General features: G+C 43.2%; 1 protein-coding gene and 1 pseudogene across 1 annotated transcript; both read right to left on the minus strand.

The window, feature by feature from the left end:
- Window positions 1-3,949: 3,949 nt before the first annotated feature.
- On the minus strand, window positions 3,950-4,488 carry LOC136532308 (ethylene-responsive transcription factor LEP-like; annotated as a pseudogene).
- Window positions 4,489-21,834: 17,346 nt separating this feature from the next.
- On the minus strand, window positions 21,835-37,216 carry LOC136532309 (chalcone synthase 2-like). The gene is made up of 2 exons (XM_066524914.1): window positions 37,027-37,216; window positions 21,835-22,370 (listed from the first exon to the last, which is right to left on the minus strand). Exons 1-2 carry the CDS (start codon window positions 37,214-37,216, stop codon window positions 21,835-21,837), a joined length of 726 nt encoding a protein of 241 aa, XP_066381011.1.
- Window positions 37,217-63,333: the final 26,117 nt, after the last annotated feature.

The raw sequence follows: 63,333 nt of genomic DNA on the forward strand, positions 1-63,333 counted from the left end.
TGGGCAGGCGATGGGGCCGGCCGGCGGTGTGGGCGGGCGCACGGCTATGTCACCTCTGTGTGTTTGAGTGTGTGATAGTGTGCGGCCGGGTGCGGGATTGGGGTGGTTACAAGGGAGGTTTGCCGAGTGCCCGTGATCTAGCACTCGGCAAACCCCCGTTTTTTTTTCATTTTCAATACCTAAACTACCACGTGTGTGGGGCCCGTAAACCTATTTACCGAGTGTCCTAGATTGGACACTCGACAAACCCAATCTTTGCTGAGTGCCAGATAAGGGGTCCTCGGCAAACCAAGTTCTTTTTCATCATTTTCCTTCGTATCCTTGTTTTCCTAAACCCTAAAATACTGTGCGTAGGGCCGGGTGAGGGGAGTTCGCCAAGTGTCCCAGATATGACACTCGGCAAAACCCATCTTTGCCGAGTACCAAATCAAGTGCACTCGGCAAACCCACTTTTTTCATTTTCCTTCGTTTCCTTCTTTTTTGCATTTGATTTTTCTACGAATATTATTCCATTATAATATACCAAATCTTAACATGGAGTACCACATGTTGTATGTAGAGAGTAGAAAAATTTTCAAGGCCAGAAGTGAAAAAAAACTTATTATTTCATGCAGTTGGAGCTCAAATTTAATGTATATCAATTAAAATTCTATAATTGCACTTAACAAATTAAAATTATTGAACAGATCCATGAATTTACCTAAATTACACATGAATCAATCTATATTCTCTATTGCCTATACAAAAAGTTCTAAATTCAAACCCTAATTCGACCGTCACTTTTTCTCCAAATCTTACCAAATCCTTCTTAACGCTACGATTCTTCTTCTAAAATACTTCGGTTTGTAAATATCGTACATGACAGATTATGCAAAACCTTCTCAATTTTTTATCATGGCCTCCATGTATGATATCACGAGATCTTGACAAATCTCATGATTTTCCAACTTCGTTTGTTTGGTTAAGAATTTAAAAATCATTCGGTCCACACGTTCGTGGTCGGGTTTCATGAACAAGATGTTCAAAATTTCCTTTCATTTCCCAGATAAGGCCTCACATGGGACTCAATAACGTGAATATCATTTTTCTACTCATTTTATTATATTATTTGAATCACTTGCGGTTCGAATTTGACTTATACTAAAAAATTCCTTTAAAGGCAATAAATTAATTAAATATAGCAAACGGATCTAGAAATATACCAAATCTTAACATGGAGTACCACATGTTGTATGTGGAGAGTAGAAAAAGTTTCAAGGTCAGAAGGGAAAAAAACTTATCATTTCATGCCGTTGTAGCTCAAATTCAATGTATATCAATTAAAATTCTATAATTGCACTTAACAAATTAAAATTATCGAACGGATCCATGAATTTTCCAAAATTACACATGAATCAATCTATGTTCTCTATTGCTATACAAAAAGTTCTGAAGTCAAACCCCAATTCGACCGTCACTTTGACTCCAAATCTTACCGAATCATTCTCAATGCTACGATTCTTCTTCTCAGATACTTCGGTTTGTAAACATCGTACGTGACAGATTGTGCAAAATGTTCTCAATTTTTTACCATGGTCTCCATGTATGATATCACGAGATTTTGACAAATCTCATGATTTTCAGACTTCGTTTGTTTTTTTAAGAATTTAAAAATCATTCGGCCACACGTTCGTGGTCGGGTTTCATGAACAAGATGTTTAAAATTTCCTTTCATTTCCCGGATAAAGCCTCACACGGGCTCAATAACATGAATATCATTTTTCTTCTCATTTTATTATATTATTTGAATCCCTTGTAGTTCAAATTTGACTTATACCAAAAAATTCCTTTAAAGGCAATAAATTAATTAAATATACCAAATCTTAACATGGAGTACCACATGTTGTATGTGGAGAGTAGAAAAAGTTTCAAGGTCAGGGGAGGAAAAAACTTTTTAATTTGTCGAATGTCAAAATAAAACACTCGGCAAACGAACCTATTTGTCGAGTGGCAGATAAAAACACTCGGCAAAGATTCTCTTTGCCGAGTGTCACTAACCGACACTTGGCAAAGTTCTAACGGCCGGCACCCCGATTGACGGCCGTCACACGTAGCGGTCCTTTGCCGAGTGTCTATTCTTTGCCGAATGTCTTGTTGTTGTTTGTCGAGTGTTTTATTTCCTGCACTCGGCAAATAAGTTTGTTGCCAAGTGTATTTATTTTGCCGAGTTTTTACCTGTAGGCGCTCGATAAAGATACTGTTTGCCGAGTGCCCGAAGAAATGCACTTGGCAAACCACCAGACACTCAGCATATATACTGTTTCCGGTAGTGTATGGTGCAATTACCATAACCGCTTTCTATATCTTATGTTTGGCTAGTGAGAAATATGAAACATAAGATGGCTATATTTGCATAACCAATTAAAGAAGCCGTTGGAGGTTATCTTTTCACCCGGACATCTATTCATAGCAATTAGCAAGGATACGGAGGAGTTGCTCAAGATAGCTAACATGGGACAATGACTCAATGAGCATGACATACATCGCGGCCTTCTATTAGCGGCCTACATATTCAGTAAGTAGACATACATCATCCCACGTCATACAGTCATACACTACCGGACTCCTTGAGTTTGCCGAGTGCCCGAAACACTCGGCAAAAGGCATAAAACACTCGGCAAATGGTTTGCCGAGTGTAACACTCGGCGAACAACACTCGCCAAAAAAAAGTGACGGCAAAGCCAACTTTGCCGAGTGTCTTTTATCGGGCACTCGGCAAAGCCTTTGCCGAGTGCCCGACACTCGGCAAAGTTGAAACCGAAAAAAAACCCGAAAAAATAGGAATTTTTACCCAAAAAAACAGAATTTTTTTATATCGATGGAGGCCCCCACGGGCCAGCGCCCACCCATCTACGACATTTTTCGCGTGAATTTCATGGCTACGCGCTCCTCTACCACTACACCACACTATCACTTGTGTCTGGATTCCGTTTTAGTTCCCAATATATTATACTAAACCGAATGTAAATTGCATGTTTGAGGCCCTAAACGAATTCAAATAAAAAAGTTGTAAACTACAAAGTTTCATAACTTTTCGAGATCTACACTTTTAGTTTAGGAAATTTTTCCATCCGAGGTCGTTTACAAAATTTGAATTTTAAAATTCAAACACAGTTTTGCATGACAAGATGTTTTCAAATAAAAAAGTTGTAAACTACAAAGTTTCATAACTTTTCGAGATCTACACTTTTAGTTTAGGAAGTTTTTCCATCCGAGGTCGTTTACAAAATTTGAATTTTAAAATTTTGAAATTCAAACACAGTTTTGCATGACAAGATGTTTTCAAATCAAAAAGTTGTCAACTACAATGTTTCATAACTTTTCGAGATCTACAAAGTTTATTTTGGTTGTTTGGTCATCTGTTCATCCAACATGGTCGTTCTAACATTGTTCACAAATCTTATATATCTCTCTTGTAGTTTCATAAACTACAAGAGAGATATGTTAGATTTGTGAACAAATTTATTTTCACTTTGTCGTATGAAGAAAAGACCAAAACAAACATTGTACATCTTGATGGGTTATACAACTTTGTAGTTGAAAACTTTTTTATTTGAATTAATTTACTGCTTCAAAATGTGCTTTGAAAATTTTTTTGCCGAGTGTAAAAAAAATAACACTCGGCAAAGAAGCTCTTTGCTGAGTGTAAAAAAAAAACACTCGGCAAAGAAGCTCTTTGCCGAGTGTCAAAAAAAAAACACTCGGCAAAGAGACTCTTTGCCGAGTGTTAAAAAAACACTCGGTAAATAGCCTCTTTGCCGAGTGTCAAAAAAACACTCGGTAAAGGCGTCTTTGTCGAGTGCCCGAAAAAGAACACTCGGCAAAGCATCTGACACTCGGCAACTTAGGTGTTTCCGGTAGTGATACTCTGCCTCGGTTCTCATTTCTTAAACACGTTACAGGCGTACAGCTAATACAGCGAAGCAGAGGATGCCGACGGAGCATTCAGATGCTGGAAGCTCTGCAGAATGGCCGCGATCGTCATGGACTCATCGTCGGCATCAGCCTCCTCCGCCATGACCTGACATTTACAATAACCATCCACAATATCACCGCCGCTACGGCCTGGACAACGGCGAGGGCGGCGGCGCTGGTGATGGCACCGGATCATCATAAGGCAGCAGCTCCAGCGGCTGCTGCCGTGCGGTGGCCGCGCCCGCGGGGAGCCCGGCGGCGTCGCGCGGGTAGTAGAAGTTGGTGCGCGTGGCGGCGGGGCCGGAGGTGGAGATGGCTGAGAGATCGTACGCCACGGCGGCCTCCTCGGCGGTGTCGAAGGTTCCCAGCCAGTGGCGCTCCTTGGTGACCGGGTCGCGGATCTCCGCGGCGTACCGGCCCCATGCATGGCCGCCGCCGCACACCCAGGTACTCGCTCGACGCCCGCGAACGCCGTCTCCGCTGCTGCTGCTGATCCTGATGCACGGTCATCGCTGCCATCGGCGCGTCCGCCATTGCCACCAGCCACGCGGCGAGGTGACTACGACTACGAGTACCAATAGGGCCACGCAACGCAAATGAGTAGAGTAGTAGGCACTAGACAGCACGACCAGTGATGTGAATCAGCTAGGGCTTTGGTCCTGTCACTTGGGGCCACTGGCGCCATGGATTTTATACTGGAAAGGATGAAGCTGCCGCGCGCGCGCGCGCGCTCGCTGGCCGGGGCGGATGAAGTTGGCTAGCTAGCTCGTCGTCCGTCGTGGGATGCCTGGCGGACAGGATGGCAGCTGGGAGCAAAGCGCCCGTTATATTATTGCCCCTGTCGTCCGCTCGGCTTTTCCCCTCGTTTTCGTCGACATGATTGGGGTCATGATGACATTGACACAGCGCCACTCACCGCACCGTACTGTACGGTACTTGCTGTTTGCAGTATCAGTAGCCGTAGGAGTAGACTGTTCCATATGTACTGTCCAGTTCTTTCTGCTGGCTTCTACAGTACGTACGTAGTACAAATGATGATTCCTCGCCGCTACCGAAAATCTCAAATTTGCCGAGTGTTTTTATATTTACCAAGTGCATTTCCTTGGACACTCGGCAAATCAATTCATTGTTGAGTGATGTGCTAAAAACACTCGGCAAAACAAAACCCTCGGCAAATATGTGGTTTGCCGAGTGTCAAAAAAACACTCGGCAAAGATGAAAAACAAAAAAAAAACACGCCCCATAAAAAATCCCCTCGCGTTCCCACCCTCCCCTCCCTCTCGCCACAGCTTGCTCCCTCCCCTCCCTTCGCCCCAGCTCGCTCCCTCCCCGGATCCCGTCGGCGGACGGCCCCTCCCCTCCCTCTCTTCCCCGGTGTCGGTCCCTCCCTCTCCATCCCTGGCGCCGCCCTCTCTTCCCCGACGGCCGGCCCCTCCCTCTCCTTCCCCGCCGCCCCCTCTCTCTCCCCGGATCCAGCCGCCGCGCCGCCCCCTCTCTCTTCCCTGATCCGTCCGCCACGCCGCCCCTCCCCTCCGGATCCGGCCCCGCTGCCTCCCTGCCTCCCTCCCGGATCTGGTGCTGCCACCTCCCTCCCTCCCTCCAGGATTTCCCCGGATCCGGCCGCCGCGCCGCCCCTCCCCTCCGGATCTGGCCCCGCCGCCTCCCACCACGCCCACCCATGACGCCACATGGCGCACCTCCCCGCGCCCCACCGCGCTCCTCCCTGCTCCCCAACGCGCCCATCGCGCCATGGACGGCGGCGGGGGGCCCTCGGCGCGGTGGCCCGGCACAGCGACCCAGGCATGGCAGCGCTGACACAGACGGGCCCTGGTGCGGCTACCCCGGCGTGACGGCGGCACGGATCCAGTGGCACGGTGACCCCGACGAGGTAGGCCCTCCTCCTCCTGGATCTAGGGTTTCGGTGAGCTTTTCTCCTCTCTCTCCCAACTCCTATCCAGCGCAGGGAGGACAACGTAGGGAGGCCGACGGGACTGTGAGGAGGTGGCACGGCTGCGTCGAGCATCGCAGGGAGGACGGCGCGGCTGTGGGGAGGCCGCATGGGTGGTGGTGGAGGTGGTGGCATGGATGGAGGCGGAGGCATGGGTGGCGGTGGAGGTGGTGGCATGGGTCGTGGTGGCGGAGCAGGAGGTGGCCTTGGTGGTGGTGGCGGAGCAGGCAGAGGAGGCGGGCTAAGAAATTTGAGCTGGCCAATTAAAGGCGATGGAGAGGAACAACTCTGCTTTGTTAAGCTGGCTTGTATGTATAAAAATATACTCACCGTGCAGAGCATTCGATTCAGGCGCTAATGTCCTGGCCGGACTTTAGGCAATTAGGCTTGGAGGGAGGCAACTCACCAACATTGCCACAAGAATCCGAAATAATGAACTCATAATTGCTCACTTAACTAGCTAATGACGATGGCCACATGCATGCACACAGCATCTCTGCTCCAATGTCGAACTGTCCATCAACACAAGTGGGGTGCACAAGCATCTGGTATTGTTTAACCTTCAGATTGGAGTTCCCCTTTGGCATATTATGGTTTCCTGACCTTTGCCTTTTTTGACAGGATTTTCCTTACCTTTGTCAGATTAAGGGAGTCACAGATGGCTATAAGCCCGAGGCCCATCGGCAGGGTCTACAGCCAGACGTTTTGGGCCGGCCCAAGAACTGCACGCCCTGATTGGCAACGTGCTCGTGGTGGCTTGGCCTGATGGGAGGGCCGTGCCTGGGCTCCTGTCTTCGGCACAGCGTGCTGGCCCAGCACGTCTCGATTAGCAGAAAGCCCACCAAGGCCTACTTTAGCCACCTCCAACTCTTGTATGTATACTAGCTGAGTGCCCGTACGATGCAACGGGAGAACACTTGTATATAGGGTAATATTCAATTTGAAACTTTAAATTATGTGATACAAAGGTAATTTTAAACTTTCAATTAACAAAGTAAATATGTTCAAAACTGGTTAAATTATCTTGTTAGGTAAGCAAGCCCTTTGTCAATTCATTTATGGCATTATTATCCTGTATTGTCTTCTCACTAGGAATGAAAACGGTACGGATATTTTCCGACCGTATTCGAAGCCGAATCCGTTTAGAGGGGTTGAGATCTGTCCGTATCCGAGTCCGGATATCCAACATCCGATACCGTATCCGTATCTGAATACTCAAATAGCATATTTATGATGTCGATATCCAATCGTATCCTATCCGACATAGTTGACACTATCCGTATTCGAATCCGAATCCGGACAGAAATATGAAAACAAATGTAATATCGGTGATATCCGTCCGTATCCGATCTGTTTTCATCCCTCTCACTGTACGTCACTGGGTTCAAGAAGCCTACCCTGTTCTGCAACACTACTTCAGCAATACTTTTCAACGAACGAACAATGTTCCTCTCACAACAAATCAGCATAAGCAGCAACATAAGCCAAATTTCAGCGAAACGAACATGGCCATATGTTTAATCCCTCTCAACCTACGTGTGTGTGCCTCCATATCCTACAAAACAATGTGTAGTTAGACATTCAACTCGGTGTTGTAGCATGCAATGACTGTATCACATGAGACTTTCTCAGGTAAGTTCTCACCCTGCTCGTCATGTTTGTTCCAAACCTTATAGTTTTTCATGAAACCCCTACTTAGTAGATGAAATCGTATCTACTCAATGTTCTTAAATTGCTTTTTATTTTTGCAATCAACATATGGGAAGTGTATGTATCCTTGACCTTGTACATTATTTGCCATATACACTATGCCAACCTTCACAAAAGAGTCAATGCCTTCCATGAACGTGACAGACATAGTTGCCAAGTACATCCACCCATGATCCATATGTGAATAACATAACTTTTGTGACGTAGATCTTACTAACTTATGTGTCATTCAATTTGATACAATTTAATCAAAGGAAGAAGAAGCACTCTAAAAGGAAGAAGGATGGTTTTCGTTCATGATTTAACCAAAGGAACAAGCTAGCTAGGAAAATGGTTGTTAGTTACCAATCTTAGAACATCCTTTGAAAATTAAGAGCCTTCACGAGCAAACGTGATGAAGAACATTCGCCAAACATGGTGAGAGGAGTAGCAGGTCCAGAAAGTTGCGGGAGTGATGCAGAAGATGAGAGAAATGGGGTTTTCTTCCAGCTGATTACCACTGCCAGATTAAACGGACAACCTTGTGGGAGTGATGAAGAAGATGAGAGAAATGGGGTTTTTTTCCAGCCGATTACCACCGCTAGATTAAATGGACAACCGACAGTGATATCTATTTTTACCACCAGGTCGCAGCAGGTGGAATTTAGTGTTTGAACAAACTGGCAGTGAAACTTCTTAATTACCATCACCGGCTCAGCAGATGATGGGGCGGTAGGAACCATTGCGATTTCCACTGCTGGATCATAGAGAATCGATGGCGATAGCGATTTTCACCGCTGGCTCTCTAACTAGTTGTAGCACCTGGTTTTAAGAACAAAACCAGATACACACCATATGTGAGCCCAGGAAGTCAAATCTCATATATTGCTACAAATAAGGGTAATATCGAAAGACAATGCTCAATATATAAGGAACTTAGTATAAAGAATATAACCTTAGATAGCAAACAGCGGAAAGACAACTCCGATCTTCGGGTGCAGGCTCCAATTCCACAGGGATAACTGACTGGTTGATCACAAGCCTAATTCTTTCAAACTCTAGCAATCTGGTACCCATCCGGGATTTTCATCCAAATATTTGAAAAGTAAAACAAGCGTAAGTACATGTCGTACTCAACAAATATAACATGGGGTTCATGAGGCTCAAAAGGCTGACATTGGTTTAACTAAGATTAGCTTTTAATAAGTCATCTTTTAACAATTGGGTGGCAACAAAGTTATCATAAGCCCTAAACACATGATCAGGTAAACATGAATAATGAATATCATAAACAATTAACCATTAGTGAGCATCTTTATCATCCATATCATTAGTGTTCATCATCTATTCCGTAAGGGTTCCAAGGCCGCTCGTGACCATAAGCACGACTGATATAACAGTTTTACACTCTGCAGAGGTTGTACACTTTCACTGTGAGTCATGATTTACCCTTTCGCCCGAGGTGATCAGCCTCTTGACCAACACCTTCATGAGACTAAAAGGGTAGCTCTAGGACGTTGAAAACAATGTGTATGTAATTTGTATATTTAATGATGGGTTGTATATATTCTTCTAAATTGGACTTGTAATTGTAGTTTATATAATACTCTTGTGCTTGTAGTTGGGGTCGCGGGGCGTTCGGCAATGCGAACATGGTTCGGAACGTTGGTTGCAGGGCGTTCGGCAACGCGAACGCGGTTTGGGACATTGGTCGTGGGGCGTTCGGCAACGCGATTTTGAATTGTAAATTTGAATTTTTTTGCGGGAAAACGTACTGTAGGGGCGGTTCTAGATTGAAGCGCCCCTACAAATCGATTTGTAGGGGCGGATGGTAACACGAGCCGCCCTATAAATCTATTTATAGGGGTGGCTATAGTACTAACCGCTCCTACAAATCGATTTATAGGGGCGGCCTAGGAACCGCCCCTACAAATGCATGATTTGTAGAGACGGTTTGGTAGGGGCGGCTGGCCAAAGTGCCCCTACAAATGGTTACCAGCCGCCCCTACAAATACTTTTTGTAGTAGTGATTGTTTCAGATGGTATTGGCGAGGCAGACCATTCTCCCAGACTCGGAGGGTGCCATCGAGGGCCACCTCCGTGAGGTGGGGGCTCACCTTCCATCTCCAGGATAGGGTTCCACAGCTTATCTCCATGAACATTGAGCACTTGCTGGAAGACGCTTTCGCGCCGCTAGGCATCTCTGATTGGAACTCCATCTTTTGGGTGGCGCACCCTGGCGGTCCAGCCATACTCAACATGGTGGAGGCCAAGGTTGGCCTTGACAAGGCCTGAATGTGTGCCACCCGCCACATCCTCGCAGAGTATGGCAACATGTCAAGCGCATGTGTCCTCTTCATCCTTGATGAGATGCAAAACAAGTCTGCCAAGGACGGACACACCACAACTGGGGAGGGCATGGACTAGGGTGTCCTCTTCGGCCCCGGCCTTACCGTCGAGACCATCACTACTACAAAAAGTATTTGTAGGGGCGGCTGGTAACCCTTTCTAGGGGCGGTTTGGCCAGCCACCCCTACCGAACCGTCTCTACAAATCATGCATTTGTAGATGTGGTTCCCAGGCCGCCCCTACAAATCATTTTGTAGGGGCAGCTGGTACTACAGCCGCCCCTACAAATAGATTTATAGGGGCGGCTTGTGTTACCAGCCGCGATTTGTAGGGGCAGCTGTAGTACCAGCCGCCCCTACAAATACCTGTTTGTAGGGGCGGTTCAATCTAGAACCACACCTACAGTACGTTTTCCCACAAAAAAAAATTCAAATTTACAATTCAAAATCACGTTGCCGAACGCCCGCGACCAACGTTCCGAACCGCGTTCGTGTTGCCAAACGCCCCGTGACCAACGTTCCGAACCGCGTTCGCGTTGCCGAACGCCCCGCGACCAACGTTCCGAACCACGTTTGCGTTGCCGAACGCCCCGCGACCAGCATTCGCGTTGCCAAACGCCATGCGACCCTGAGTACAAGCACAAGAGTATTATATAAACTACAATTACAAGTCCAATTTAGAAGAATATATACAACCCATCATTAAATATACAAATTCCATACACATTGTTATCAACGTCCTAGAGCTAGCCTTTCAGTCTTATGAAGGTGTTGGTACTGAGGATTTCTACCTAAGTCAGACTCTTGGTCATGGTAGGTGCCTTTGACGTGTATAATCTGGTCCAATATGAAGTTGCAAAGGTCGCCGACGAGCTCTAAGAGTTGGTCATCCTTGTATGGGTCTCTTTTCATTCCTTTCTCTTCTTTCCACTACAAGAGAACAAGTTTCGGTTTAGTATTTCATACCATTTTCAAAGTTTTTATACTACGGGTGAAGAGGTTCAAACTTACCCTTAAGGGGTGTCTCCTGTAGGCATCGGTGTTACTCATAATAGAACATATATAGTATCCACAATGTACACTCCTAGGCTTCTGCTTGGGGCACTGTGTTTTGCATATGAAAATGTTAAGTAATGCTTTTGATAGTCATATAATACAGTACTGAAGAAGTAAGTTACACTTACCGCACATAGTGTTTTTATAGCCAGCTTTTCCTTCCTTGCTGGATCATGCCTTCCTCGATGATTAGTGACATAGAACCTAAATGCCCTGTTCGAATTATTTTAGCAAATACAACTTATTAGTATCCAAAAGTGAATGTTACAAGTATGTATACAAACATATAAGCTAATGAGGATTGTCGATATGTATACGTCTTGAGAATCGATATGAAGTCTTTGTATGTCACCGGGTCGCTATCTATTGAATCATAGACCCATGCCATGCTCCTTCCGACATCAACAGCTATACAAATCCAGTGGTTGCTGCATAGATTTAATCATAGAACTAGATAAGCTCTTTTGCATCGAATAAAATATATCGAACAAAGCTTTAAGTATAGAGTTGAACTTACTTGAAGTTGTATGGTAGCCATATAGTAGAGTGTTGTTGGAGAGTTTTGAAAGCCAGGGCAATGTATGCCACAACCATAAGGGACTCTTCCCTTAGTTTTGCCGTACGGATGTGCTCTTTCTCTCAAAGAGTCTTTGCAGCAGCTAGCTCTTTGGCGTCCAGTCTCCACTATTTAGGGTAATCAAAATTTGTTTGGGCTATAGCTTGAGGGTCTAGATACCTAGCTTTCACACTTGGCATTTGTTTGACAATGTGCACTTGCATTCTACAAATCACAGCGTGGGTTAGTTACAACAAAATTCAAAGATTACATTCATATCATATCGGGAGAACAAGGACTTACAGGCACCACGTGCGAATTAGATTCATCTTCATTTCTCCCAGGTGAAAGCATGTCTGCATGTCATTGAAGTCAAAGACAATTTTCCTGAATGGGCTTCCAAATGTGCCAGTGGGGAAGCATGCTTGTATGAGGTCTATGCTCATTGGGAGAACACGCAAGTACCAATCATGGAACCTTCTCATTCCAAGTGGTAGGCGTTGGATGTCCCGGTTTGGTAGGAAGGGCTTGCCTCTTTCATATGTTTTTGGGCAATCCTTTAACCATTTGATGGCATCAACATTTGGATACTACTTTGCAATTTGGTGGAGTTTGCTAGTGACGGCCTCCTCAGAACCCCGTGATGGGACTTTTTTAACTTGGCTCTCAGGCTTGAACTGGTCATAGGAAAACCACTTGGACACCGACGAGACATCTTTGATCAGAACATAAACTGGCCTTATGGTGATTGGATGCTTCTTTTGAAGTTCCCATTCAGACACGTCCTCATCTTCTTGTGCATCACCTTCTTCAGGAGGCACTCGTTGTTCATGTATCGGTTGTGCTTGTTGAGAAGACTGTGGCATCTTATCATGCACTTGCTCGGTACGTGCTGGAGAAGGTTGTGACATCTCATCAGGCACATGCTCGCTAGGAGGCTAGGAAGAATGTAGCATCTCAGGAATGTGTTCATGAGATGGTGAAAATATCTCCTTGACCTCAACAACTCGCTCCAAATTTGGGAGAGGGGGAGGCAGCGAAGAAGCAGTCAATATAATGTCCCATTTGTGCCAGAGGATGAACTGCCCCATAACGTCTCCGAGTAACACTAAACCCTTGGGAGTTGTGTAGTCTGTCCTCCACTGCATGAACTCGGGCTTCACTGTATGCACCTCGACCCTAGTGTAGTCCGGCGATATCTTATTATTGTGGTGTAAGCCACCAGGAGGATGTGCCACACCCATTGCCACCTCCATCATAGTGTTCTGCCGGCCGCTGAGAAACACCAAGGTGCAACTAGTTAGTTCCCATATGCGATCAATAGGGGTTGTGGCTGCTGTGGAACCTTGGCTGCTAGGAACTTTCGCAGGGCTGCCAACTAATGCCAGTTCTCCCGGTGGTGTCACTAATATCCATGGCTACGTAGACAGTCCTTGCTCCTCCAACGCCTTCGCAACTAGAGCCTTCACTTGGAGCTCAAGACTAGTCCCTCGGTCTCTACCATGTTTCTTGTACATGTGACTGTCCTCTTTGAATCCTTGCTTCCAGGTCATCCTTTTCCCTAGCCCCCTGGTTCGGCCTGTGTGCTCCTTGTTTCCCAAACCAAGGCTAAGCTCGTCCCTCTCTCTGGAAGGATTGAATGAGCCCTTCTCCTTGTCTTCAACATATTTTAGTATCCTTGATACTGCCTCTTGGGTCTCCGGCTTATCAAACTTAAGATTACCATCGGATGATTTTGTACTCCTCACATATATCCAATTCCTTGAGCGTACCTTCAAATTCGTCACATCGATATTCCCAGCAGCTATGGCCTCTTCGTCCATCTTCCTAAACTGCTCTTCCTTGGCATAGTAGCCACCAGGGCCTAGATGATGGTGGTGTTTGTTCCTCTTCGCCAGCTCGGTGTTACGGGCACTGAGCTCCAATACCTCCGGTGAAGTCTTCTAAGCCACGAGCTCCTCCCATTGACTAAGAGTTATTTGGCTGAACTCGTTGAAGGGAGTTAACCCCTTTTAGATATACTTCGTGTTGAGCTCCGACCTCCAACGTCGGAATGACTCTCCCATCATCCTGATAGCATTTTTTTACTAGTTCGTGCTTACCCTCTGAAAATCTAAAATTGAGCTTTAGCTGCCTATCCCATAGTTCATTCTTTTTGTTCTCTGGTACCTCTTTCTAGTTAGAGATTGCTAGGTTCAATTTATCCCTTACTAGGGGCCCCATCGTATTACGGAATCGTCCTCTTAATTCCTTCGGCTCAAGGATCTCCCCTGCTGGCCCGACCTCCATTATCACATAGCATGCCTTATCTAGATATAGATTTCCTTTTCTATCCCCTCGTTTCCTCTTAGGCTTGGTAGTCATGGTTGTGTCTTGAGATTGTGGAGCAGAGGCATAATGATCTGTCTCTGTGGCTGTTGCGTCTGCTCTCCTTTCCTGTACTCTGTCTTGTCCAGCGAGATGTCGCAGACGTCGACGTCATCTTTTCTGAGTTTTAGGAGGGACCTGTATATACGATAGGTCAAAGTGTTAGCAGAGGTAACACAGCCAAAGCTTTAGCAAAATTTACAAGCTAAGGCTTTTTCCCTACCTCCTCGTTCGGGTCAAAATCTTTGTCCAAATCTTCCTCCGTTGGCCTCCTTCTGGCTTCACATGGGAAAGGATCCTTAGGACTTACATATCCCTCTTCTGAGTCATCAACATCATCATCCTCTTCTTCTTCGCCTTCAGCAGCCTCTCCTGCTCTTCCTTTTGCTCCCTCTTCCTCCTCGTCACACTGCTCCTGAGTAAGCATCACTTCTAGATCCTTTTCTAACTCGTTATCGAACTGCTCCTGAGTTAGCTGGTCCTCTAGTGCTTGCTCCTCATAGGTTGGCTGCTCATCATGCTCAGGGCATCGGGCTGCACTGTCTGGTGTCCGCGACATTATTTCGCGCTTTGTTCTAACAGATGCAAGAAAGTGTGCTTTAGAAACATGTCAAAAAAATATCAAAAAAACTAGTAGTAGCAGTAGTAGAGGCCTCAGAAACATGCCAATCATCATTTGATCATGAACTTGGAGCATCAAGGCATCATAACAGAGAATAGAGGAGAAGGTAATGTAGGGGCGGCTGCTAATGATGTCAAGTTCCTCACAAGTTCTTGATCATCAGCTCATATTCCATATAATGTATGGACTTGGAAAATTTCATCATCGGCAAAACAAAGGAGAGGAGAGGGGAGATTTGGCAAAAAAAAAAGTCCTATAAAACAACAATATATAAAAAAAACTAGTAGTAGCAGTAGTAGAGGCCTCAGAAACATGTCAATCATCATTTGATAATGAACTTGGAGCATCAAGGCATCATAACAGAGAAGAGAGGAGAAGGTAATGTAGGGGCGACAGCTAATGATGCCAAGTTCCTCACAAGTTCTTGATCATCAGCTCATATTCCATATAATGTATGGACTTGGACAATTTCATCTTCGGCAAAACAAAGGAGAGGAGAGGATAGGAGAGATTTGGCAAAAAAAAAAAGCAACAGCTGCTTAACAAACATAGTGCAGCAGCTGATGGTAAAAGACAGGACAACAAGTCATGGGCGAGTCCTGAGAGATTTGGTAAAAAAAGCAACAACAGCCAATAGTTAGTAGCTAGAAGTAGCAAGTAGTAGTAGTAAGTAGAAAGTAGTAGGGTAGAGTAAGTGTAGCAGTAGAGTGGTAGTAGTAGAGTAAGAGCAGCAGCCACTTAGGAGTAGCAAGTAGTAAGAGGAGTTGTAGGAGTAGTAAGAGGAGTAGTAGTAGGAGTAGTAAGAGGAGGAGGAGTAGGAGTAGTAAGAGAGGTGAGGAGAAGAGAGAAGAGAGGTATGCACATTATTTAAATCAGAATAGGAGCAACTGTTGCTGCCAAACAAGAGAGAAGAGAGGAGAATAGAGAAGAGAGGTGAGTAGAAGGGAGAAGAGAGAAGAAAGGTCTGCATATCATTTAACTCAGCAAAGGAGCAGCTGCTACCGCCAAACAAGAGAGAAGAGAGAAGATAGAAGAGAGGTGAGAGAAGAGATAATAGAGGTCTGCACATTATTTAAATCAGAATAGGAGCAACTGCTGCTGTCAAACAAGAGAGAAGAGAGGAGAAAATAGAAGAATATGAGAAGAGAGGTGAGTAGAAGAGAGAAGAGAGGTCTGCATATAATTTAACTCAGCAAAGGAGCAGCAGCTGCTGCCAAACAAGATAGAAGAGAGGAGAAAAAAAATCTATAGTGTAAGACATTATTTAACACCTAGTGACAAAAAAGTGCCAGACCTGACGTCAACTACAAATGAAGTAAAGTAATGAATCATTTGGAAATGTAGCAAAACATTTACTGAACTTAGCAACTACTGCTCTTATTAACTACTACTGCTGTAGGAAAGGTGTATTTACATCAGATTAGATCCTCTTATTAACTTTTTTAGATAAAGAGATCCTCTTATTAACTACTAAGCCTAACTAGCTGATCATATAGGAGTTAAGCCATGAGCCTAACTACCTGATCATAGGTGCTGCTGGCTGCCACTTATTAACTTTTTTAGATAAAGCATTAGATGTTACTGTTTAATACCTATGATTACTAAAAAAATTATTTATATTAATTTGCATGTTTTTTCTCTGTGTTACAATTGGCATAATAGATTCTCTGTAGTCACTACTCAGTTGTGATAACTTATCAATTACTAATTTATATGTTTTTTCAATCTATATCCAAATTTCTTTTCTTTTGGAAGGCACTCGGCTCGACTGGGTATTTCAGGAGTATCAAATTTTCTAAATCTTAAAAGATCCTAGATTTGACTAAACGAAAATTTCAGGAGTATGACTACTATTCACTAAAACCCTAAACTATATACTTAAAAATAGGATATGGTAATATGACAAGTAACCAGTCCCAGAATTCCCAATTTAACAAAAGCCCATGTTTTCACTTGGGTAAATACATTCATTGGTCTAGTAATGACAGATGAATCATGCAATGAAGGATTTAAGGTAACATTTATAGATTTCAGCAAGCTAACTACCAACCAAATTTGGCCAGAACCACAGGAGGAACCAGTCCGGGCGTGTATGTCACAGAAACAAGAAAGTAAGACCTACCCTGGAATTCTTTGACATGTTCACCTCGAGCTAGCAAAGGTCAAAATATTTCAAGAAGACAAGTTTGTCACTTAATCCCAAATTCTTAATGAACTGGCCAAGCCAAACAATATGAATTGCTCACCAATAAAAGATCAAAACTTTGACCATAAGACCAAGCTGATAATATGAAAACTGTCTGCTAAGCCTAGCAAACTAGGCCACGGAAGTAAGGAATGATCACATCGCTGAACGAAATCATCCTCAATTAATTAAAACGATGCCTGATCCCCAGAATGCAATTATAAGAGACAAATTACCAATCTGAATAATCCAAACAACAGTCCAATCCAATAGCAGGAACAACTGGGATACAGAAATGGAGTGCAGCTAAAGCTAGAACCTCAACAATACAAATTTTTTTTTATTGAAATAACATCCATAGCCAGGCACGGAGCCAGCGGTGGGGCTAGGGGATCTCCAGCCCCCCCTACCGCTCGCGAGCAAGCGAAGACCCGTAGAGCCGCCGTCTGAAATTTCAGCTATAGATGTACAGGTTGTAGGGGCTGAGATTTACTGAACCTCATTTTTTTTGCTAATTGCCGTTGTTTAGCCCCTCCTAAATTTTTTCCTAGCTTCGTCCCTGTCCATAGCAAAGTATACGCCGTGTAAGATAACGGTAGCTGCTACGGTAACACGGAATAGGAAGGACAGAAGCTCAAAATCAGGATTTTGATTCAAATTTCTAGATCTACAGACTTGATACAAAGCGGGTAAAGCTTAAGGGTGCAGTTTTTATCTTAAAAAAAGATGATACTAAAAGGCCGTAAGCGCTAATCTTTACTCGCACAGGCAGCGAAGCATCAGGAATCCAGCATAGATGAGCAACTAGAAAAGGCGAGAGCAGCAAGCAGGCATGTACCAGAAAGATCCTGCTGCCAGTCGCGGCTGAGCTGGAGCAGAGGCTTTAGGAGGGTGGGGGCGGCTGCTGCTGCTGGTCGGCGAGAACCAGGAGCCAGGCGCAACGGCGGTCCGACTCCTTGGTCAAGTGGGCGTTGGCGTCAGGCGTCGGCCCGGCGCCCTGACCCATTGGAGGGGGCCCAGACATTGGAGGGGGCGCGCGGGTGCGCAGCCAGCCGCTGGTGGAGGTGCGCGGAGGCCGCCCGCCGGTGGAAACCCTAGGGAGGCGCGCGCAGAAACCCTAAGGCGGGTAGGAGCAGGTGCGCGCGGAAACCCTAGGGCGGGGAGGAGCAGGCGGGAGGGGGCGCGCGTGCGGGGAGGGGGCGCGGGTGCGGGGAGGAGCAGGCGCGCGGGTGCGGGGAGGGGGCGCGGGTCCGGGAGGTGGTGTCGGCGGGGCAGCCTGACGGCGTCGGAGGAGAAGAGAGCACCCAACAACAGACAACACCCGTGCGCCCTTTTTTATAGTTGGGATGATTTGTAGGGGTGGTTCCTGATCTAGCCGCCCCTTGTAGGGGCGGTTCCTGATCCAACCGCCCCTACAAATATTTTTTATTTTTTTAATTATTAATTCTGTATTATAAAAACAATTAAGTATATATAAAACAATTGTGATCAAAATAAAAGTAATATAAAAACAATCGTGTATATGCACAAATATAATATTTTGTATTATTCTATATATATATATATATATATAAACAATTGTAGTCAAAACAATATAGAAAACAAAAAAAACAAAAATTAAAAATTTGAATTTTAAAACTTCGACTACAATTTTATGATATTAAATAAAATAAACTGAAAATGTTGTAAACATAAAAGTTGTATAACTCATCAACATGTACAACTTTTATTTTGGTCATCTTGTCATGTGACTTTGTTTAAACGATTCAAATTTTGAAATTCAAACAATTTAAACTTGAAACAATATTTTGAAAGAGTAAATGATTTTAGATGAAAAACTCATGAATACCAAAGTTGTAGAACTCATCAATATGTACAACTTTTATTTTGATCATATTTTCATTTGACCAAATTTAAACAGTTGAAATTTTTAATTTCAATAATTGGCAACTTCAAACAAGATTTTCAAACCGTAAATGATTTCGAAACCGTAAATGATTTCAACAATAAAATTCGTGAACATAAAAGTTGTTGAACTCATCACTATCTATAACTTTTATTTTGGTCACTTCTTCATGTGACAAAGTATTAGTAAACATTGTTCATAAATTCACATATGACTCAGTTTCCCAAACTATACGAGAAACATGTTGATTTGTGAACAATGTTTAATATCACTTTGTCAGATGAACAAATGATCAAAATAAAAGTTGTAGATCTTGATGAGTTATACAACTTTGGTATTCATCACTTTTTCTGCCGAAATCATTTAATGGTTGAAAATCTCGTTTCGAACTTGTTATTTTTTTAAATTCGAAAATTTAAAGTGCTCAAACTTTGTCAAATAAAAAGAATGACCAAATCAATACACTAACTTGATAGGGCAAGATTTTAGAAAATTTTAGGAAAAAAAATTATCACATTTGGAGTTAGTACGAGGGAGAAAGACTACTTACAAATTTTACCTAGAGACTAAAAAGTAAAAACATAACATTTCATGATGATCAATGATGAACAAGTGTGATTTCTCTTTTTAATCTGTGGCTAGAAATTTATAACTAGTTTTTCTCCCTCATACTAACTCCAAATGTGATGGTTTTTTTTCCTAAAATTTTCTAAAATCGTGCTCTATCATTTTAGTCTAGTCATCTATCTTTGTCACTAATTTTGAATAATTCAAATTTTAAATTTCAGAAAATGATAGCTTCAAACATGATTTTTAAACACTAAATAATTTTAGTTATAAAGGTGATGAATATAAAAGTTGTATAACTCGTCAAGATCTTCTACTTTTATTTTGGTCATTTCTTCATTTAATAAAGTGTTAAGTGATTTCATAAAGTTTTAAGTAGTAATAGAGTGGATGTTCAAATAGAGTCATCTGGATGTTGCAATGGGTAGTCTCACACACATGCATAAATATAGCCTCACACACATACAAAAATATGTAGTCTTACACACGTACATAAATATATAGTCTCACACGCATTCACAAATGAAGTCTTACAAACACACACTTACATAAACACTCCACGTTCAACAACTAGCTAGCCCGCTATAACCACTTTCCCCTTGACACCTTTTCGTTCCCATGGCAATATGTCTTTGGGGAGTTTCTTTTCCACAACACTGATCTTCTTAGGAAAGTCTGTGAATAGCAGCATCTCATCGTAGTTATTGTGAGCTTCAACATCATTCACACCATCAACTTCAATAATGTGCTGTTTCCCGAAGGCAACCACGTGCTTTGTCTTCTTCTTCGAGGGGAGGTTACTTTGTGGGTCAGAAAAATAGAAAACTTGTGCGACACGTGAAGCGAGCACCCAAGGGTCATCTTGGTAGCCTAGATTCTCGAGGTCCAGGACTCTTAATCCGATCTCGTTTAGTTGGTGTTGTTTGATCCAGCGACATCGAAACAGGGCCACCGTTATATCCCTTCCATAGTCAAGTTCCCATATCTCTTCAATGATGCCAAAGTATTAGATCTTTCGCTCCAATCCATCGAGAGCCTCTATTCGAACGCCGCTGTTTTAGTTCACATATTTACTATCCTTTGTGTGGGTATAGTACATATACCCATTGATGTCATAAGCATTCCAAGATATCACTTGTCTCGATGGCCCCTCCACTAACCTACTGATGGTAATAGAGTCTATGGTTTCTTCAGGCGGTATGTTTTGGTCCTTCAACCATGTAGTTAGTCGTTGCTTGTGTTGTTTCATGACCCAATCATCCAAATGACTATTTCTCTCTGCCATAATAATAGTCAAGTGTTCATCAATGTACGGTTGCATCAGTTGTGTACTCTGCAAGACACTGTAATGCGCCCGACTCACCTCTTTGTAATCATGGTCGATGAACACTTTTCTACCACTGGTGCCCTTCCTAGCCAGCCTACCCTTGTAATGAGAATCGGGTTTACCAATCCGTTTCTGTACTTTTAGGTACTCTTGACAGCACTCGACGACTTCTTCAGTATTGTAACCCTCTATCATGGAGCCCTTTGGGTATGCTCGATTATGCACGTATCGACTTAGAACCGACATGAACCGCTCATAGGACCACATTTTATGCAAGTAGCAAGGGCCCAGCGCCTGTATCTGATGAGCCATGTGAATCATGAGATGTGGCATTATATCAAAAAAGCAGGAGGTAAACACACCTCCAGTTGATTTTGTGTCTCCACCACAAATTCATGTAGGTCACTCAGCTCTTGCTTGCCAATCGTCTTCTGTGAGATCTTCAAAAAGAAGTAGCACATGCGGATGCGGGTGATGGCCATTTTCAAGAACTCTAGCTTTATAACCCTGATTGCAATAGGTAGAAACACTATCAACATCACATGGCAATCGTGAGCCTTGGAGTGTGTTATTGACAAGTCCATCGACACTAGCTTCTTGTTCCCCTCCCTAGATCTAGATCCATATGCACATGAAATATCCATAAAACCAACTAATTGTTCACTAAAATCAAGAAACATGGACCAAATAAGGGTATGATCTTGTTCCCCTCCCTAATTTATCCTAGTATATTTAAAACTTGGGTCTAATTTGCTTCATAAGTAGCTCAAGCACTATAGAAGAGAGAGAAAAACAAAACTCTAATTACTCACTAACCAACCATTAAAACTTTAAAAAAAAGTGTGGAATAGCATTTTCTTACCTTCTATAACCTCTTCACCAAAGGATTTGAGACCAAAACCTTCCCCCCTTAGTAGAGCAATTTTTGGGAGGTGCACAAGGCCTCCCCACCTTTCTTTCACGGGTTGGAGTGAGTGACCCGAGAAGCAAGAAGGTGCTGCAGCTGTTTTTTATGTGGGTCATTTGTAGGGGCGGCTGGTGATTAAGCCGCCCCTACAAATCGGAGCTATATATACGGGGACATTTGTAGGGGCAGCTCAATCACCAGCCACCCCTATAAATAGCAACTCCAGGGGTGGGTGGTGATTGAGCCGCCCCTACAAATCAGACCCCATTTATAGGGGCGGCTCGTATCACCAGCTGCCCCTGCTGTTCCATTTGTAGGGGCGGCTGGTGTCTGGGCATCCGAGCACGCCACTGTAGGGGCGGCTCCATCACCAGCCGCCCCTACAAAAAAATTGAACTGTTGCTAAAAATCGTTTTTTACGTGGTGAATGGCCGCAGCTACGTGGTGAATGACCGCAGCTACCCCGTCACCGAAGAGAGCTTGGCCGACAAGCGAGTCAAGGTGAGACTCTGAGGGCCGGCGGAACGTTACCACAGTGATCTCAAAGCACACGATGAGCACCCGGGCACCACAGTTGTTCTCGGCAAGGTCCTTGGCAAGACGGAGCACCATTCCGCCGGCGAAGCAACCTTGGTGGTACATCATCACTCGGTTCACGGAGGGGCATAGACCGAGTAGCTTGGTGAGCTGGTAGTCGGCGCCAGGCATGTCCACGCCGGAGGTGGTGCAGAAGACGAGGTGCGTGATCTGGGAACGTGGCTGGCCCCACTCTTTGAGCGCCTTCTTTGCTGCTGCCGTGCCCAGCTTGGGTATCTCCTCTATCAGGATATCCTGGCGTGCGTCTAGGGATGGTGCCCAATATGAGCTCATGTTGGGGTTCTCCTGTAGGATGCCCTCAGTCAAATGCATGTAACGCTTCCTAATCATCGACTTGTGGCCTGCACCAACACCAACATCCACAATATCTATTTGTTCAGGAATAATTTCACTCGGCAAAGCCCGAAATACACTCGGCAAAGGCTTTACCGAGTGCCGCACTCGGCAAAGGGCACTCGGCAAAGAATTAACCGGCAAAAAAGCCTTTGAGTGCATGTAACGCTTTTTGTCGGGCACTCGGCAAAGCCTTTGCCGCACTCGACAAAGATTTACACTCGGCAAAATGAAAATGCAAAAAAAACCTAAAAATAATAGCAATTTTTTTTTGGGGGAGGCCGCTACCCACCATCAAAGTCGCTGTATTTTTTGCGCAAAATTGGCGGCTAACGCGGCCAGCGGGATTCGAACTCACAACCTCTCCCTCGTGTGTCTGCTGCTCTACCACTGCACTACACCATCACTTTTGTCTAGATTCTGTTATCTATCCTCATATATTATACTAAACCGAGAGTAAATTACTTGTTTGAGGCCCCAAACGAATTCAAATCAAAAAGTGGTCAACTACAAAGTTTTATAACTTTTGGAGATCTACAATTTTCATTTAGGAAGTTTTTCCATCCGAGGTCGTTTGAAAAATTCGAATTTTAAATTTGAGAGATTCAAACGTAGTTTTGCATGATAAGATGATTTCAAATCAAAAAGTTGTCAACTACATAGTTTCATAACTTTTGGAGATCTACAATTTTCATTTAGGAAGTTTTTCCATCCGAGGTCGTTTGAAAAATTCGAATTTTAAAATTTTCAAATTCAAACGTCGTTTTTTGCATGACAAGATGATTTCAAATCAAAATGTCACGAACTACAAAATTTCATAACTTCTCAAGATCTACAAAGTTTATTTTGGTCATTTGTTCATCCGACATAGTGGTAGTAACATTATTCATAAATCTTATATATCTATCTTCTACTTTCATGAAACTAATACGAGAGATATGAGAGAGATGTAGATTTTATGAACAACGTTATTGTCGCTTTGTCAAATGAAGAAATGATCAAAATAAACTTTGTAGATCTTGAGAAGTTATACAACTTTGTAGTTGAAAAGTTTTTCATTTGAATTCATTTAGAGCCTCAAAAATTGCTTTGAAAAAATAATTTACCGAGGGCCAAAAATAATGCACACGGCAAAATGCCTCTTTGCCGAGTGCCAAAAAAGGCACTCGGCAAAGACGCATTTTGCCGAGTGCCAAAAAATGGCACTCGGCAAAATACATCTTTGCCGAGTGCCAAAAAAAAGGCACTCGGCAAAGACGCATTTTGCCGAGTGCCGAAAAATGGCACTCGGCAAAATACATCTTTGCCGAGTGCCAAAAAAGGCACTCGGCAAAGACGCATTTTGCCGACTTTGCCGAGTGCCGAAAAAACACTCGGCAAACCCGTCTTTGCCAAGTGCCCGATAAAATACACTCGGCAAAGCTTCCGGCACTCGGCAAAGTGCCGGTTTCCGGTAGTGTATGGTTTGAATTTATTTACATTTCATGCATGTGTCAAAAAAATAATCAAGTGTTTGATAACACATTTATTTGGAGTTATTATATATGAAAACTAGGTCAATTTTAGAAAAAAACTACTTATTAAAGTTAAAACAACCAGGATTTGGAATAGAGTACGTAGCTAATTACACAGAAGTTAATTATGTTGTTTTTTCTTGTTTACCAATTAACACAAGATACATGGTTCGGCTGTTTCTGTCCTACCACTTAACCAAACACACACAAACTGTTTGCACTTTATATCCACAGAGTAATAAAACTGAACCAACCTTGTGACCTCCATTTTTACCAAGATTCGTTCAACACATCAAAATTACCAAGATAGGACTTGAGCCATGCATCCATTCTAGCTAGGATCGCCCACATGGGTTGGAATAACATTTTTGCACGGCGCAAAATGATAAAACTGGGACATGACTAGCTTAGGATCTCGGCGTGATGGCTTGCACACCATGACAAGCATCTGACACGGTATTTCACTACTACAGAATGGACTTGTTGTCCTGGACGGTAACGGCCTTTAGTACCGGTTACCGCGCTGGGACAACGATCCCGGGACTAAAGGTGGAACCTTCAGTCCCGGGTCATCGAGCCGGGACTAAAGAGGGACCTTTAGTCCCAGTTGGTATTACCAACCGCGACTAAAGGCCCTCCAGCCGAGCAAACCTGGCCGCACCCTTTAGTCCCGGTTGGTAACCCCAACCGGGACTAAAGGTTCCTTTTCTTTTTCTTTTTTTTGTTTAATTTGTTTTCAGTTCAGTTACACATATTTGTTTAATATATAATATGTTTTTATGTACATATTCTACGCTGCTAATATAAATACACGCACGCATATAATTACATCTAATTCTCATCTCGAGCATTATTATATTCGAATAAAGTATGAAACTATATATATTATAGATATATATATGTATATATACAACACTTTCATAATCTTGTTCTCGAAAATAATGATATCAATAAACATTTAATTTACATCATTAGTTCCTTAGATCAAAGTAGAACTCGCCGTTGGGATTTAGCACTTTTTCTAGAAGATATCTTGCTATTGACTCTTGAACTGCTTTCAGATGGTCTTTTTGCATGACCCATCGTTTCAACCATTCAGTCTTGCATTTGAAATAAAAGGAAAAGTATTAATACATATATATATATTCATTTAAAAATAAATAAAAAATTGATATATACGTACTCTGATGACATCTTCAGGAGTTCTTCTTATGTATGCAGTGATAAATTCACAAATATAGTATCCACACAAGTTATTACCTGGTTCCTGCCGTAAACACCACTGTACGAGAAGAAGATTATTCTCATCATCTCACACGTAAATTGAAGTACGATATAATAATTAAACACGTAGGGAAGTATATATAGTACAACTTACTGGTATTTCAACAACATTAAGTGGTGCCTTGCAATCCTTGCGGTGTTGCCGAATAAACTCTTTCCAAATCCTGTGCGACCAATAATGTACGATCGTTAATAAATTATGGCAAAGTCTATTCAATAATAGTTGTGCACGAGAGATCGAAATTACCCCTGGATAATGTCTATCATATTTTGGTATAGTGCTCGCTCTTTTCTCAATGAATCCAAGATTACTAACTAATTTGAGTTTAACTCAATGACAATGAGTATCCAGTGAAACCTGCATTGGTTTATACACACACGTACATGCATATAAGTTGTATTGATATTACATAAAATGTGTAGACTACATTATTATTAACACTTACTCAAAGTTGTACGGGAAAAGTATTGTTGTCTTGTCGTCCTGCTTCACGAAGAATTTCATGATATTCGTCTATGTACTTCAGATACCCAGTGGTCCTTGACAATAATATCGGTTTTGAATACGATATAAGGATCAATGAAGCCAACACTAGTGTCTTGTATTCTTTGGAGCTCTGACATCTGGAATCTATATATAAATATAAGTTACATGTGAGGATAATTATATACACGTACAGCATGGAAGTGAGTTTATTAAATAAAAGTAAGAATCACTTACAAACAAAAGGAGCTAATGATTGATTTGTCCAGAGCGTCCAAGTGGAATAGTTGATGCAATTCTTCCAAACTAATATGTAAGATGTCATCTCCACGGAAGTAATGATGGTCTCTAAATCTGACAAAGATCCACTGCTCACCCCTGCCACACGCCTGCATGTACCACTTGTTGAGCAAGTACATTTCCGTACCCAATGCATTCAGAGCCACAGGGTTGTACAGACTTTTGCTAAATTTATAAGTCTTTCAGGTATCAACTTCCAGGTTCTGGATTGGAGCTTTGCCCGTCACTTGATCCAAGGTTAAACCAGTTTGTTCAAAAAAATCATTAAGGTCTTGAACCGACACTTCTCCAGAGTTGTCTGGTCGATAGACTTCTATGTTGGAACCATATTGATTAGCAACAACAAGATTTTGCATTGGTTGCTTCTATTGTCCGAGCTGTGGGACATCCTTCCCTGATGCTCTTTTCCTTTTCTTATGTGCATCATGTGACTTCACGAGGGAGCGGTCATAGTCTGATAGTGGCGGTGGCTTACGAACTTCAAGCATCTTTTTCTTGTGAGCTTCGACCTTCTGCCTCAGCTGATCTCGTGGTATGTAAAAGTACGACTTCTCCTTAAGCTTCGCTTGTCTCTGCTTTTGGATATCTATAAAAAAATCTTTCACTTTTTTGCCTTCTTCAGCTGCTATTTGCTCATCAGTCTTTTCAGGAAGTATTTCTTGAGAAATAACTCTTTTTTTTGGGTCTTCTTTGCCGCCAGGACCTTAGACGTCTATGTAGTGCGTCGCTGTGGAGGTGGTGGGGGCGATGTTGGAGACCGGCGTGGAGGTGATGAGGCCGGTGTTGGAGTCTAGGCGTGGAGGCATTGGAGATTGTTGTGGAGGCGGTGGGGCCGGTGTAGGAGTTGGAGATCGTTGTGGAGGCGATGGGGCCGGTGTAGGAGTTGGAGATTGCCGTGGGGATGAAGTCGTCTCGCCCCCCGCGATGCTGTGATGAGATGGGGAATGAATGATTGGGCTAGGCTAGGGGGAGACCCTGCTACAAAAACAAGTTGTGGGTCAATTATTTTTGAAGCCAATATAAAATTATTGGAAAAAATAATATTTCATTCACTATCATTCATACCTAGGGTGAGGTAGGGGAAGCGGTGGCGCCCTAGGAATGATGATGAAGCGTTTGCGCCATTGAATAAATGTCTTCTCTGCTTCTCCTAGTGTCTTCTCCCCATCACCGCCTTCAATGTCAAGAGGAATATTGCTGTAACCTTTGAGCACTCTATCGACCGAGATGCTAGCATATCCAGGTTGAATAACTGACCCATGGATTCTTGGTGTCTTCGTTCGGTCTATTGGAGATACAACCCCGATAGCCACCATGATTGATGCATTATTACCATCTGGAATGTGCAGCTCACATGTTGTTAGAGGCTCGATAATGTCATCAACAGAGAAGCGCAACCCAGCATCACCTTGAATAACTGGCAGCTCCATGGAAGCACAACTGCTTTTCATCTGACCAACGGGGCTAATGGTGACTCCCGACGTCGATTGCATTTGACTCATTGCTAGCTGCACTTGCCTCTTGATCTTCTCCTGCTTTCTTGCCTCAAGAGATTTTTCTCGTTCACGTGATTCAAGCAATGCTTGTCGTGACTCATTAACAAATTGCTCTAATACACGGATTCGGTCTACCTCCTCATCCTTCTTTCTCTGGCGGCTTCTGTAGGTATCCCTGTCTACTAGGAATGCTTGTAGCCATAGAACCGCCCCATAGCCTCTTGTTCGACCATCGTGTTCGGGATTCTCTAGGGCATATGTCAATTCATCATTTTCTCTATTGGGCTTGAAAACACCACTATCAGTTTCTTCCCTAGCACGAGCTAGTCTCTGTGTTGCTCTCTCAAATTTTTGGCCGAAAATTAGCTTGCCAGTGTCTGGGTCTAGGCTTCCCCCATGAGTGTAGAACCAATTCTTCGCGTGTTGAGGCTAGTTCTTCTCTATTGTTTCAGGTATGATTCCCTTGGCAGTAATCTCTGCTTCTAGGTTCTGCCACTTGGGAATAGCACTCCTATAACCACCTGATCCCATGCGATGATGGTATTGCTTTTGTCGGGCATTCTGCTGATTCCTCATCACACGTTCCTCACTCTCTTGAGATGTCTTGTATTATACGAAGTCATCCCAATGGGACTCCAACTTGACAAACGCCTTAGCATTGAAATTCGGCGTTTCATTCTTCAAGATAAACTTTTTATACAATGTCTTCTTCTAACTCTAGAACAATGTTGCCATCTTCTTCATTGTCCAATCTCTCACTAGCTCCTTCAAAGCATCATTTGCTTGTAATGTGAAATGCTGAGTGATATCTCTCCAAGCTAGGTTCTTGTCACGATCAGATACAAAACTAACATTAGGAGCGGATATCTTCTGCTTCCATTCACGAGCACTAACTAGGGATCCTATCCCTTACAATGAACCCACATTGATTGACATATGTCTGAGCATGTGGTCCCAATGGTTTGCCGGTGTCAGGTGTCGAATTCTGATATTATGAAATGGCCCTCTAATGGCTTTTTTGGCCCTCGGACTTTCCTACTCTTGTCGGTGGTTGATGTAGATCCAGAGACCAGCTACATGAGTAGAAACACAACGATTAACAACAAATATACGTACGCATGCATCTATAAGAGATGATAGATAATCGAATATACCTCGCCAGTATTTTCTTAGCGTGACAATTTGTTGAATCTTCAACCACCGGCATATTCAGGATATCCTCATAATCAGCAAAGTACTGACTCGTGTCATCTACATCCACATTGGTGCCGGCGTTGATAATATTCGCCATTATGTCATCATTCAAGTTATCATCTGGAGCAGCTATTTGTATCTTCAAGATAACACATAGATAGAATTACTATGGCACATAACATAAGTATAATTTTCTCTCTCTCTCTCAACACATAGAATAAGTGCATATGTATATATCTCTAGATATACATGTGATAACACATAGAATGTCTCTCTAGATACAATTTTCTCTCTCTCTCAACACATGGAAATAATTAAGTACATGTATATATACACATAGAAATAATTAAGTACATATATATGTATACATATAGAATCTCTAGATAGAATTAATTACTAAATCTAATTAAACCTAACATATATACATAGATAGAATTACTAAATCAAAATTAAATCTAACACATATAGAGAGAGAGATAGAATAATAATTACTAAATATATCAAAAACTATAATAAAAACTATCTAAAAAACTATCTAAATAAAGTACTAATTAAATTTTAATACATTTAAATCTAATTAACATATATCAACAACTATCTAAAAACTGAGAATAAACTACTAATTAAATTTTAATACATTTTAATCTAACATATATATCAAACACTACCTAAAAAAACTATCTAAAAAACTATCTAAAAAGTATCTAAAAAACTATCTAAAACAGGCTATGGATGGCATGCATGGCGGCTGGGCGTGCTGGCCGGCCACGGGGCCAAGCAGAGCCGTGCGAGGATGACATACGGTGGAGACTCGACGGCCGCCGGGCGGGGCTCGACGACAACGGCGGAGCGAGCGCGGTAGAGACGACGAGATCGAGGCCGGGCGGGGGTAGACGATCGACGACGGCGGCGCGGGCGCGACAGAGACGACGAGGACGTTGTAGATCGAAAAGTAGAAGATGAACCGGTCGATATATATAGGCCGGGACCCTTTAGTCCTGGCTTATAACACCAACCAGGACTAAAGATCCTTTAGTCCCGGCTGGTAAGCCAAACCGGGACTAAAGGTCCAACCCTTTAGTCCCGGCTCGGCTTACTAGTCAGGACTAAAGGATCTTTAGTCCTAGTTGGTGTTACCAGCCGGGACTAAAGGTATTTTTGGGTAGGTAATTCCTCCCACCCTTTAGTCCCGGTTCCTAGCCTGGGCCAGGACTGAAGGCCTGAAATTTTTGCAGCCCACCAAAGTGTTGTTTTTTCATTAAGGATTGTAGATCTTGATGAGCTGCTCAAATGACCTCAGCAAGATCTACAATTGTTACATAGCTCATTTTCCCATTTGAGAAAGTTTTATCAAACACTAGTCACAAATTCTTGATTCTCATATAGACTTTCTAAAACTATGTCACACACTTGTGAAATTTGAACTACATTTTATTCAAACTTTCTCAAATGAAAAAATGGCCTATATAAGGATTGTATATCTTGATGAGCTGAACAAACTTGGTATTCAAAACTTTTCAATTGGAGACAATCTAGGGTTCTGAAAACTAGTTTGTAGGCGTCGAAATTTAAAAATCACAAATTTGAACCGTTCAAACTATCTCAAATGGAAAGTTGACCAAAACAACAATTGTAGATCTTGATGATTTTAACAAACTTGGTACTCAAAACTTTTCAATTTTAAGTCATTTAGAGTTCAGAATACTAGAGTCAAAGTGTTGTTTTTTCATTTGACCAATTTGACTTGGTCAAACTTGCTCAAATGAGACACTAAATGTCCTCAGATGAAAAATCTCTGAATACCAAGTTTGATCATCTCAGCAAGATATACAATTGTTACATAGCTCATTTTCCCATTTGAGAAAGTTTTATCAAACACTAGTCACAAATTCTTGATTCTCATATAGACTTTCTAAAACTATATCACACACTTGTGAAATTTGAACTACATTTTGTTCAAACTTTCTCAAATGAAAAAATAGCCTATATAAGGATTGTATATCTTGATGAGCTGAACAAACTTGGTATTCAAAACTTTTCAATTGGAGACAATCTAGGATTTGCATCGTTGTATCATGCGGGCACAACAGTGAATTTTTTCTTGACGTATGACCCTTGGTTATGATCTTGTCGTAACCATGGAGTGTCTTCATCATTTAACATGATGCTTGGATCTTTCTTCACTATGAAGGGTGGAATTCGGACATTTCTTTCATAATCTTCTGAGATGTCTGACTTGTCTTCAATTCCCACTATATTTATTTTCTCAGAAAGAACTATGTGGCGCTTTGGCTCATTGATCATTGAGTTGATGTCTTCGTTTTTTCCTCTCTTTGATTTTGTAGACATGTCTTTCACATAGAACATCTGACTCACATCGGCAGCAAGGACGAATGGTTCGTCTTTGTACCCAATATTGTTGAGGTCCACTGTTGTCATTCCATACTCTTTGTCGACTGTTACCCCTCCTCCAGTCAGCTTCAGCCATTGGCACCAGAACAAAGGGACTTTAAAATTTGGTGCATAGTCTAGTTCCCATATATCTTCTACGCGGCCATAATATGTTTGTATATTCCCATTTGGATCTGTGCCATCTATGCGAACACCACTATTTTGATTGGTGCTCCTTTTATCTTGGGCAACTATGTAAAATGTATTCCCATTTATCTCATACCCTTGGTACTGTGAGGATATGCCATGATGGTTGCCTAGCCAACAAATATAGTTGCTCATCAATATTGTCATCGCCTTGACATTCTTTTCACAACCAACCACTGAAACTTTCCATGTGCTGACGCCTAATCCAAGCTTCAGTCTTCCCTGGAAACTTGGATCATAAGAACTCCTTATGTATCTCGATGTACGGATGCACCAATGACAAGTTCTAAAGAACTGTGTAGTGTGCTTTATTGAAACAATCGTCTTCCATGTCAATATATGTTTTCTTCCCTAAAATTCCTTTACCACTGAGTCTCCCCTCGTGTCGCTATTCAGGAACGCCAATCGGGGCAAGGTCAGGAATAAAGTCAACACAGAACTCAATGACCTCCTCTGTTCCATAGCTCTGGGCGATGCTTCCTTTAGGCTTAGAACGGACTTTCACATATTTCTTCAAGACTCCCATAAACCTCTCAAGGAACATGTTATGTAAGAACACAGGTCCATGAATACTAATCTCCTTCACCAAACGAACTAGGAGGTGTGTCATGATATTAAAGAAGGATGGAGGGAACACCAACTCAAAGCTGACAAGACATTGAACCACATCATTCTGTAGAGTAGCTAGTTCCACTAGATTGATTAGCTTCTGAGAAATTGCATTGAGGAATGCACATAGCTTACACGGTGGCTAGACGTACATGTGGAGGTAGAATTCCTCTTAAAGCAACTGGAAGCAATTGCGTCATAAGCACGTGGTAGTCGTGGGACTTTAAGTTTAGGAATTTCTTCTTTGGCACATTTATTATACCCTTTATATTGGAGGAGAATCCCGATGGGACCTTGATGCTGCTTAGACATTCGAACATGCTGTCCCTCTCTTCTTTGCTAAGCATGTAGCTAGCAGGACTTAAGTAATGACGTCCATCATCTGTCTTCTCTGGATGAAGGTTGTCCCGTTCTTTCATGCCCTGCAAGTCTGGGCGTGCTTCAAGTGAATCCTTTGGCTTCCCGTACACACCCATGAATCCTAACAGGTTCATACAAAGATTCTTTGTCAGGTGCATCACGTCGATTGCGTTGCGGACCTCTAGGACTTGCCAATAGGGTTGCTCCCAAAAGATGGACTTCTTCTTCCACATGGGTGCGTGTCCCTTAGCATCTTTGGGAACAGATTCGCTGCCTTGTCCCTTTCCAAATACTACTTTCACATCCTTGACCATTGCGAGTACATCTTCTCCGGTTCGGTTATGAGGCTTCTTCCGGTGGTCTGGCTTACCTTTAAAATGCTTACCTTTCTTTCTTACTTGGTGATTCAAAGGAAGGAATCGACGATGGCCAAGGTACACGACCTTTCGACATCTTTTCAAATATATACTGTCAAAGTCATCAAAACAATGTGTGCATGCATTATATCCTTTGTTTGTCTGACCTGAAAGATTACTTAAAGCAGGCCAATCATTGATTGTTATGAACAACATTGCTTGTAGGTCAAAGTGTTCTTGTTTGTACTCATTCCAAACACGTACACCTGGTTTGTTCCATAAAACTAGAAGTTCTTCAACTAATGGCTTCAGATAGACATCAATGTCGTTGCCAGGCTGCCTCGGACCTTGGATGAGGATCGGCATCATAATGAACTTCCGCTTCATGCATAACCATGGAGGAAGATTGTAGATACATAGAGTAACTGGCCAAGTGCTATGACTAGTGCTCTGCTCCCCAAAAGGATTCATACCATCTGTACTTAAGGCAAACCTTAAGTTTCTAGCCTCATTTGCAAACTCTGGAAATTCCCTGTCTATCGCTCTCCACTAAGACCCATCAGCTGGGTGTCTCAGCATATTGTCTACCTTACGGTCTTCTTTATGCCACTGCAACAACTTTGCATGGTCTTTATTTTTGAACAAACGTTTTAAGCGTGGTATTATAGGAGCATACCACATAACCTTGGCAGAGATTTTCTTTCTAGGACATTGTTCACCCTCGACGTCACTAGGATCATCGCGCCTGATCTTATACCGCTGCTTTACATACCGGGCATTCATCCAAATTCTCGTATTCATTGCCATGGTAGAGGATGCAGTCATTAGGACATGCATGTATCTTCTGGATTTTTAATCCCAAAGGGTAGACAACCTTTTTTGCTTCGTACATAGTGGTGGGTAATTCATTTGGCTTCGGAAGCATCTTCTTTATGAGGTTCAATAAATTCCTAAATGCCTTGTCGGATATACCATTCTTTGCCTTCCACTGTAGCAATTTCAGTGTTGTACCCAGCTTTTTTTGCCCCTCTTTGGCCGTCGGGTATAGCAACTTCCTATGATCCTCAAGCATGCGCTCGAACTTAACTTTCTCTTTTTCACTTTCGCATTCTTGTTGTGCATCACGAATGGCATCGCCAAGAGCATCACCGAGATCATCTTCTGCCGCTACCTCTTCTTCATCTCTCTCCATTGTAGTATCATCAAAGGCACCATACTGAGCAATAGTGTCATCAATGTCTAAATCTTCTCCTTGACCTTCTTCCATCATAACCCCGCTTTCTCCATGCTTAGTCCAACATATATAGTTTGACATGAAATCTGACTTAAGCAAATGTGAATGAAGACTCATTAAGCTTGAATATTCCTTTAAATTCTTACATATGGCACATGGACAGCACATGAAACCATCCCGCTTATTTGCCTCGGCCACACCTAAGAAATAGTGCATGCCCTCAATAAAGTCTTGGGAGCGGCGATCGGCATTGTACATCCAATGGCGTGACATAATCTGCATTACACGACAAATTATGAAAACCTTGAACATAATTAAGTATTTTATTATACAACATAGATGACACACACGGTTGATTAATTAACTAAGCCTGGCTACAACATAAGCAATCCCAACTATCACTAAACAAACTAAAACTACAATGCACTTCAGTAACATAATTATTTCGTGATCATACGTAACTAAAACAGATAAATTATTCTTCTGTTGAATATCAATAAGCTTCTCCTGCTGGCTCACTGCCTCATCATCAGCAGCCGCTACCTCAAGCGCACCCAAATTATGCACGTATGTAGCATAATCTTCCTCCCAGTACCAACCATCGTATCCATTGCTCTCCCATTGAAATTAAAGCCAAAAAATATTTAGTCAAAAATATTCAAGAAAAGCAGGTCAATTAGCCATAATAATAAAATGCGTAAGAAACTCACATTGCGATCCGGGCACTTGTAGAAAACACGACCCTTGTTGGGTTTCTGTCTCTTGACTCGGTACTCCATCACAATCTTCTGCTTACACTTGCCGCAAATAATGAGAGGGAGTTCTGGCCTCAGTCGTTTCGCAACCGAACGAGAGGCTGAGGATCTGGTACCAGTTGTCATCTACTTTCTATACTTATTTTTGCAAACTAGTGTAAATTTATATTTTCTAAAATGATATATTTAAACAAAACTAGTACGAATTTCACATGTTTCAATAAATAACCATCCGTACTAGTTGACCTTGCTTACGTGATCATCTCGGTGAGCATTTCTCCACTGGACGGCACCGTACTTGGCCAAGGAAGAGCTCCGATTCTACGAGGAAGGCAACACGGTCTTCCACGACCGTTGCCGCTCTCCCTCGTAGAATCAAAGCTCCTCCTTGACGTCCGTTACCGCTCGGCAGAGAACATGCTCGTCAAGCTGAACACGGTCCGCAAGTTCAACTAGTACGGATTTTCTACAATTTTCTAACTATTTTCTAAGTTTTTCATTTCATAGAAAAATTAATTCTAAAAAATAAAAGGCATGATTTCTAAGTATTTCATTTCATGGAAAAAATAATTCTAAGTGACCTGCTCGATATCGGCGAGCTCGCGGGCGTTTAGGTTGCCGAGGATAGTAACATTTGTAGATGACATTTGTAGGTCTGAAGTTATCAAATATCCATCAAATTATAGCTCAAAAATATGTTTCAATAAATAACCATCCGTACTAGTTGACCTTGCTTATGTGATCATCTCGGCCAGCATTTCTCCACCGGACGGCACCGTACTTGGCCAAGGAAGAGCTCCGATTCTACGAGAAAGGGAACACGGTCTTCCACGACCATTGCCGCTCTCCCTCGTAGAATCAAAGCTCTTCCTTGACGTCCGTTACCGCTCGGCAGAGAACATTTTGGCCGAGCTGAACACGGTCCGCAAGTTCAACTAGTACGGATTTTCTACAATTTTCTAACTATTTTCTAAGTTTTTCATTTCATGGAAAAATTAATTCTAAGATCACGTAAGCCGCCGGGGACGAGGATAGCGCGTGCTCCAGCGAGGACGAGCGAGGCGTGATTTTGATGAACTAATTTAACTTTTGTTTATCCAAACATATATGCAAATCATCATTTGATTTTGAGCTAAAAATGACATATAAAATCATAATAAAGTCCAACATATAAAGTTACACATGCATCTACATCGCAAAATGAGACAAGCTACTGATAAAACATAAGAGGATTAAGTTTGTTACCTCCAAAATCGAAGAGCAACACCAATGAAGGGGGAAAGAGCAAGAACAACAGCAAGCTGAAGAATAGAGGCAGTGAGTTTGAATGTAATGGCTCGGGCTCGGGGAGGAAGAAATGAGCTGGATTATAGGCCGGGATAATTAGTCCCGGTTAGGGGGCCAAACCGGGACTAAAGATTAATCTTTATTCCCGGGGCATCATCCAAACCGGGACTAAAAGATTTAGTCCCGGCTGGTATTACCAACCGGGACTAAAGGTAAACCTTTAGTCCCGGTTGGTAATACCAGCCGGGACTAAAGATCCCTGCCTCGTGGATGACCGTTGGGCAGGGACCTTTAGTCTCGGTTGGTATTACCAACCAGGATTAAAGGGTCATTTAGTCTCAGGGGCAAAAAAAATGCCGAGGCTAATGCGAAATTGGGACATCGTTCTAAAGTCTATTCTCTAGTAGTGTTTGGACCAGCTTGGCACAAAAATGGTCTATCTCACTACTAAAAAAAAATGATTTTGGGAGACACGCACTCATTTTATTTATAAAGGTAGGCACATTGTTATACCTCTCCCGCCTTTGTAAATGGTCTAAGGGTCAAATTAAAGGGCTTTGTCCGTCTTTAGAATTAAAATTTTCAGAGGCAAGCCTCCTAATAGGTACGTCTATATATAGAAACTCCAAGCCCAATGCCAATAAACTGGCCGTGCCCCACACTCAACACTAACACCCTCAGACCCCCCAACCTCAGCCACCACACTCTCCCTACCCATTTGTGCTCATTACTAATAATGCTTGCCTTGTATACGCCATAGTGTAACACATTAAAGAATATAATATTAATTAGAGAAAACATGAAATATATTTTCTATTGATGTAATATGACTATATGAGCCCTTTGGCTTTTTTTTTTCTTTTCTGAGATGCCCTTTGGCTTGTGCTGAAAAAACAGATGCTACTGAACTAGACATTCTCGTCCATAGCACCCTCTACATTGGTGCAGAGCCTACGATCAGATCTTAGTACAATTACAGTTACAAGTTCATGCTTGGCTAAAGAATATAGATGAGGAATGTGTTTGAGCTAGAACAGAACATAAAAAAAGGCAACATGACATTGGTCATGCTCGAGCCAAATAAAGGACTTGCCAGCCTCACAAAGTCACAGTCACTATCTAAGCTGGCATTTTTTGAATGTCAACACCTAGGAAGTAGCAACACAGAAAGGATGAATGTGTAGTATACGTACATATCCTCTTGAATTTTTCCTTGAGGTCGGTAAGGTGTTCGCTCTCGGTGACCCGGAAGTAGTAGTCCGGGTAGTCAGCTTGATACACGCAGTTTGCGGGTGTCGCCGTCCCAATGGCCAACACCATAGCAGGTCCCTCGGCGCGCTGCGCCTTTCTCACCGCCTCCGATGTTACTTTCCCAGTCATCATTTCATACAGAATGCTACTGACACTACTGGATTCAGGTTCTTTGCCGAGTGCCTGAGGCACTCGGCAAAGGTCAAATTACACTCGGCAAATCCTTTGCCGAGTACGGCACTCGGCAAAGAATACACGGTAAAAAATTGATCGGCAAAACCCTCTTTGTCGAATGTTTTTTATCGGACACTCGGCAAAAGCTTTGCCGGGAGCCCCAGGGGCACTTGGCAAAGAAAAGCGACCGTCACGGCGTCGGCCCCATTGACGGTCGTTTTGCCGAGTGCCAACCCTGCAGGCACTCGGCAAAGATTTTTTATTTTTTTTAAAAAAAATTCTTTGCCGAGTGCCCTCTATCCGGCCCTTGGCAAAGATGTTTTATTTTTTTTCTAAAAATTATTTGCCGAGTGCCCCCTGGCCGGCGCTCCGCAAAGTTTGAATTTTTTTTTAAAAAAAATTCTTTGCCGAGTGCCCTCTGGCCGGCACTCAGCAAAGTTTGAATTTTTTTTTTAAAAAAATCTTTGTCGAGTACCATGGTCATGTCACTCGGCAAAGCTGGAAAAATAGTTTTTCGAGCGCCCATTTTTTCAGTTTTGCCGAGTGCTGTGACCATGGCACTCGGCAACGGGGTCCTTTACCGAGTGCAACACTCGGCAAAGCTGGAAAAATGGGCGCTCGGCTGTTATAGATGCATGGCTGGGATGTAGTGTTGTACTATTGTGGCCCAATCAAGTAGGAAAACTTTAATCTTTCTGTTAGCAGTAGGTTGAATTAATAGCATTCAGCAAGATGGACCATCAATACATACATTCTGGAATAATACAACAACAATGGCTCAATGAAGAGCTAAATAACATGTACAGGCTTATATTTAGGGGAGCAAGTATGGTTATCACCATGTTTCCAGTTTGGAAAGATTGCCAACTTCTGGGGGTATTAAACCATTCAAGTTGTTTTACTTAAATCCCTACAAAATGAAATAGGAGGCGACTTACAATCATATTGAAATTCCTATTCTCACAAGAGAATGCATAGAACCATATTGACAATCAAGGGTAAGCGGAAAAAACAGGGTTATAATAAGAGCTTAAAAATGGTAGCCTTAGGTCCAAAACAAGTGTTATAATTGAAAGTGCATTTGATCAGCAAATACTTGTCAGTTTGGTTGTCCGAGGCAACACTTTCCACGAAATAGCCCTACTCATTGCTTCTCAGTAGAATGGCAGTGGTGTTATACTGTTCGAGAATCTATGGTACAATTCGTAGGAGCAAAGTATGTTGCTCCAATAGAGCTAAAATGACAACTACAATAGGATAGGAGGGAGTCATGGTAGACAAGCTTTCTGTCATGTATACTAACAGTTTGGTAGGATGAGATCAGATAGTTTTTCAATTAGATGCTATGTATTACATGGATATCTGAGATACCAAAATACTAAAAAGTACCAAAGCTAACAATGACCATAGGTACATTCATGTCTGGTATATTCCTCTGGGCAGTAGAACACTGGATGTTAGCACAAGTCCATATTTTCATGAAAATCTTAGTTATAGGCCTACTCTTTTTAAGTAAACTCGGATATATTCTTAAGTAGTTTGTCGTGGTGCAATTTCAAGCTGCAGAGAGAGTAGTCATTACTTCAAGAAACCATTTTAATCTAACATCAAGCTCCCTAAAGCATTTGCAATTGTACAGCATGAACCATCGATTCAAAAACTCACAGAGAGACGAGCTCCGTCAAATTGAAGAGAGCCAGCGGGATTCGGCACATAGGCATCAGCATCAAATGGGAGAAAGAGTGAAGACGACACACAGGCCCGTGATTCGGCACCGGCTGATGGCGGGGCAATTGCAGTCGATAGACGCGTTTATTTCGAACGACCCGGACCAGACGCGCTTCATGCACGGGTCCTCCGCCGCCACCTCCCCCTCCAGTCGCCACTGCCGGAACACAGCGTGCAGGGCATCCGCTGCAGGAACGCGAGATCCACGAGTTACTAGCTGCCAACTTTCTCGTCGCCATTACACAACCTCAGACACCACAGAAGGAGCGAGAAATCGATACCGTCGGAGGGATAGGTGGGCCGGAAGGGCTGTTGGCCCTGCGCCGCGTCCAGGGTGAGGAGTGCGAGGACGAGGAGAAAACCGGCGACGAGAGTGGAGGCGGAACGAGCCATGGGGGCGGCGTGGGGCGTGGCGGCCGCAGGCGGGAGTTGACTTGTGTGCGCAGGAGGAGGCTCCTAGCGGCGGCACTGGCGCGGGCGCGGGCGCGGGCAGCGACGGCGGCGCTGGCATGGTCAGCTGCCTGCGTGTGTGTGTGCGTGTGCGCGCGGTCGCCGTGCAGTTATATAGTATAGCAGCTTTGCCGAGTGTCCTAGATCTGACACTCGACAAAGTAGTGTTTGCCGAGTGTTCTAGATCTGACACTCGGCAAATTATTTATTTTTTATTTTTTGCCGAGTGTCCTAAATCTGACACTCGGCAAAGGTTTTTTATTTTTTTCTTCTGCTTCTTTTCTAGAAAAAATTTTTTATTTCTTTACCGAGTGTTTTTTTTACACTCGGCAAAGAGGCTCTTTTATCGAGTGTCATTTTTTGACACTCGGCAAACCATATTTTTTTTCACTTTTGACCTTCAAACATTTTCTGCAGTCCTTATACAATACCTGGTACTCCATGTTTCAGTGTGACATATTTCTCAGACTTTTTCTATATTTCTTTAATTTATTTCATTTAATTGAATTTTTTTGGATAATTCAAATTATAACTGCTAGTCATTCGAATAATAAAAAAAAATGAATGGGAAAATGATATTCATGTTATTTAGTATAATGTGAGGACGTACCCAGGAACAGACCACCAATTTCGAACATCTTCTTCACGAAACATGACCACGAACTTGTGGTCAGAGTTGTTTTTTAAATTCTATAAAAAGCAAACGAAGTCCGAAAATCATGAAACTTGTCGAGATGTCATGATATCAAATGTGGAGGCTGTGATAAAAAAATTGAGGAGGTTTCACGCAAGTTTGTCATGTACGATGCTTACCACCTTGTCGGCCTCTTCATGAAATCATGAAACTTCTTCGGAGATTCTTTGGTTTGCAAGCATCGTACGTGATAACTTGTGCGAAACCTTCTCAAATTTTTGTCACAGCCTCCACATATGATATCATGACATCTTGACAAGTTTCATAATTTTCGGACTTCGTTTGCTTTTTATAGAAATTTAAAACAACTCGACCGCAAGTTCGTGGTCATGTTTCGTGAACAAGATGTTCGAAATTGGTGGTCTGTTCCTGGGTACGGCCTCACATTATACTAAATAACATGAATATTATTTTTCCATTCATTTTTTTCATTATTCGAATGACTAGCAGTTAAATTATCCAATAAAATTCAATTAAATGAAATAAATTAAAGAAATATAGAAAAAGTCTGAGAAATGTGCCACATTGGAACATGGAGTATCAGGTATTGTATGAGGACTGCAGAAAAAGTTTATAGGTCAAAAGTGAAAAAAAATGGTTTGCCGAGTGTTAAAAAATGACACTCGACAAAGGAGCCTCTTTGCCAGTGTCAGGAGAAGACACTCGGCAAAAGAGCCTTTTTGCCGAGTGTCAGGATAAGACACTCGGCAAAGGATTACTGATGGCTGCCAGCCGTTAACGGCGGCGGCCCTTTGCCGAGTGTTATTGTTTGACACTCGGGTCTTTGCCGAGTGTTATTCTTTGCCGAGTGCTCGGCACTTGGTAAACCACCTCTTTGTCGAGTGCCAGTTGTTTGCCGAGTGCTTTCTCTCTGACACTCGGCAAACCACCTTTTTGCCGAGTATACGATAAAAAGCACTCAGCAAAGTCTGAAACACTCGGCAAAGAAGCCGTCTCCGGTAGTGCGGCACAGAGAACGACTAACAGCAACAAGCTAACTAGTAGTGGCCAAGCTTATCGTAGTATCAACTCGTGTGCTTTCCCGGGAGGCTGTGGTCGACATATATATAGGCAAGGGCTGCTAGCAACAAGTTGGCTTGATGAGGTCACGTCTCTCCTACACGAGAATGATGTGGGCAGTGTCCAAGTCCGTGTAAAATGCTTGGACTATTAATCAATTGCTCTACTTTGAATATGGTTACAAGACAAGATAGGCTGGTCTCGAGAAAAAACCTGCCTCTAAAAATAGCTATTAACAGAGGCATTGTAAGGGTCCACCTCTAAAGATCGATTAATAGAGGCGGCACTCTTTTGAGAGGTGGCCTCTAGAAATAGTTGCATAAAAAACAATTCATATTTCTTTCATATAAAGTCAAAGGTATGAACTTTGTAGCAAACTTTTAGAGCTCTACATGACTTACAACTTTGTAGTTGATAAATTTTTGGTTTGAAACTGTTTACAGTCATAAAAGTTTGTTATAACTTTTCATAATTTGAAATTTCGATTTTTTAAACAATGTCAAATGTGCACATGGTCTATACCAATATTGTAGTTCTCAATATAATTTACAACTTTGTAGTTGACATGTTTTTTATTTGCTGTTGTTTAGTGTCTCAAATAGGTGTTTTCAGTTCTTTGTTTTCGAAATCCAAATTTGAAATTTTCAAACTAGTTTTGAATATTTACATGGTTGTAGTGGTTGACTTGTTCTACATGTTGTAGTTGATATGTTTTTGATTTGAAGTTGTTGAGGTATCAAATAATTGTTTTCAATTCTCATATTTTGGGATTCAAATTTTCAAAATTTCCAAACAATCTCGGATGGATATATACTCTATACAAAAAGTTGCAGTGCATGACATGATTTAAAACTTTGTAGCTAAATTTATTTGAGATCATTTAGTGACCAAAATACTCAATATAGGATTGCAAAATATTAATAAAAAAGATAAAATCAGTGATTTAATTCCAAATGAGTCTATAGCAGTGTAGTTGTTGAGATGTGTTGTTTGAGATTAAGGTCTTTGGTTCAAATCTTTGAAAACACTATTTTTTTTGTTTTTTGGTTTTGATGAGCCACTTAAGATGCCTGCCTTGGACAAACCAACTAGGCGGTTGGCCTGCTTGCCTCCAATAATGCTTTTAGTAGAAGAAGTATGTAGCTTTTTCTGTCGACATGAATCCTGGAAACAAGAAATTCATTTTGCGTCCTATCATAAACAACAACTTTGAATTTTTCACCCATACCTATGGTTTTTGATATGTAGCATTTTTTGGGTCCGAAACCCCATGTCTAACATAATAGCATACTTCATATTATTATTAACATTAAAATACTCTACATGAAATAGATCAAATTCATATATCAATACTACAGAATTGGCATTCACTGTCGGCCCATCATTGCCGGTTTCTAATGGACCAGCAGTGATAGTGTATCACTGCTGGTTCGTGGCTTGAAGCGGCAATGACAGGACACCCGTCAGTGATGTTGGGGTCATCACTCCTGGTTCTTGGCTTGAAGCAGCAGTGATACTATCAATACCTGTTCAGGACATGAACCGACAGTGATAGGCTGCCCAAAAAATTTCATAACTGTCCCATATGATGTTCGATGAAGACGAACTTTATACCAAAGTTGTAGTTCAAAACTTTTTTATTTGAAGTACTTTTGATGCCGAAATATTTGATTCAGAAGATTTTATAGAGTTAATACCAAAGGAATCCATATGCTCTATACACACAAGTGAGTGTGTAGTGGTAGGGAAGGATCTCAGATGGAGGTGGACCGGAACAAAATTTGTAGATCTCAAAAAGTTATGCAACTTTCTAGTTGACAACTATTTTAGATTTGTTGACAACTGTTCCAGAAGGCATGACCTTTTAAGCAAATCAATGAATAGAGAAGGTCTGGTGGCAACAAATCTTGCAGGCGGCCTGCATGCTTTTGAATTACGTCCTCGTTGAACTTCCCGTTATTCTCAAATCGTTTAATGCTCTATGCACGTATCATGAACCAGAAGGTCTATATTTAATGCTCCATGCACGTATCATGATCTAATTAGGCTCAAAACGTTCGTCTCGCAATTTTCAACCAAACTGGGCAATTATTTTTTTTTCGTCTACATTTAATGCTCCATACACGTATCACAAGATTCGATATGATGGCTACTGTAGCACTTGTTGGGAAAGTTTTTGAGAACTAAACAAGCACTAATACAATTCGTTACATGGGAGACCCCAAAAAAGCAACAGGATCCAATTTTCAGTTAAGAATGAAATTTATATCTAATCTCGGCATGGATCCTCGTGTTGTACTCTTTAAAAGGGGCAGTTGTCCGGCTCCTTCATTCTCACCCTTGATTACAGCAGATGTGTCCGCCGGCTTCCTTTCTCTTTCCGTTGGCAAAGACTAACCATGTGAGCATCACGTCCCAGCACTTGATCAAGCCCAGCATGCAGACTCATGCAGCAGCGCAACTCGCGTGTACACACGCCGACTTTCTCCTTCTGCGCAGCACCTGTGATAACTTCCTGATTGATAAGCTGTATAATAAAATCAGTAGTTCCCTTCATTATGTGCTAGTCAACCAGGTAGCCTGACGAATATTCACCAACTAATATTTTATTTGAACACCAGGGTATCCTTTACATCAAAAGCAAATTAAATACGACTCGGCTAGCTAACCTTTTGTCTTTGGCCCCGTTTGGTAGGGTTTCTCCACTAGATTCGGAAGTCGTTTGGAGACGTATTTTGCCGAACGGGGTAAAATGAAATTGCTTCACTAGTAAAGCCCCTAAAAACCTGCTCTCATAGAGGTCTAGGGAGGGATGAAGCTAAAAATAGTGGCTTCACCCAGCTTCACCACGCTCACGTGGACACAAGGACGAGAGAGGCCAGTTTTGCCCCTCTCGTGGCACACGGGCGCATGCGACCATGGGAGAGGCTGGAGTCGCCCGGACGGCCGCCGGGGCACGCAAACGCTTGTGCGCGGATGGCCGCCGGAGGCGTGGAATGCCGCCGGCGTTGCGAGGGCCAAGAGGTGTAGACGGTCGCCAAGGGCGCGATGGTCGGGGGCACGGATGGCCACAAGGGGTGCAAGGGTGCAGGCCACCGGGCGCCAGGCATGGGGCGGAGAGGGCACGACTGCCAGGCAAGAGCGCTCGTGCGAACCAACGGAGAAGAAGAAACGAGCGAATAAATAAAGTCAAGGGTATTACGGTCTTTTCATCTCTTTTTGTCCACCATAAGGAGCTGTTTTGCCAAACGGGATACCAAAACGGCTCGAGCTCCACCGAAAGAGCTGTTCGTGGAGCTAAAGGAAAAAACGGTTTCACTGGTGAAATGGAGCCGTGCCAAATGGGCCCTCCACTAGTAAGCGCTAATTTTAAGCTCCTGGAGCCTCCGGCTCGTGCATGCGGTCTCTTTTAAACACTGTGTGGTCCTGTAGCTGCTATAAAAGGTGCTCCGGCTCCTCACATTTCCCGGTCCATGTTTTTTAAGTTGTTATAGCATAGTCAAGTCTTTTTTTTTACAAAAAGAATAGTCAAGTCGTCATCCGTAGCTATGTGTAAATGTTTGTACTTCATTTTGACGGTACCGTTAGGTGCAAAAAGGTCCACGTGTAACATTTTTGGACCACTACTGACAACTATGTGCTGCAGAACTTGACTATTCCATAGAAAAATTTTAGTTGTGCCTAGAAACTGTAACTTCGTGGACGATCCTTTGGCAAACATGCTACAAACTGATTCATCAAAGAGACGTCCTACAATTTATAAAGCCGACATTCCATAGTACCTTTAGCCATTGAAACGTTAAATTTCAGATGCATGTTCCACCAGAGCAACATCCTCAACAAACGTGATGGGTTGTGGAAAAACTTGTTATATTATCTGAATAGTGGAGGTCATTGAAGGCCCCTCGGTGGGTTGCTCCATGGGCATTTTTTAACATCCCATGTCCAAAAACTGCTTATATGAGTCAGCTCTCCACATGGAACGGGCCTGCATAGGCGTAGTACCTCTCTTACACTTTCGTCCTCTTTTCGTGTAAAAGGTTAACCTGGAAGTGCTACGTTTGGAACAATAAGGATTATAAGCTAGCCCTCACCCTCCTAAGGTGGTCCTCAACCCACCAACTATAGCCACACATAGGCCACATGGGCCAACTTCACAACTACTACATGCTTCCAACGGGCTGAGGTATTATATTCACCCCACCTAAGTGTTGACGTCCTCGGTAGCTCACCATATATGCAGCACATGTTCACGACCACCCCTTGGTACATGCCTCCATGGGCACATGCAGTAAGGGTTGATGATCTAATACCATCAGTAACACCCCGCGTCCAAAAACTGCTTATATGGACCAGCTTCACACGTGGAATAGTTCTGCATACTCATAGCACCTCTCTTATACTTTCGTCCTTACTTGGTGTAAAAGAGTTACCCCGGAGGTGCTACATTTGGAACAACAAGGATTATAACCTAGCCCTCACCCTCCTAATTAATAAAACTACCAAGGTGGTACTAAACTCACCAACTACAATCACACATGTGCTATATGAGCCAACTTCACAACTACTACATGCTTCTAATAGGCTAGGGTGTTACACATTGGTTTTGGTGAATCTTTTTGTTAAATGTCCTTGTGGCCACCTCGTTACTGCCAGGGTTCACCACTTTGAAACTCTGACTCATGGACGACACGGTTTGTTGTCATCATGCATGTCTCCTCAGGCCCCAAGGAGTTGGAAGGTGTACAAGGTTTTGTTGTGTTCATCATGTCTTCTCAGGCCCCAAGGAGTCGGAATGCATACAAGCCAACGCAAGAGAAGTGAGGATTGACGATATTGGTGAGCGCCAAACTGGAGAACATGGCGGAAGAGCTTAAAGATGTTGAAAATAAAAGTATGCTCTTCATGTGGCTTAGAGACTCCAAATGGTTGGCCAAACGTGCCTCTTTTAAACACTGTGGCTCGTGCATGCGGTCACTTTTAAGCACTGTACGATTCTGTAGCTGCTAGAAAAGGTGCTCCCACTCCTCACATGTCCTAGTCCACGTTTTTTAAGTTGTTATAGAATAGTTTAAGTTTTCATCCGTAGCTATGTGTAAATGTTTGTACTTCATTTTGACGGTACCGTTAGGAGCAAAAAGGTCCACATGTTACATTTTTGTCCACTACTGACAACTATGTGCTGCAGAAACAAAAAGTCCACATGACCGACGATTATGTGTAGATCATAAATTTTTGGAGTACTTGTTGAGAAATGTTGGAAAATTTTTTTAGAAAAAGGATAAACCCACTACCGTCTGACTAAACATGCTACAATAATTGGCAAAAGGTCTACACCGACTAGAGTGAGTCTTTGCCATCTCTTTCTAGTACTATTTGTGCCTGCCTACTCGAGTCAGTCAACGAAAAGAGGATACTTCAACAGTGCCCACAGGTCTGTTTCGTTGAACAGTCCTCGACGTTGAACAGAGCCCACCTTTGTTAACAGGAGTAACAGAGCTGGTCCCTTTACAAAGACCATCTCTATTATTCATTAATAGTGTTGACGTAGAAAATCAACATAGGAGTCGCCGACGAATAGATTGATTCACTTTCGTAGAAGCGCATCACAACTAGTTTTCGAACATAATAAACTAGTAAAGAGATAAATTCTTCGATTACGGCGAATAATAGAACCGGTTGTTTTACGAGCAACGACAGCAAAATTAAGGGTGATACTTCGATGACGCCGGAGCTTGCCGCTTGTTTGCCGGAAACTAGCAAAGCATGACTACTGACCAATATGCGAAAGGTTGAAGAAAATAAAAGAACTTGATAATAGTAGATTTGTTTTGAGTCAATTATTTCTTTTTTCCAACTGGCCTTGACCCTTCAAATATATAGGCGCTTGGACTTATTGCGTGGACCATAGAGAGCCCATCTCCGATACTAATACAATACGTTACATGGGAAACCCGAAAAAGCAACAGGATCCAATTTTCAGTTACTGAATGAAATTTATATCCAATCTCGGCATGGATCCTCGTGTTGTACTCTTTAAAAGGGGCAGTTGTCCGGCTCCTTCATTCTCACCCTTGATTACAGCAGATGTGTCCAGCTTCCTTTCTCCTTCCGTTGGCAAAGACTAACCATGTGAGCATCACGTCCCAGCACTTGATGAAGCCCAGCATGCAGACTCATGCAGCAGCGCAACTCGCGTGTACACACGCCGACTTTCTCCTTCTGCGCAGCACCTGTGATAACTTCTGATTGATAAGCTGTATAATAAAATCAGTAGTTCCCTTCATTATGTGCTAGTCAACCAGCTAGCCTGACGAATATTCACCAACTAATATTTTATTTAAACACCAGGGTATCCTTTACATCAAAACCAAATTAAATACGACTCGGCTAGCTAACCTTTTGTCTTTGGCCCCGTTTGGTAGGGTTTCTCAACCGGCTTCGGAAGTCGTTTGGAGACGTATTTTGCCGAACGGGGTAAAATGAAATGGCTTCACTAGTGAAGCCCCAAAAAACCTGCTCTCATAGAGGTCTAAGGAGGGATGAAGCTAAAAATAGTGGCTTCACCCAGCTTCACCTCGCCCACGTGGACACAAGGACGAGAGAGGCCAGTTTTGCCCCTCTCGTGGCACACGGGCGCATGCGACCATGGGAGAGGCTGGAGTCGCCCAGACGGCCGCCAGGGCACGCGACGCTTGTGTGCGGATGGCCGCCGGGGGCGTGGAACGCCGCCGGCGCTGCGAGGGCCGAGAGGCGTAGACGGTCGCCGAGGGCGCGACGGTCGGGGGCGCGGATGGCCACAAGGGGTGTGAGGGTGCAGGCCGCCGGGCGCCAGGCATGGGGGCAGGGATGGCACGACTGCCAGGCAAGAGCGCTCGGGCGAACCAACGGGGAAGAAGAAATGAGAGAATAAATAAAGTCAAGGGTATTACGGTCTTTTCATCTCTTTTTTGTCCATCATAAGGAGTTGTTTTGCCAAACGGGATTCCAAAACGGCTCCAGCTCTACCGAAAGAGCTGTTCGTGGAGCTAAAGGAAAAAACGGCTACACTAGTAAAGTGGAGCCGTGCCAAATGGGGCCTTCACGAGTAAGCGCTAATTTTAGGCTCCAGGAGCCTCTGGCTCGTGCATGCGGTCACTTTTAAACACTGTGCGATCCTGTAGCTTCTAGAAAAGGTGCTCCGGCTCCTCACATGTCGCAGTCCACGTTTTTGAAGTTGTTATAGAATAGTCAAGTCTCTTTTTTTTTACAAAAAGAATAGTCAAGTCTTCATCCGTAGCTATGTGTAAATGTTTGTACTTCATTTTGACGGTACCGTTAGGAGCAAAAAGTTCCACATGTAACATTTTTGGACCACTACTGACAACTGTGTGCTGCAGACCTTGACTATTCCATAGAAAAATTTTAGTTGTGCCTAGAAACTGTAACTTCGTGGACGATCCTTCGGCAAACGTGCTACAAACTGATTCATCAAAGAGACGTCCTACAATTTATAAAGCCGACATTCCGTAGTACCTGGTAGCCATTGAAATGTTAAATTTCAGATGCATGTTCCACCAGAGCAACATCCTCAACAAACGTGATGGGTTGTGGAAAAACTTGTTATATTATCTGAATAGTGGAGGTCATTAAAGGCCCCTCGGTGGGTTGCTCCATGGGCATTTTTTAACACCCCATGTCCAAAAACGGCTTATATGACTCAGCTCTGCACATGGAACGGGCCTGCATAGGCGTAGTAACTTTCTTACACTTTCGTCCTCGCTTCGTGTAAAAGGTTAACCTGGAAGTGCTACGTTTGGAACAATAAGGATTATAAGCTAGCCCTCACCCTCCTAAGGTGGTACTCAATTCACCAACTATAGCCACACATGTTGATGGGACAAGGGGTTGTTCCTGATCTTTTGGTGAGTGTGGGTAAACTCGATTTGGGGTGGATTCGACGTTGGCTGTCTGACTACAACAACCACAAGGTTGTTGCACCTTAACAATAGGTACACCGACTCTGATTGTGATGTTCTTGCCGTGCCAAGAACACCATGAACCTGCAAGCAACCGAGAACAAGCAAGAACAAGATGAACAAGCAAATAACTCACGGATTTAAGCCAAAGGCTGAATCTGAATCACCAGTTGGGGTCTTGAAACAAGCAAATAGGGTGGTCTAGCCGACAGACGCGTTTACAAGGAAGAAGCAGCAGCTATCTTGCATCTAAACAAAACCCACCCTCATTCTAATGGCTGTTGGTTCTATTTATAAGGAGGAGAGCACAAGGGGGAGTGGGAAACCCTAATCTGGGCATCCCTCAATGGGCTCTAGTCAGTACAAGGCCCAGGCCCAAGCTATAGGTCGGTGCATCCTTTTGCTTGCTGCGCACCGCTTCGGTAGATTATGATAGTGGGGTTGGACCCATCTAAAAGAGGACGACGAGCTCTTTCCAACAAGTCAAAAACTAGTTTCATTGGATCTCGTGTCGGGAGTTATGGTATTTTTGATGGAGTGTTTCCTGCTGTCTCGAGATGAGCTGAGCGCCCCAGAAGGTCTATATTTAATGCTCCATGCACGTATCATGATCTAATTAGGCTCAAAACGTTCGTCTCGCAATTTTCAACCAAACTGGGCAATTATTTTTTTTCGTCTACATTTAATGCTCCATACACGTATCACAAGATTCGATATGATGGCTACTGTAGCACTTGTTGGGAAAGTTTTTGAGAACTAAACAAGCACTAATACAATTCGTTACATGGGAGACCCCAAAAAAGCAACAGGATCCAATTTTCAGTTAAGAATGAAATTTATATCTAATCTCGGCATGGATCCTCGTGTTGTACTCTTTAAAAGGGGCAGTTGTCCGGCTCCTTCATTCTCACCCTTGATTACAGCAGATGTGTCCGCCGGCTTCCTTTCTCTTTCCGTTGGCAAAGACTAACCATGTGAGCATCACGTCCCAGCACTTGATCAAGCCCAGCATGCAGACTCATGCAGCAGCGCAACTCGCGTGTACACACGCCGACTTTCTCCTTCTGCGCAGCACCTGTGATAACTTCCTGATTGATAAGCTGTATAATAAAATCAGTAGTTCCCTTCATTATGTGCTAGTCAACCAGGTAGCCTGACGAATATTCACCAACTAATATTTTATTTGAACACCAGGGTATCCTTTACATCAAAAGCGAATTAAATACGACTCGGCTAGCTAACCTTTTGTCTTTGGCCCCGTTTGGTAGGGTTTCTCCACTAGCTTCGGAAGTCGTTTGGAGACGTATTTTGCCGAACGGGGTAAAATGAAATTGCTTCACTAGTAAAGCCCCTAAAAACCTGCTCTCATAGAGGTCTAGGGAGGGATGAAGCTAAAAATAGTGGCTTCACCCAGCTTCACCACGCTCACGTGGACACAAGGACGAGAGAGGCCAGTTTTGCCCCTCTCGTGGCACACGGGCGCATGCGACCATGGGAGAGGCTGGAGTCGCCCGGACGGCCGCCGGGGCACGCAAACGCTTGTGCGCGGATGGCCGCCGGAGGCGTGGAATGCCGCCGGCGTTGCGAGGGCCAAGAGGTGTAGACGGTCGCCAAGGGCGTGATGGTTGGGGGCACGGATGGCCACAAGGGGTGCAAGGGTGCAGGCCACCGGGCGCCAGGCATGGGGCGGAGAGGGCACGACTGCCAGGCAAGAGCGCTCGTGCGAACCAACGGAGAAGAAGAAACGAGCGAATAAATAAATTCAAGGGTATTACGGTCTTTTCATCTCTTTTTGTCCACCATAAGGAGCTGTTTTGCCAAACGGGATACCAAAACGGCTCGAGCTCCACCGAAAGAGCTGTTCGTGGAGCTAAAGGAAAAAACGGTTTCACTGGTGAAATGGAGCCGTGCCAAATGGGCCCTCCACTAGTAAGCGCTAATTTTAAGCTCCTGGAGCCTCCGGCTCGTGCATGCGGTCTCTTTTAAACACTGTGCGGTCCTGTAGCTGCTATAAAAGGTGCTCCGGCTCCTCACATTTCCCGGTCCATGTTTTTTAAGTTGTTATAGCATAGTCAAGTCTTTTTTTTTACAAAAAGAATAGTCAAGTCGTCATCCGTAGTTATGTGTAAATGTTTGTACTTCATTTTGACGGTACCGTTAGGTGCAAAAAGGTCCACGTGTAACATTTTTGGACCACTACTGACAACTATGTGCTGCAGAACTTGACTATTCCATAGAAAAATTTTAGTTGTGCCTAGAAACTGTAACTTCGTGGACGATCCTTCGGCAAACATGCTACAAACTGATTCATCAAAGAGACGTCCTACAATTTATAAAGCCGACATTCCATAGTACCTTTAGCCATTGAAACGTTAAATTTCAGATGCATGTTCCACCAGAGCAACATCCTCAACAAACGTGATGGGTTGTGGAAAAACTTGTTATATTATCTGAATAGTGGAGGTCATTGAAGGCCCCTCGGTGGGTTGCTCCATGGGCATTTTTTAACATCCCATGTCCAAAAACTGCTTATATGAGTCAGCTCTCCACATGGAACGGGCCTGCATAGGCGTAGTACCTCTCTTACACTTTCGTCCTCTTTTCGTGTAAAAGGTTAACCTGGAAGTGCTACGTTTGGAACAATAAGGATTATAAGCTAGCCCTCACCCTCCTAAGGTGGTCCTCAACCCACCAACTATAGCCACACATAGGCCACATGGGCCAACTTCACAACTACTACAGGCTTCCAACGGGCTGAGGTATTATATTCACCCCACCTAAGTGTTGACGTCCTCGGTAGCTCACCATATATGCAGCACATGTCCACGACCACCCCTTGGTACATGCCTCCATGGGCACATGCAGTAAGGGTTGATGATCTAATACCATCAGTAACACCCCGCGTCCAAAAACTGCTTATATGGACCAGCTTCACACGTGGAATAGTTCTGCATACTCGTCGCACTTCTCGTATACTTTCGTCCTTACTTGGTGTAAAAGAGTTACCCCGGAGGTGCTACATTTGGAACAACAAGGATTATAACCTAGCCCTCACCCTCCTAATTAATAAAACTACCAAGGTGGTACTAAACTCACCAACTACAATCACACATGTGCTATATGAGCCAACTTCACAACTACTACATGCTTCTAATAGGCTAGGGTGTTACACATTGGTTTTGGTGAATCTTTTTGTTAAATGTCCTTGTGGCCACCTCGTTACTGCCAGGGTTCACCACTTTGAAACTCTGACTCATGGACGACACGGTTTGTTGTCATCATGCATGTCTCCTCAGGCCCCAAGGAGTTGGAAGGTGTACAAGGTTTTGTTGTGTTCATCATGTCTTCTCAGGCCCCAAGGAGTCGGAATGCATACAAGCCAACGCAAGAGAAGTGAGGATTGACGATATTGGTGAGCGCCAAACTGGAGAACATGGCGGAAGAGCTTAAAGATGTTGAAAATAAAAGTATGCTCTTCATGTGGCTTAGAGACTCCAAATGGTTGGCCAAACGTGCCTCTTTTAAACACTGTGGCTCGTGCATGCGGTCACTTTTAAGCACTGTACGATTCTGTAGCTGCTAGAAAAGGTGCTCCCACTCCTCACATGTCCTAGTCCACGTTTTTTAAGTTGTTATAGAATAGTTTAAGTTTTCATCCGTAGCTATGTGTAAATGTTTGTACTTCATTTTGACGGTACCGTTAGGAGCAAAAAGGTCCACATGTTACATTTTTGTCCACTACTGACAACTATGTGCTGCAGAAACAAAAAGTCCACATGACCGACGATTATGTGTAGATCATAAATTTTTGGAGTACTTGTTGAGAAATGTTGGAAAATTTTTTTAGAAAAAGGATAAACCCACTACCGTCTGACTAAACATGCTACAATAATTGGCAAAAGGTCTACACCGACTAGAGTGAGTCTTTGCCATCTCTTTCTAGTACTATTTGTGCCTGCCTACTCGAGTCAGTCAACGAAAAGAGGATACTTCAACAGTGCCCACAGGTCTGTTTCGTTGAACAGTCCTCGACGTTGAACAGAGCCCACCTTTGTTAACAGGAGTAACAGAGCTGGTCCCTTTACAAAGACCATCTCTATTATTCATTAATAGTGTTGACGTAGAAAATCAACATAGGAGTCGCCGACGAATAGATTGATTCACTTTCGTAGAAGCGCGTCACAACTAGTTTTCGAACATAATAAACTAGTAAAGAGATAAATTCTTCGATTACGGCGAATAATAGAACCGGTTGTTTTACGAGCAACAACAGCAAAATTAAGGGTGATACTTCGATGACGCCGGAGCTTGCCGCTTGTTTGCCGGAAACTAGCAAAGCATGACTACTGACCAATATGCGAAAGGTTGAAGAAAATAAAAGAACTTGATAATAGTAGATTTGTTTTGAGTCAATTATTTCTTTTTTCCAACTGGCCTTGACCCTTCAAATATATAGGCGCTTGGACTTATTGCGTGGACCATAGAGAGCCCATCTCCGATACTAATACAATACGTTACATGGGAAACCCGAAAAAGCAACAGGATCCAATTTTCAGTTACTGAATGAAATTTATATCCAATCTCGGCATGGATCCTCGTGTTGTACTCTTTAAAAGGGGCAGTTGTCCGGCTCCTTCATTCTCACCCTTGATTACAGCAGATGTGTCCAGCTTCCTTTCTCCTTCCGTTGGCAAAGACTAACCATGTGAGCATCACGTCCCAGCACTTGATGAAGCCCAGCATGCAGACTCATGCAGCAGCGCAACTCGCGTGTACACACGCCGACTTTCTCCTTCTGCGCAGCACCTGTGATAACTTCTGATTGATAAGCTGTATAATAAAATCAGTAGTTCCCTTCATTATGTGCTAGTCAACCAGCTAGCCTGACGAATATTCACCAACTAATATTTTATTTAAACACCAGGGTATCCTTTACATCAAAACCGAATTAAATACGACTCGGCTAGCTAACCTTTTGTCTTTGGCCCCATTTGGTAGGGTTTCTCAACCGGCTTCGGAAGTCGTTTGGAGACGTATTTTGCCGAACGGGGTAAAATGAAATGGCTTCACTAGTGAAGCCCCAAAAAACCTGCTCTCATAGAGGTCTAAGGAGGGATGAAGCTAAAAATAGTGGCTTCACCCAGCTTCACCTCGCCCACGTGGACACAAGGACGAGAGAGGCCAGTTTTGCCCCTCTCGTGGCACACGGGCGCATGCGACCATGGGAGAGGCTGGAGTCGCCCAGACGGCCGCCAGGGCACGCGACGCTTGTGTGCGGATGGCCGCCGGGGGCGTGGAACGCCACCGGCGCTGCGAGGGCCGAGAGGCGTAGACGGTCGCCGAGGGCGCGACGGTCGGGGGCGCGGATGGCCACAAGGGGTGTGAGGGTGCAGGCCGCCGGGCGCCAGGCATGGGGGCAGGGATGGCACGACTGCCAGGCAAGAGCGCTCGGGCGAACCAACGGGGAAGAAGAAACGAGAGAATAAATAAAGTCAAGGGTATTACGGTCTTTTCATCTCTTTTTTGTCCATCATAAGGAGTTGTTTTGCCAAACGGGATTCCAAAACGGCTCCAGCTCTACCGAAAGAGCTGTTCGTGGAGCTAAAGGAAAAAACGGCTACACTAGTAAAGTGGAGCCGTGCCAAATGGGGCCTTCACGAGTAAGCGCTAATTTTAGGCTCCAGGAGCCTCTGGCTCGTGCATGCGGTCACTTTTAAACACTGTGCGATCCTGTAGCTTCTAGAAAAGGTGCTCCGGCTCCTCACATGTCGCAGTCCACGTTTTTGAAGTTGTTATAGAATAGTCAAGTCTCTTTTTTTTACAAAAAGAATAGTCAAGTCTTCATCCGTAGCTATGTGTAAATGTTTGTACTTCATTTTGACGGTACCGTTAGGAGCAAAAAGTTCCACATGTAACATTTTTGGACCACTACTGACAACTGTGTGCTGCAGACCTTGACTATTCCATAGAAAAATTTTAGTTGTGCCTAGAAACTGTAACTTCGTGGACGATCCTTCGGCAAACGTGCTACAAACTGATTCATCAAAGAGACGTCCTACAATTTATAAAGCCGACATTCCGTAGTACCTGGTAGCCATTGAAATGTTAAATTTCAGATGCATGTTCCACCAGAGCAACATCCTCAACAAACGTGATGGGTTGTGGAAAAACTTGTTATATTATCTGAATAGTGGAGGTCATTAAAGGCCCCTCGGTGGGTTGCTCCATGGGCATTTTTTAACACCCCATGTCCAAAAACGGCTTATATGACTCAGCTCTGCATATGGAACGGGCCTGCATAGGCGTAGTAACTTTCTTACACTTTCGTCCTCGCTTCGTGTAAAAGGTTAACCTGGAAGTGCTACGTTTGGAACAATAAGGATTATAAGCTAGCCCTCACCCTCCTAAGGTGGTACTCAATCCACCAACTATAGCCACACATGTTGATGGGACAAGGGGTTGTTCCTGATCTTTTGGTGAGTGTGGGTAAACTCGATTTGGGGTGGATTCGACGTTGGCTGTCTGACTACAACGACCACAAGGTTGTTGCACCTTAACAATAGGTACACCGACTCTGATTGTGATGTTCTTGCCGTGCCAAGAACACCATGAACCTGCAAGCAACCGAGAACAAGCAAGAACAAGATGAACAAGCAAATAACTCACGGATTTAAGCCAAAGGCTGAATCTGAATCACCAGTTGGGGTCTTGAAACAAGCAAATAGGGTGGTCTAGCCGACAGACGCGTTTACAAGGAAGAAGCAGCAGCTATCTTGCATCTAAACAAAACCCACCCTCATTCTAATGGCTGTTGGTTCTATTTATAAGGAGGAGAGCACAAGGGGGAGTGGGAAACCCTAATCTGGGCATCCCTCAATGGGCTCTAGTCAGTACAAGGCCCAGGCCCAAGCTATAGGTCGGTGCATCCTTTTGCTTGCTGCGCACCGCTTCGGTAGATTATGATAGTGGGGTTGGACCCATCCGAAAGAGGACGACGAGCTCTTTCCAACAAGTCAAAAACTAGTTTCATTGGATCTCGTGTCAAGGAGTTATGGTATTTTTGATGGAGTGTTTCCTGCTGTCTCGAGATGAGCTGAGCGCCCCATTAATGATGATTCCCACTTGTTCGGCTGCTCCATCCTCATCATGGGGTCTAAACATGAGGCAATGGGGTCTTGACCAACATTCCTAAGAATAAGACAATCATCACCATGATTTAGTAGCATCCAATTCTGAGACAAGTTTGTATGAACAGCGAGGAACGACTTTACCTGATAATTAAGTTATCGTGCTCGAGCTCTTGTGATCGGACCTTGTTGTGCAACAGGTGTGGTCGTATCAATGGAAGGGATGTCCTCATCATCCTCCCCTTCTTGCACTTGAGTCGTCCTCGACTCTAGTTCATCCTCTTCTCCCAAATATGGTTTCAAATCTACAATGTTAAATGTGGGGCTAACCCCAAAAGCTGCAGGTAGCTCAAGTTTGTACGCATTATCATTAATCCTTTCTAACACTTTAAAAGGACCATCGGCTCTAGGCAGCAACTTAGACTTTCGCAAATCAGGGAACCTATCTTTTTTCAAATGGAGCCAAACTAGATCACCAAGTTCAAAAATGACATGTTTCTTCCCTTTGCTACCAGCTAGTTTATACTTTGCATTCATGCACTATATTTTCTCTGTAGTGGTTTCATGAAATTTTAAGATCAGTTCAGCACGTTGTTTAGCATCAAAGTTCACTCGCTCCAAGGTCAAAAGAGGTAACAAATCAATAGAAGCACGTGGCACAAACCCATAAACAATCTCAAAAGGGCTTTTCTTAGTGGTATAATGATGTGAACGATTATAAGCAAACTCAACATGAGGCAAGCACTCTTCCCACATTTTTATGTTCTTTTCAAAATAGCCCTAAGAAAAGTAGATAATGTTCTATTGACAACCTCAGTTTGTCCATCAGTTTAGGGATGACAAGTAGTGGAAAATAAAAGCTTAGTCCCTAGCTTAACCCACAAAGTTCTCCAAAAATGACTAAGAAATTTTGCATCCCGATCAGAAACAATAGGTGTTAGGCACACCGTGCAATCGAACAATCTCACGAAAGAACAAATCAGCAACATGTGTAGCATCATCGCTCTTATGACATGGTATGAAATGTGCCATTTTAGAAAATCTGTCCACAACAACAAACACACTATCCCTCCCCTTCTTTGTTCTAGACAGTCCTAAAACAAAGTCCATTGAAATATCTTCCCACGGTGCACTTGGAACAGGAAGAGGCATGTATAAATCATGAGGATTAAGGCGTGACTTAGCTTTTTGGCATGTTGTGCAGCGAGGAACGAACCTCTCCACATCTCTCCTCGTCTTGGGCCAAAAGAAATGGACAGCAATGATGTCCTCTGTCTTTTTCACACCAAAATGTCCCATGAGTCCTCCTCCATGTGCTTCCTGCAACAATAACAAACGCACGGAGCAAGCTGGAATGCATAGCTTGTTAGCTCGAAATACAAACCCATCAGCAAGGACGAATTTGTTCCAAGTTTGTCCCTCTTTGCAATTCAGCAACACATCCTTGAAATCATCATCATGAGAATATTGTGCTTTAATTTTTTCTAATCCAAATATTTTGAAATGAAGTTTGGACAGCATGGTATAACGCCTAGACAAAGCATCAGCAATGATGTTTTCTTTACCCTTCTTGTGTTTGATGACATAAGGGAAAGATTCAATGAACACAACCCATTTAGCATGCCTACGGTTCAATTTTGCTTGGCTTCGAATGTGTTTCAATGACTCATGATCAGAATGTATAACGAATTTTTTGGGCCATAAATAATGCTACCATGTTTCCAAGGTTCTAACTAAAGCAAGCAATTCCTTATCATAAGTAGAATAGTTCAGACTAGGCCCACTCAATTTTTTGCTAAAATATGCTACAGGTTTGCCATCTTGTAGCAGCACACCACCCAAACCAATTCCACTAGCATCACATTCAAGCTCAAAGGTTTTATTGAAATCAGAAAGTTGGAGCAAGGGTGCATGAATTAACTTATCTTTGAGCGTGTTGAAAGCATCCTGTTGGGGTACAACCCAAGTGAAGGTTGCACCCTTCTTGGTGAGTTCATGCAGCGGGGCTGCAATGGTGTTGAAGTCCTTCACAAATCGACGGTAGAAACCAGCAAGTCCTAGAAAACTCTGCACTTGTGTGATCATGCAGGGAATAAGCCAGCTGTGTATGACCTCAACCTTGGCTTGATCAACTTCGATTCCCTATGGTGTCACAACATATCCAAGAAAAGAGACTCGATCTATGCAAAAGGTGCACTTCTCAAGGTTGCCAAACAAGTGTGCATCTCGTAGAGCATTGAAAACGGCACGCAAATGATCAAGATGTTCCTCTAATGATCTACTATATATCAAGATGTCATCAAAGTATACCACCATGAATCTACCAATAAAATCGTGTAAAACCTCATTCATTAATCTTATGAAAGTGTTGGGTGCATTAGTCAATCCAAAGGGCATGGCTAGCCATTCATATAAACCAAACTTAGTTTTGAACGCTGTTTTCCATTCATCTCCTAGCTTCATGCGAATCTGGTGGTAACCACTACGCAAATCAATTTTAGAGAACGCAATTGAGCCACTCAATTCATCAAGCATATCATCTAACCTTGGAATAGGATGACGATATCTAATTGTGATGTTGTTTATCGCTCTACAATCAACACACATGCACCATGATCCATCCTTCTTAGGAACTAAAAGGACGGGAACGACACAAGGGCTAAGGAACTCACGCACATAACCTTTGTTGAGCAATTCTTGTACTTGTCGCTGAATCTCTTTTGTCTCGTCTGGGTTCAACCTGTACGGCGCATGATTAGGCAAGGAAACCACTGGGATGAGGTCAATCTGGTGTTCTATCCCTCGAATTGGTGGCAGCCCCAGCGGTACCTCCTTTGGAAAAATATCGGCATACTCCTGCAAAAGATTAGTGACAGCAGGAGGCAAAGTAATAGATGCATCTTCGAATGAAAATAAAGTTTCTTTGAAAACCAAAGCATAGCAAACAATAGTACTAGCATCAATCTCATCCAAATCAGATTTGGTGGCAAAGTAACAAAAGCCTTTTAGCTTGATCTCATTTTTATTATGATGAACACATTTGCTAGACTTCTTCTTATGTTTCTCAAGTTCATTAGCGAGAATCTGATTTTCACTAGCAACAGCCTGATTCTTAAGTTTGCTAGCTCTAGCAAGTTCATCTCTTAGAATAGCCTCAGCGGACATGGGGTGCAGCACAATCTTCTTGTCATTGTGCACAAAAGAGTATTGATTTGTTTTACCAAAGTGCAAGGAATCTTTATCAAACTGCTATGGTCTACCTAACAACATAGAGCATGCTTGCATAGGCACATCGCAGTCAATGGAATCATGATAAGAACCAATGGCAAACTCTACCCTTACCAATCGTGTTACCTTCACCTTGCCGCTGCTATTAAGCCACTAAATGTAGTAAGGCTGCGGGTGTGGTTTTGTGCTCAACGAAAGCTTCTCCACCATTTCAGCACTCGCTAAGTTGTAGCTTCCTCCATCTATGATCACACAGCAAGAGCGTTCCTTGATCACACACTTGGTTTGAAACAAAGTGTGGCGCTGATTTTGTTCAACCCTCTCCATTTGGGAACTTAGCACCCGCTGCACCACGAGACTCTCATAGTGCTCAGCAACTTCAGCCCCAATGTGCTCTTCGTCTTGTTGGAAATCATCTCCTTCCGTTGCATTGTTAGCAGCAAGCAAAGCATATGTTTCTTCATCAAAATCACTAGCAGAGGAGTACCCACCATCAGCTCGCACAACCATCACATGTGTGCTTGGGCAGTCCTTGCGTACATAGCCATATCCTTTGTAGCATAGGCACTGAATATCCCTTGTTCTCCCCGTGGATACCACCGAGGATGAACTCTTGGTAGATGTAGCCATTGCTCCTCTAGTTGGTTCACTTGGGCATGGTACATAATTTGTTGTAGAGGAGCGTGGCTTGATGGTAGAGGAAGATTGTGGAGGTGCACGTGTTGATGATGCAACAACATTGGAGGGTGTCCACGGGCTAGCACGACCTGCAGGAATGTTAGCCCTCATGCTAGCTCGTTGTCATTACACTTCTCGTTTAGCTTTACAAGCAAGGTGAAATAAACGATTGACAGAATTATATTCCTTGTAAGCTAGAATGTCCTTGAATCTCCTGGTTCAGCCTACCCATAAATCTAGCTATGGCACCATCCTCATTTTCCTCTAGCCCGCAATGAAGCATACCCATTTGTAGCTCTTGATCGTACTCTTCTACATATTTGGATCCTTGCCTCAATTGTTGCAACTTATGTAAAAGATCACGGGAATAATAAGAATGAACAAATCTGGCATGCATGACCCATTTCAAAGCATCCCAAGTTGGTGTGTTATTTGGGTTCTTACGATGGTATTCAGACCACCAAATAGAGGCAAAGTTAGTAAACTCACTAGTTGCAGCCCTAACACGTTTGTCCTCGGGGAAATCATGGCAAGTAAATTTTAGATCAACAACTAATTCCTAACTAAGGTACATTTCAGGATTATACCTACCATCAAAAGCAGGTATGGTGAATTTAATCTTGCCAAATGAGTCATCGGCACGTACCTCTTGCCGTGGTGGGCGAGGACCTGTCTCATGGCGGCGGCGATGTTGTTCAATGCGTCGATGACCATTCACCTCCTCATCAAGCTCAGTGTCCGCTGCATATTCTTCTTCATCATGACTAGCAGCGTTGCCCATGGTGTTGTTGTTGTTGTGTTTGTGTCATTCAAAACCATCACATCGATTCTGTTCCATCCTCTCCAATCGCTCCAAGACATCTACAAGAGATGTATTAACAGAACCAAGAGTGCCTTCCAAGGAAGCCAACTTGGTGTTGGTCTCAATCTGAGCCGTCTCCAATTGACCAAGGTGCTCATTTGTGACACGAACGTCCTCATTAAGGTGTTCAGCATGGAGCCTCACTTTGCATTCAAAGTGTTGCAACAAGGCTTTCGATCGAGGTGATTGTGGAGGGGTCCTTTCACCTTCTCCTGCCATGGTTAGTATGCAGCAACGGAATCACAAAAAAATATGTCCTACCAACTAACTGAATTAGGTGACAACAATTTTCATTCTCTCAGCATGTGCAACCGAGTTCTTACATGTCCTTACCTTGCTATGCAGATGGTGTTGGCGATGACAAGAACAACACAAGTAGTAGCAAGTAGAACCCTGTGACGTTGTAGATAATTTGTGGAGCTGTAGGTGGCTTAAAAAAACAAGGTACAGCTGGAACCATGTTAGTCAATGCAAGTTGAATAAGTGTTCAAAGATAGTACTGTGCTGGTCCTAGGCTAACCCATGCTAGAGACGCGAGCCTAGACACAAATGTTGTCACCGGACAGTAGCAAATAATGGAAATGATGAGAGTAAATAGCATCAACTTAACCCTTCTTTTTTTTGTTTCTTTCTTTCCTCCTTTTCCTTTCTTTTTCTTTTCTATTTTCTATTGTGTTTTCTTTTTCTTTTTTTTCTTTTCTTTTTGACAAGTAGCACAAACTGAACTTTTGCAATATGATTATAACAAGAATGTAGCAAGTAGCATAGACTTTCTTTTACTTGGAATAAGGATTGCAACAAGTAGTACAAATATGTAATTTGAACTCTCTTATTTTCAAAACTGAGTTTACTCAGATTTGCACCAAAAGGATAGGTGCATAAGGTAGTGTTTGTGTAGGCGTGGCTGAAGGTGATGGTGGTGAGGGTTTCAACAAAAAGGTGGAGAGAGCAGCGGTGCTTTTGGTGGTGGTGGTGGTGGTATTGGTGGAGATTGCAGCGGCTGAAGTGGGGGAAAGGCAACAACGGATTGTGTGGTGACTGAAATGTGACAAGAACTCGAAACTCTAAAGGATTAGAACCTAAGAACCAGCACCTGACACCACGATGTAAACCACAAACTCAACAAGCAAAGAACTAAGCAGATCAGCAAGGCTCAAACTTATGTTTGGAATTTCAGTTCTATCCTATTTTTATATTTCTGGACTATAGGTAAAGTAATGAATGGTAAATCACTCACCAAAGAACCTTGCTCTGATTACCACATGATGGGACGAGGGGTTGTTCCTGATCTTTTGGTGAGTGTGGATAAACTCGATTTGGGGTGGATTCGACGTTGGCTGTCCGACTACAATGACCACAAGGTTGCTACGCCTTAGCAACAGGTACACCGACTCTGATTGTGATGTTCTTGCCGTGCTAAGAACACCATGAACCTGCAAGCAACTGAGAACAAGCAAGAACAAGATGAATAAGCAAATAACTCACGGATTTAAGCCAAAGGCTGAATCTGAATCACAAGTTGGGGTCTTGAAACAAGCAAATCGGGTGGTCTAGCCGACACACGCGTTTACAAGGAAGAAGCAGCAGCTATCTTGCATCTAAACAAAACCCACCCTCATTCTGATGGCTGCTGGTTCTATTTATAAGGAAGAGAGAATAAGGGGGAGTTGGGAAACCCTAATCTGGGCGTCCCTCAATGGGCTCTAGTCAATACAAGGCCTAGGCCCAAGCTATAGGTCTATGTATCCTTTTTCTTGCTGCGCACAGCTTCGGTAGATTATGGTAGTGGGGTTGGACCCATCTGAAAGAGGACGACGAGCTCTTTCCAACAAGTCAAAAACCAGCTTCATTGGATCTCGTATCAAGGAGTTATGGTATTTTTGATGGAGTGTTTCCTCCTGTCTCGAGATGAGCTGAGCGCCCCATTAATGATGATTCCCACTTGTTCGGCTGCTCCATCCTCATCATGGGGTCTAAACATGAGGCAATGGGGTCTTGACCAACATTCCTAAGAATAAGACAATCATCACCATTATTTAGTAGCATCCAATTCTGAGACGAGTTTGTATGCACAGCGAGGAACGACTTTACCTGATAATTAAGTTGTCGTGCTCAAGCTCTTGTAATTAGACCTTGTTGTGCAGCAGGTGTGGTTGTATCAATGGAAGGGATGTCCTCATCACATGTGCCACATGGGCCAACTTCACAACTATTATAGGCTTCCAACGGGTTGAGGTATTATATTCACCCCACCAAAGTGTTGACGTCCTCGGTAGCTCACCATATATGCAACACATGTCTAGGACCACCCCTTGGTACATGCCTCCATG

The sequence above is a fragment of the Miscanthus floridulus genome, unplaced genomic scaffold (genome assembly GCF_019320115.1).
Source record: "Miscanthus floridulus cultivar M001 unplaced genomic scaffold, ASM1932011v1 fs_573_3, whole genome shotgun sequence".
NCBI classification, from domain to species: domain Eukaryota; kingdom Viridiplantae; phylum Streptophyta; class Magnoliopsida; order Poales; family Poaceae; genus Miscanthus; species Miscanthus floridulus.

Bases quoted from the DNA above. Each gene is read 5' to 3' on its own strand.
- LOC136532309 (XM_066524914.1), bottom strand. From the start codon at position 37,216: ATGATGACTGGGAAAGTAACATCGGAGGCGGTGAGAAAGGCGCAGCGC. The intron at 22,371-37,026 runs GTACGTATACTA...GTGTTGGTGCAG, and splicing joins GGAAAAATTCAAGAGGATAT to GCCACAAGTCGATGATTAGG.